General features: G+C 44.8%; 1 protein-coding gene across 1 annotated transcript; it reads left to right on the top strand.

Annotated features, from left to right (window-relative positions):
• Window positions 1–13,923: 13,923 nt before the first annotated feature.
• Window positions 13,924–19,356, top strand: BCDIN3D (BCDIN3 domain containing RNA methyltransferase). The gene is made up of 2 exons (XM_077298046.1): window positions 13,924–14,226; window positions 18,570–19,356. The coding sequence occupies exons 1-2, from the start codon at window positions 13,963–13,965 to the stop codon at window positions 19,140–19,142; spliced, it is 837 nt and encodes a 278-aa protein (XP_077154161.1). The 5' UTR covers window positions 13,924–13,962; the 3' UTR covers window positions 19,143–19,356.
• Window positions 19,357–60,948: the final 41,592 nt, after the last annotated feature.

Genomic DNA, 60,948 nt, shown 5'->3' with positions numbered 1-60,948 from the left:
TCGCCGGTAATTAACCGTTTACCGGCGGTCGCAACAAAAAAAAAAAAAACGCGATTTGCCGTTTAATTTCTCTGTCCTCCGATGTGATCGCACATCGGAGGACAGAGAAATGTGGTCCCCGATGGCCCCCAATAGCCCCCCAATACCTACCTCCCCCGGTGCTCCTCGTGTCTCCCCATGGGCGCCGCCATCTTTTTTCCGGGAAAAAATGGCGGGCGCACGCGCAGTGCGCAGTGCGCCCGCCGCCCGGCACCCGGAAGATCTTTGGGGTCTCGGCTGCCGGGGGTAGCCGAGACCCCAAAGAACATGATCGGGGTCGGTTTGCACCGACCCCTGCTTTGCGATCGCCGGTAATTAACAGTTTACCGGCGACCGCAAAAAAAAAAAAAAAAAAAGCGATCAGTTATTTCTCTGTCCTCTGATGTGATCGCACATCAGAGGACAGAGAAATAGGGGGATTCGGGGACCCTATCATACTCACCCGGGGTCCCTGGGTCCTCTTCTGTCTTCTCCTGCCAGCCGGCTTTTTCATCATGGCGGGCGCATGCGCAGTGCGCCCGCCATCTGCTGCCATCTGCCGGGCGGCAGGAGAAGACAAGTTGGGGCTAAAATTAGGGTTAGGGTTAGGGTTAGAGTTAGGGTTAGGGTTAGATTTAGGGTTAGGGTTAGAGTTAGGGTTAGGGTTAGGGTTAGAGTTAGGGTTAGGGTTAGAGTTAGGGTTAGGGTTAGAGTTAGGGTTAGGGTTAGAGTTAGGGTTAGGGTTGGGGCTAAATTTAGGGTTAGAGTTAGGGCTAGGGTTAGGCTACTTTCACACTAGCGTTTTTTGGCTTCCGTCGCAATGCGTCGTTGGAGAAAAAACGCATCCTGCAAAAGTGCTTGCAGGATGCGTTTTTTCTCCATTGGCTTGCATTAGCGACGCATTGCGACGGATTGCCACATGTCGCATCTGTCGTGCGACGGATGCGTCGTGCTTTGGCGGACCGTCGACACAAAAAAAACTACATGTAACTTTTTTGTGCGACGTGTCCGCCATTTCCGATCGCGCATGCGTGGCCGGAACTCCGCCCCCGCCTCCCCGCACCTCACAATGGGGCAGCGGATGCGTTGAAAAAACAGCATCTGCTGCACCCGTTGTGCGGCGCTTACAACGCTAGCGTCGGTACGTCGGCCCGACACACTGCGATGGGCCGAGTACGACGCTAGTGTGAAAGTAGCCTTAGGCTTCTTTCACACTTGCGTCGGTACGGGGCGGTCGCAATGCGTCGGCCCGATGTACCGACGCACGTTGTGAAAATTGTGCACAACGTGGGCAGCGGATGCAGTTTTTCAACGCATCCGCTGCCCAGTCTAAGTCCTGGGGAGGAGGGGGCAGAGTTACGGCCACGCATGCGCGGAAATGGTGGACGCGACGTACAAAAAAAAGGTTACATTGAACTTTTTTTGTGACGACGGGGGCTAAAGTTAAGGTTAGGGTTGGGGGTAAAGTTAGGGTTGGGGCTAAAGTTAGGGTTAGAGTTGGGATTAGGATTAGGGTTTGGATTAGGGTTGGGATTAGTGTTACGTTTGGGATTAGGGTTGGGATTAGGGTTAGGGTTGGGATTAGGGTTAGGGGTGTGTTGGATTTAGGGTTTTGATTAGGGTTATGGTTAGGGTTGAGATTAGGGCTGTTTTGGGGTTAGGGTTGTGATTATCGTTAGGGTTGTGATTAGGATTATGGATCGGGTTGAGATTAGGGTTAGGGGTGTGTTGGGGTTAGGGTTGGAGTTAGAATTGGGGGGTTTCCACTGTTTAGGTACATCAGGGGGTCTCCAAACACGACAGCCAATTTTGCGCTAAAAAAGTCAAATGGTACTCCCTCCCTTCTGAGCTCTGCCGTGCGCCCAAACAGTGGTTTACCCCCACATATGGGGTACCAGCATACTCAGGACAAATTGGACAACAACTTTTGGGGTCCAATTTCTCTTGTTACCCTTGTGAAAATAAAAATTTGGGGGCTAAAAAAATCTTTTTTGTGGGAAAAAAAATATTTTTTATTTTCACTACTCTGCATTATAAACTTCTGTGAAGCACTTGGGCATTCAAAGTTCTCACCACATATCTAGATAAGTTCCTTGGGGGGTCTATTTTCCAAAATCACTTGTTGGGGGTTTCTACTGTTTAGGTACATTAGGGGTCTGCAAACGCAACATAACGCCCGCAGACAATTCTATCGAAGTCTGCATTCCAAAATGGCGCTCCTTCCCTTCCGAGCTCTGCCGTGCGCCCAAACAGTGGTTTACCCCCACATATGGGGTACCAGCATACTCAGGACAAATTGGACAACAACTTTTGGGGTCCAATTTCTCTTGTTACCCTTGTGAAAATAAAAATTTGGGGGCTAAAAAAATCTTTATTGTGGGAAAAAAAATATTTTTTATTTTCACTACTCTGCATTATAAACTTCTGTGAAGCACTTGGGCATTCAAAGTTCTCACCACATATCTAGATAAGTTCCTTGGGGGGTCTATTTTCCAAAATGGGGTCACTTGTTGGGGGTTTCTACTGTTTAGGTACATTAGGGGTCTGCAAACGCAACATAACGCCCGCAGACAATTCTATCAAAGTCTGCATTCCAAAATGGCGCTCCTTCCCTTCCGAGCTCTGCCGTGCGCCCAAACAGTGGTTTACCCCCACATATGGGGTACCAGCATACTCAGGACAAATTGGACAACATCTTTTGGGGTCCAATTTCTCTTGTTACCCTTGTGAAAATAAAAACTTGGGGGCTAAAAAATCTTTATTGTTAAAAAATATATATTTTTTATTTTCACGACTCTGCATTATAAACTTCTGTGATGCACTTGGGCATTCAAAGTTCTCACTACACATCTAGATAAGTTCCATGGGGGGTCTAGTTTCCAAAATGGGGTCACTTTTGGGGGGTTTCTACTGTTTAGGCACATCAGGGGCTCTCCAAACGCGACATGGCGTCTGATCTCAATTCCAGTCAATTTTGCATTGAAAAGTCAAATGGCGCTCCTTTGCTTCCGAGCTCAGCCATGCGCCCAAACAGTGGTTTACCCCCACATATGGGGTGTCGGTGTACTCAAGACAAATTGTACAACAGCTTCTGGGGTCCATTTTCTCCTGTTACCCTTGGTAAAATAAAAATTTGGAGGCAAAAAGATCATTTTTGTAGAAAAAATGCGATTTTTTTATTTTCACGGCTCTACGTTATAAACTTCTGTGAAGCACCTTGGGGTTTAAAGTGCTCACCACACATCTAGATAAGTTCCTTAAGGGGTCTAGTTTCCAAAATGGTGTCATATGTGGGGGGTCTCTACTATTTAGGCACATCAGCGGCTCTCCAAACGTGACATGGCGTCCGATCTCAATTCCAGCCAATTCTACATTGAAAAAGTAAAACGACACTCCTTCTCTTCCAAGCTCTGCGGTGCGCCCAAACAGTGGTTTACCCCCATATATGGGGTATCGACGTACTCAGGAGAAATTGCACAACAACTTTTGTGGTCTAATTTCTCCTGTTACCCTTGTGAAAATAAAAATTTGGGGGCAAAAAGATCATTTTTGTAGAAAAAATGAGATTTTTTATTTTCACGGCTCTACGTTATAAACTTCTGTGAAGCACTTGGGGGTTTAAAGTGCTCACCACACATCTAGATAAGTTCCTTAAGGGGTCTAGTTTCCAAAATGGTATCACTTGTGGGGGGTTTCCACTGTTTAGGCACATCAGGGACTCTCCAAACGCGACATGGCATCCGATCTCAATTCCAGCCAATTCTGCATTGAAAAAGTCAAACGGTGCTCCTTCACTTCCAAGCTCTGCGGTGCGCCCAAACAGTGGTTTACCTCCACATATGGGGTATCGACGTACTCAGGAGAAATTGCACAACAACTTTTGTGGTCTAATTTCTCCTGTTACCCTTGTGAAAATAAGAATTTGTGGGCGAAAAAACCATTTTTGTGAAAACAAATGCGATTTTTTATTTTCACGGCTCTACGTTATAAACTTCTGTGAAGCACTTGGGGGTTCAAAGTGCTCACCACACATCTAGATAAGTTCCTTGGGGGGTCTAGTTTTCAAAATGGTGTCACTTGTGGGGGGTTTCCACTGTTTAGGCACATTAGGGGCTCTCCAAACGCGACATGGCGTCCGATCTCAATTCCAGCCAATTCTGCATTGAAACAGTCAAACGGTGCTCCTTCACTTCCAAGCTCTGCGGTGCGCCCAAACAGTGGTTTACCTCCACATATGGGGTATCGGCGTACTCAGGAAAAATTGCACAACAAAATTTGTGGTTAAATTTCTGTTTTTACACTTGTGAAAATTAAAAAAAATGGTTCTGAAGTAAAATGTTTGCAAAAAAAAGTTAAATGTTCATTTTTTTCTTCTACATTGTTTTAGTTCCTGTGAAGTACGTAAAGGGTTAATAAACTTCTTGAATGTGGTTTTGAGCAGCTTGAGGGGTGCAGTTTTTAGAATGGTGTCACACTTGGTTATTTTCTATCATATAGACCCCTCAAAATCACTTCAAAGGTGATGTGGTCCCTAAAAAAAACATGGTGTTGTAAAAATGAGAAATTGCTGGTCAACTTTTAACCCTTATAACTCCCTAACAAAAAAAAAAATTGTTTCCAAAATTGTGCTGATGTAAAGTAGACATGTGAGAAATGTTATTTATTAACTATTTTTTGTGACATATCTCTCTGATTTAAGGGCATAAAAATACAAAGTTTGAAAATTGCAAAATTTTAAAAATTTTCGCCATATTTCCATTTTTTTCATAAATAATCGCAAGTAATATCGAAGAAATGTTACCACTAACTTGAAGTACAACATGTCATGAAAAAACAATCTCAGAATCAGCGGGATCCGATAAAGCGTTCCAGAGTTATAACCTCATAAATTGACACTGGTCAGAATTGTAAAAATTGGCTCGGTCATTAAGTACCAAATTGGCTCTGTCACTAAGGGGTTAATGATGGTGTCCAAAAAGTTAATTTCAGTACAGGAGTAGTTGAGTGTTAAGTTGATAGTGGGATGAAATTGATTAAACTGTTCATGGAACGTCTTTAGCTGTGGCTCAGACTCCGTCCAGATGATTAAAATATCATCAATGTAGCGGTAGTAGGCCAGAGGCCTGATGGGGAATGAGGACAAAAAGTCACTTTCAAGCTTGGCCATGAAAAGGTTTGCATACTGTGGGGCCATTTTACTTTCAATTGCTGTGTCAATCTCCTGTAGATATATCTTGTTGTCAAATTCAAAGAAATTGTGGGTGAGGATGAATTTTATAAGTTTCACCACAGAATCAGCATCAGTTCCTGTGTTTTCCAGGAAGAATTTGCAGGCATTTAATCCATCCTGGTGTGGGATATTAGAGTACAAAGATTCCACATCCACGGTGGCCAGGATGGTTCCTTCTGGCAGAGGACCTATTGCTGATAGTTTATTCAATAGGTCAGTTGTGTCCTGAATGTAGCTGGGTGTATCCTTTACCAGGGGTTTAAGAATACCCTCTCCCATCCAGATACCTGCTCAGTAAGGGTGCCCACACATGAAATAATTGGTCTTCCTGGGTTTCCAGATTTGTGGATTTTGGGAAGCATGTAGAATGTCCTTGTTCTTGCACTTTCTAGTATCAGGTCATCGGCTCTTATGGATTCGTCAGGCAGACAAGATACCAACTTGTTTAGTTCTTTGTAATAGTCCTGTGTAGGATCCGACTCCAATTTTTTGTAGTAGCGTGTTTCCATAAGTTGTCTGCTTCTTTCATATAGTCTGATGTGTTCATCATGACTATTGCACCTCCCTTGTCAGCAGGTTTAATGATCATTTCTTTGTTGGTTTTCAAAGACTGTATGGCCTTTCCTGGGCACTGATGTTGGATGCTTGTCTCCTGTTAGTATCTATGATGGTGGATTTTATCAAATGTCTGAAGGAGTCTATATATTTATCCAAATGAGGGTTGCGTCCAGGTGGAGGTGTCCAGTCTGACCTCTTCATGGTTGTTAGTGGATCGCCCCCCAGAGTAGAGCAATGGGGTACTCGGCACCGGGTCCTTCGGTTTGGGGGATGTCACGGTGGCTGACCCGGTCCGTGGCCCTCGGGGGTGTCCAGTAAAAGGAATAGTTCTTATGGGAAAGGTCTTTAAAGGGGAAATGTTCGTGATGCCACCTGTGGTATTCGGTCAGGGTGACCGACGCTGCTTAGGGGTCCGCTGGGGTGATGTTATGGCAGCTTGATGGTATACCTTCCCACAGGTGAAGTGTATCCCCAGGGCTTCCCAATGTGTAGATGGTGAATGGTGTGAGGCGCAGTGAAGAACGAAGACACAAGGTTGCAGTCTCTTTACCTTTACTGAAGGCTACAGTGTCCACAGGGTAGGCAGAGTCCCGCCGGTCTGAAGGCAAATCCAGAGTCCCCTTATCCAGGTGGAATTCAATAGCCTTCCTATGCGCCCAGTAACACAGTAGGTCCTTACTTGCATAAGCTCCAATAAGGTCCTCACCGTTATTACTCCTCTCACTGTTCCCCGTGGTCGGATAGAACAAAACACGTATGTCCGGTGACTTGAGACTTTGGTTAGGGACTCTAGCACGCCCCGGCCTCTTTAAGGTTGCCACCTTGCCTCCTGTGTATAAAGGGCGGACAGGTAACTTGGAATCACCTGCCCTGCCGGTCTCTGAAGCAAGGCATAGAGCACTTACTCCCTCGGTATTCCGGCTACCGGATCGCGCACCCGAAGGGTGCAGCTTCTCTCGGCCACCCTCCTCTCTGGTATCCACTTGTTGCTATGCCTTCGTTTCTCACTCACTGCAATACACTTCTATATGTATATCTCTTTCTTAGGATGCTGCCGCACGTGGGGCAGGCGCAGCTCCATGGACCCTCGTCCTCCTCAGACCGCAGTCTGGATCTGACTGGAGCTCACTCCAGCCAGTTTCTCTCTGCTGCTGACTTCTGACTCTGTCTAACTTCCTATCCAAACCACCAGTTTTACCCAACTGTGAGGAGTGCCCTAATAGATAGAAGCGTAGCTCCCCCTGGCGGCCTGGAGTGTGTTGTGTGGATTGTGATACCTGGACAGAAGATCTCCTTTATTGCCTTCAGATGTAATATCACTCCCTCTGATGGAAGAACGACATTACTGCAACGATCAGGACTCTGGGGCGCTGCATTAGGATCCCTTTTCCTTCAGTCCGAGTGTTTTTTGAATCTTCTGTATCATTTAAATATTCCCTCAGGTGCAGTCTCCTGAAAAAATGTTCCATATCACTGCAGAGTTCAGTTTTATCCAGGGCCTTAGTAGGACAAAATGAGAGTCCTCTGGAAAGCACGGCCAGCTCCACTTTGTTGGGTTTATCATCTGAGAGATTAATGCCACACTTAGATGCTTTTGTGTCTTTCCTGTATCAAAATGGTGAACATAAAGATATGATGTGCAAATAAGTAGAAAATACTTTAAAAAAAGTGCAAATTAATAGAAGAATTAGGCAAAAATGAAAAACAATATAAACTATACCATGGGGAAAATAAGTATTTGATACACTGACAATCATTCCATTTTCTCCACCTACAAATAATGGAGAGGTCTATAATTTTTATCTCAAGTACACTTCAACTGTGAGAGACAGAATCTAAAATCCAGAAAATCACATTGTATGACTCTTACATAATTAATTTACATTTTATGGCATTAAATAAGTACTTGATATAATAGAAAAACAGAACTTAACCTTTGGTACAGAAACCTTTGTTTGCAATTACAGAGGTCAGACGTTTCCCATAGTTCTTAACCAAGTTTGCACACACTGCAGCAGGGATTTTGGCCCACTCTTCCATACAGATCTCCAGATATTTTAGGTTTCCGGTCTGTCGCTGGGCAACATTGAGTTTCAACTCCCTCCAAACATTTTCTATTGGGTTCAGGTCTGGAGACTGGCTAGGCCACACCAGGACCTTAAAATGCATTTTTACGGAGCCACTCCCTAGTTGGCGTTATTGTGTGCTTCGGATCATTGTCATGATGACTCAGTCACGACCCATCTTCAGTGCTCTTACTGAGGGAAAATTTTGCGATACAGGACCCCATTCATCCTCCCTACAATACGGTGCAGTCATCCTGTCCTCTTTACAGAAAAGCACCACAAAAGTATGATGCTTTCCCCACCATGCTTCACAATTGGGACAGTGTTCTTCGGGTGGTATTCATCTTTCTTCTGCTATTTTGATCTCATCTGACTACATGACCTTCTCCCATTCCTCCTCTGAATCATCCAGATGATCATTGGCAATCTTAAAACGGGCCTGGACATGTGTTGTCGTGAGCAGGGGGACCTTGCGTGCCCTGCAGAATTTTAATCCATGACGATGTAGAAAGTTACTAATGGTAATGTTTGAGACTGTGGTCCCACCTCTTTTCGGGTCATTGACCAGGTCCTCCCGTGTAGTTCTGGGCTGATTTCTGACCTCTCTCAGAATCATACTTACCCCACGAGGTGAGACCTTGCATGGAGCCCCAGTCCAAGGAAGATTGACATTCATCTCGTACTTCTTCCACTTTCTAATAATTGTACCAACAGTTGTTGCCTTCTAACCAAGCTGCTTGCCCATTGTCTTTTAGCCCATCCCAGCCTTGTTCAGGTCTATAATTTAATTCCTGGTGTCCTTAAATCTTTGATCATGTCCATGGTGGAGAGTTTGAAGTGTGATTGAGTGTGTGGACAGGTGTCTTTTATACAGGTAACGAGTTCAATCAGGTGCAAATAATACAGATAATGAATGCAGAGTAGCAGGGTTCTTAAAGAAAAACCAACAGGTCCGTGAGAACCAGAATTCTTGCTGTTTGGTAGGTGATCAAATACTGATTTCATGCAATAAAATGCAATTTAATTATTTAAAAATCATACAATGTGATTCTCTAGTTATTATTTTTAGCTTCTGTTTCTCACAGTTGAAGTGTATCTCCGATAAAAATTACAGACCTCTTCATTGCTTGTCGGTGGGTAAACTTGCAAAAACGGCAGTGTATCAAATACTTATTTCCCCCACTGTAGGTGCAAATGCAATAATGTATTGGCCCCTAGGTTCACACCGACCTTTTGAAAATTTTCTAAATGAAACAGCTCAAAAACCCTTCTCAAATAAACAATTTAATTTCTCTGTGGAATCTATTTTTCTTCAATGTAAAATCCAGTTTGCTGTTCATATGACAATTTTTTTTTACCCTTTTTTTCCAACAATGTTTTGAACACCTCCCAGCATTGACAAAATAATGACAGGTCTCTTCATTGATCTAAATTCGTCTAGGAATGTGCTCCAATCTTGACACTATCAAGTCAAAAGGCTACAAAAATCCACATGGATCTTCAAAATTAGTCACTAACTCATTGCCAGGACCCGATCCAGCCTCCATGTCACTAATCTGTGGCTACTGGACAGGAGGCCGATTAGACAGCCTGGTGTGGCATTGTGGTAGTGTAGTGTCCAGGTCAGCTAATAAAAAAAAGAGCCAAGGACGCTGGTAGGTAGGAGGCAGTTCTCAGGGTTCTTGTCCAGCATCACGTAAAGATGTCATCCACTTCCATCCGGCACCATGTAGAGACGTGATCTGCTTCCGTCTGGCACCATGTAGAGACATGATCAATTTTCATCCAGCACCACGTAGAGACGTGATCAACTTCCATCCAGCACCACGTAGAAATGTGATCGACTTCCGTCTGGCACCACGTATGGCTGTGATTGACTTTAGTCCGGAATCATGTAGAGACATGATCCACTTCCATCTGGCATCATGTAGAGACGTGATCAACTTCTGTCCGACCTCACATAGAGATGTGATCCACTTCCATCCGGTATCATGTAGAGACGTGATCAACTTCCATCCAACATCACGTAGGGACGCGATCCACATCCGTCTGGCACCAGGTAGAGATATGATCAATTTCTGTCCGGCATCATGTAGAGACGTGATCCACAACCGTCCAGCATCATGTAGAGACATGATCAACTTTCATCCGACATCACGTAGAGACATGATCCACATTCGTCTGGCACCATGTAGAGACGTGATCAACTTCCGTCCGGTATAATGTAAAGATATGATCAACTTCCGTCCGAAATCATGTAGAGACATGATCCACTTCTGTCCGGCACCACGTAGAGACGTGATCAACTTCCATCTGGCATAATGTAGAAACGTGATCAACTTCCGTCCGACATCATATAGAGACGTGATCCACTTCTGTCCGGAATCATGTAGAGCCGTGATCCACTTCTGTCCGGCATCATGTAGAGACGTAATTAACTTCCGACCTGCACCATGTAGGGACGTGATCAACTTCCATCCAATATCACTCAGAGACGTCATAGTCATAGTCATAGTTATTAAGGTTGAAGGAAGACTTTAAGTCCATCTAGTTCAACCCATAGCCTAACCTAACATGCCCTAACATGTTGATCCAGGGGAAGGCAAAAAAAACCCATGTGGTAAGAGTAAGCTCCACCATGGGGAAAAAAATTCCTTCCCGACCCCACATACGGCAATCAGACTAGTTCCCTGGATCAACGCCCTATCAAGGAATCTAGTGTATATACCCTGTAACATTATACTTTTCCAGAAAGGCATCCAGTCCCCTCTTAAATTTAAGTAACGAATCACTCATTACAACATCATACAGCAGAGAGTTCCATAGTCTCACTGCTCTTACAGTAAAGAACCCGCGTCTGTTATTATGCTTAAACCTTTTTTCCTCCAGACGTAGAGGATGCCCCCTTGTCCCTGTCACCGGTCTATGATTAAAAAGATCATCAGAAAGGTTTGTACTGTCCCCTCATATATTTATACATTAACATAAGATCACCCCTTAGCCTTTGTTTTTCCAAACTAAATAGCCCCAAGTGTAATAACCTATCTTGGTATTGCAGACCTCCCAGTCCTCTAATAACCTTGGTCGCTCTTCTCTGCACCCGCTCTAGTTCAGCTATGTCTTTCTTATACACCGGAGACCAGAACTGTGCACAGTATTCTAAGTGTGGTCGAACTAGTGACTTGTATAGAGGTAAAATTATGTTCTCCTCATGAGCATCTATGCCTCTTTTAATACATCCCATTATTTTATTTGCCTTTGTAGCAGCTGCCTGACACTGGCCACTGAATATGAGTTTGTCATCCACCCATACACCCAGGTCCTTTTCATTGACAGTTTTACACAGAGTTTTAGAATTAAGCACATAGTTATACATCTTATTACTTCTACCCAAGTGCATGACCTTACATTTATCCCCATTAAAGCTTATTTGCCATTTATCAGCCCAAGCTTCTAGTTTACATAAATCATCCTGTAATACAAAATTGTCCTCCTCTGTCTTGATTACCCTGCAGAGTTTAGTGTCATCTGCAAATATTGAAATTCTACTCTGAATGCCCCCTACAAGGTCATTAATAAATATGTTAAAAAGAAGAGGGCCCAATACTGACCCCTGTGGTACCCCACTGCTAACCGCGACCCAGTCCGAGTGTGCTCCATTAATAACTACCCTTTGTTTCCTATCCCTGAGCCAGCTCTCAACCCACTTGCACATATTTTCCCCTATCCCCATTATTCTCATTTTATGTATCAACCTTTTGTGTGGCACCATATCAAAAGCTTTTGAAAAGTCCATATACACTACATCCACTGGGCTCCCTTGGTCCAGTCCGGAACTTACCTCTTCATAGAAGCTGATCAAATTAGTCTGACATGAACGGTCCCTAGTAAACCCGTGCTGATACTGGGTCATGAGGTTATTCCTCTTCAGATACTCCAGTATAGCATCCCTTAGAATGCCCTCCAGGATTTTACCCACAGTAGAGGTTAAGCTTACTGGCCTATAATTACCGAGTTCAGTTTTGGCCCCTTTTTGAATATTGGCACCACATTTGCTATACGCCAGTCCTGTGGTACAGACCCTGTTATTATGGACTCTTTAAAGATTTAAAATAATGGTCTATCAATGACTGTACTTAGTTCCTGCAGTACTCGGGGGTGTATCCCATCCGGGCCCGGAGATTTGTCAATTTTAGTGATTTTTAGACGCCGCCATACTTCCTGCTGGATTAAGCAGGTGACATTTAATTGGGAATTATTATCACTGATCATATTGTCTGCCATGGGATTTTCTTTTGTAAATACTGATGAAAAAAAGTCATTTAGCATATTGGCTTTTTCCTCATCCACCATTTCACCCAGACTATTTTTAAGGGGGCCAACACTATCATTTTTTAGTTTCTTACTATTTATGTAGTTAAAGAATATTTTGGGGTTATTTTTGCTCTCTCTGGCAATGAGTCTCTCTGTCTCAATCTTTGCTGCCTTGATTTGCTTTTTACAGAATTTATCTAATTTTCTATATTTATTTAATGCCTCATCACTACCTACTTCCTTTAATTCTCTAAATGCTTTCTTTTTGTCACTTATTGCGCCCCTTACAGCTCTATTTAGCCATATTGGTTTCCTCCTATTTCTAGTATGTTTATTCCCATACGATATATACTGTGCACAGGTCCTATCCAGGATGCTAATAAACGTCTCCCATTTTCTTTGTGTACTTTTATGTCTCAGGATATCGTCCCAGTTAATTGCACCAAGATCCTCTCTCATCCGTTGGAAATTTGCCCTCCTGAAGTTTAGTGTCCTTGTCACCCCTCTACTACACATCTTATTAAAGGAGACCTGAAAACTTATTATTTTGTGATCACTATTCCCCAAGTGACCCCCAACCCTTATATTTGATATGCGGTCTGGCCTGTTGGTTAATATTAGGTCTAGCAGTGCCCCCCTCCTTGTTGGGTCCTGAACCAGTTGTGAAAGGTAATTGTCTCTCATAGTTGTCAAAAACCGATTACCTTTACTGGAACTGCAGGTTTCTGTTCCCCAATCTATTTCAGGGTAGTTGAAGTCACCCAAAGTCCCCCGTGATCAACTTCCGTCTGGTATCATGTAGAAATGTGATCCACATTCGTCTAGCACCACGTAGAGACATGATCAATTTCCATCTGACACCACGTAGAGATGTGATCAACTTCCAAACGGCATAATGTGGAGACGTGATCAACTTCCGTCCAACATCATGTAGAGATGTGATCAACTTCTGTCCGGCACCACGTAGGGACATGATCATCTTCCATCAGGATAAAAGAGGTGGCATTTCAAAGGACAGAAGCGGTGCTGAACACAATCTGGACTCGCCTATTGGACTGGACCACACAATTTTGCATTTTTTTTCGGAGGTTAGCAGAGGCACTTATGAGGATGTAAACAGGTTGTAAGAACAACTTTTACATCATGTTAAAGGTGATGGGCAGGGTTTATAAGGCAAAAAAGGTGACATTTTCCCTTTAACAAGGTGCACGTCTGATCACTTATCTGGATCGGATAATTACACTTTAGCAGCTCTGGCTTAAAAAAAAAGTAAAGCTGAAAAATACAGCTTCCATAAATGGTGATGAGCGAACGAGCTCGGATAAGGTGTTATCTCGGCATCCTCGTGTCCTATCCGAGTGTCTTCCGTGTACTCGAGTCCCCGCGGCGGCTTGTCTGGCAGCTCTTCGGCAGCCGTAACGTGGGGATAGTCTAACAAACAAGCAATTCCTGCATATGTTGTGACTGTCCAACATCTGAGACCTGCAGCTGCGGGGACTCAAACATACTTTTCAAGTACACTGAAGACACTGTTAGCATCCAGCACCTTCACTCATCACTTATAAACACATGTTGAGGAGTAAAAAGTGGCAAACCTAAATGTATTTCTTAAAAAAAACCCTGTCAGTACTAAATAATTGTATAATCTAAACATACAGATGTGATACTATTAAATGGCTTTTAATAGCGGTTTCATAGTAATATTCCTCTGTGGGTACAGTCACGGGTGTAGAAACATGACAGCCGCCTCAGAATTCACGTGTTGGGAGTAGTAAGATGGCCGCGGACCGGAAGTACCCAGTGCAGCAGGCCGCTGTGTTCGCCGGGTACAGTCATATGGTGAAGATGGATAATTCCGAGGCAGATCAGCGAGAAGACCCCGGAGCCGCTCAGCATGGAAACTTCCCTAATTATTACAGCTTTCATCCTCCCGAGACCCGCACAAGCTTGTTGCCCCCGGGGCTGCTGCTGGAGCTCCTGCGGAGGGATGGTGGGCTGCGGGAGACGCTGCTGGCGCTGGACGTCGGCTGTAACACTGGGGTGAGTGTGGAGGAGCAGCCGGCTGACGTGCTGTACAGGCATTCCTGCAGCTATAGAACTTCTGATTCTTAGTTTGCCTTTTTATGTTTAGTTATAATTTATTTCTATCTTCGTTTTCCTCCAGAGCGCTCCGCTATAGGGTCTGCACACAGGAGCAGCACTCTGCATTATCCCAGGAGCGGCGCTCTGCTATAGGGTCTGTGCACACAGGAGCAGCACTCTGCATTATCCCAGGAGCAGCGCTCTGCTATAGGGTCTGTGCACACAGGAGCAGCACTCTGCATTATCCCAGGAGCAGCGCTCTGCTATAGGGTCTGTGCACACAGGAGCAGCACTCTGCATTATCCCAGGAGCAGCGCTCTGCTTTAGGGTCTGTGCACACAGGAGCAGCACTCTGCATTATCTCAGGAGCAGCGCTCTGCTTTAGGGTCTGTGCACACAGGAGCAGCACTCTGCATTATCCCAGGAGCAGCGCTCTGCTATAGGGTCTGTGCACACAGGAGCAGCACTCTGCATTATCCCAGGAGCGGCGCTCTGCTATAGGGTCTGTGCACACAGGAGCAGCACTCTGCATTATCCCAGGAGCAGCGCTCTGCTATAGGGTCTGTGCACACAGGAGCAGCACTCTGCATTATCCCAGGAGCGATGATCTGCATTATCCCAGGAGCAGCGCTCTGCATTATCCCAAGAGCAGCGCTCTGCTATAGGGTCTGCACACAGGAGCAGCACTCTGCATTATCCCAGGAGCAGCGCTCTGCTATAGGGTCTGCACACAGGAGCAGCACTCTGCATTATCCCAGGAGCGGCGCTCTGCTATATGGTCTGTGCATACAGGAGCAGCACTCTGCGGTATCCCAGGAGCGGCGCTCTGCTATAGGGTCTGTGCACACAAGCAGCACTCTGCGGTATTCCAGGAGCGGTGCTCTGCTATAGGGTCTGTGCACACAGGAGCAGCACTCTGCGGTATCCCACTAGCGGCGCTCTGCTATAGGGTCTGTGCACACAAGCAGCACTCTGCGGTATTCCAGGAGAGGCGCTCTTCTATAGGGTCTGTGCACACAGGAGCAGCACTCTGCGGTATCCCTGGAGCGGCGCTCTGCTATAGGGTCTGTGCACACAAGCAGCACTCTGCGGTATTCCAGGAGAGGCGCTCTGCTATAGGGTCTGTGCACACAGGAGCAGCACTCTGCTATAGGGTCTGTGCACACAGGAGTAGCACTCTGCTATAGGGTCTGTGCACACAGGAGCAGCACTCTGCGGTATCCCTGGAGCGGCGCTCTGCTATAGGGTCTGTGCACACAGGAGCAGCACTCTGCGGTATTCCAGGAGCGGCGCTCTGCTATAGGGTCTGTGCACACGGGAGCAGCCCCCCGCGGTATCCCAGGAGTGGCGCTCTGCCATAGGGTCTGTGCACAAAGGAGCACCCCTCCGCATTATACCGGGAGCGGGCCCCCCCCCCCGGCTTCAGACAAATACAAGTTTCCATTTTTGAACAGAAGTTTTGTTAGGCGCCCGGCCATCGATATTGAATGTTTTTTTCATAATTTAGTGAAAAAAAAAAAAAAAATCTGCTATAATTTTGTGCGATTATAAATGAATGCGTTTTTGGGAAATGTAAAAACCCATTCAGATGATTTGGCCCCATCGCTGAACACTTTAGTTCCGTTTTTTATGCTTCTCAAAAAGATCACAGCGGAAGAAATAAAAATGGCATTGAGAGAAACTCGTGGTCGTACAGCTTTCTTTTTAGATTCTGATTGTTTGTTTCCCTTTTTTATTATACCTGCCCCATGGTTGCTGTAAGCAGCAAAGCAGTTTTCCTTTAGGCAACGTTCCCACGTGGCATAAATGCTGGGGTTTTTTTTTGTGTGTGCAGGAAATCTGCTGCATTCAATGTTACGAAATGGATGTGATTTCATGAATACTCGTCCTCGCAGAGCTGCTGTTGAACTGTAAAAAAGAAAACACAATTGGACTTCAGTGTAAAATCTCAGGGTTTCTGGGGAATAAAATCTTGTATTATTTTTCATAAATCATAGCTAGAATAGACTTCAGTTTGTGGTGCACAGACCCTCCCAAGAAGAGGCATGCACTTAGGGTACGATTAAGACTGTTGCTCCTCCATACATGTGCTAATATCTATGGGGGCCATGGACTAGTGATTGTCGGGGGAGTGGTTAAAGGGGTTGTCCATTACTTTTACACTGATGGCCTGTCCTTAGGATAGGTCATCAATGTCTGACTGGCCGGGGTCCGCTGGCTGTCCACTTGTAGTGCCCACAGCAGGGTACAGCACCTCCACCTCGTATTCATACACAGTGAGCTGCCTATCACAGGAAGGGGCACGGTGTCCCAGCAATGATAAACTCCTGGTGCTAAAACAATCATTGTAAGCAAGCAGAACCCAGAGCTTGATAAGAGGCATCAATGTAATCTGTGTGTTAACCCCTACAGCTTGCTGTATTCAGATTACATAGCAAAAACCTGCTGAAAGATTCCTTTTAACTCCTTTACCCCTGCCCAAGCCTGTTGACTATGTTCATGACCAGGCCAAATTTTACAATTTTAAAGTGTCACTTAAAGGGGTAAGTAATAACTCTGGGAAAACTTCGACAGATCCTACTGATTCTGATATATATATATATATATTTTTTTTTTTTCAGTGTTCACTGAATGGGTTAGCTAGTGTGACAGTTTTATGGGGCAGGTCATTCCGGACGCGGCAATACCAAATATGTACCTTCTTTTTGTATAAATATACAAATTTATCAATACAACATTTGTTTATTTGTTTTTTACTTAGTCCATCTATGGTACTTTGACTTTCCGCAGTCTGATCACAGTTATAAAACATCGCAATTCTCCTGCATTGCTTTGCTTTATAACAGTCAGGTCTGCAGTGACACAAGTTAGTTAGATCTAGAGATGAGCGGACACCTGGATGTTCGGGTTCGGCTGAACAGTTACAAGAAGTTCGAGTACCAGAGCAGTACCCGGACCCAAATCCGGACCCCATTCACTTGAATGGGGTGCCCGAACATCCAGTGTTTGCCATGTGCCTGACAGTGCAGCAAACACCGCTTCTGATTGGCAGTGAAATCATCCCCACCGGTCAGAGAGCCGCGGTGTGAGCGTTCAGCTGTGATCGGAGGTATAAAGTTTACCTCCGGTCACTGGTGTCAGCTGATGGCACAACTGCTCCCATCATCTGACACCTGCTGCCGCTAATAACAGTAGGAGCAGCTGATGGTGTATTCATCAGCCGGTCATGCGCTGTAAATAAATAATAATAAAAAACAAACAAACAGCGTGGGTTCCACTTTATTTTGGATAAGCAGCCAGGCAAAACTCACAGCTGGTGAGTGATTGATAGCGCTCACTGCATTTAGGGGGTTAAACTGCCAGCACCGCTCCTGGCAGTGAGAGCTGGGTGTCTGCTGTGATATCAGAAGAACACCCTCCAGCGATCATGCACACAACAGCTGTGAGCGCAAAATCGCCTAGACGTACCCAGAAGCCCTGGAAGCACTTCCCAACCATGAGGTACCTGGTACGTCCAAGGTCGTGAAGGGCTTAGATGCCCTGCCACACCCAGAGCACTTAATACCTTATTTGCGTATGAATGAAAACTCTCAGTTGCTCAATGTAGCAAGTGGGACCAATCTTTTCTCCTGTATACACATAAAGGGCTGCTTGATGCGATTTTCTCATAGCTCCCATAGATTTCAGTGGAGAGGGCCTCACACATTCATGGACACATGTTTATTGAGGTGTTTAAAAAATAAAAAAAAGTCAGACTCTGTTCTCTGAATGGTAACAAGTCCCAGAAGTTGGACCTGTCGGGTATTTATGGCTCACACAGTGGCTAGGCTTGAAGGTTTAAGGCTATGTGCACACGTTCAAGGATTTCTTGCAGAAATGTCCTGAGAAAAACCTGACATTTTCTGCAAGAAATCTGCATGCGTTTTTTGCGCGTTTTTGGTGCGTGTTTTTGGCGGATTTTTCCAGACATTTCCCAATGCATTATATAGTGGGAAATCCGCAAAATTAATGAACATGCTGCGTTTTTTACCGCGATGTGTTTTTTTTTGCGGAAAAAAAACGCATCATGTGCACAAAAATTGCAGAATTCATTCTAAATGATGGGATGCGTAATGTATGCTGTTTTATAGCGGGGAAAAAATGCGAAAAATCAGCAACGTGTGCACACAGCCTAAAGGTATTGTCAAGGCCTAAGGATATTGATGACCTCTCCGAGGGTCATGACACCTGACTGTCCCACCATCAGGTTGTCTATGGTGTTGGCCATTTTGATTTATTTACCACTTTTTTGTCTTTTGCAGGAGTTGAGTGTTGCTTTATTTAACCATCTCATGCACCCAGAAGGCGGCTCAGAAGCCCTGAGAAGTGCCCATTTCATGTGCTGTGACATTGACCCTGACCTGATCACTAGAGCTCAGTCCACAAACCCTCACCCTGACGCCATCACTTTCTGTACTCTGGACATTACCGAGGCGCCATCACTGGGCTCCTTGTACAGTTACTTGGACAGGTTTGGCCAAAACTCCTTTCACATTGGATTCTGCATGTCCATAACGATGTGGATTCACTTGAATCACGGTGACAGAGGCTTAGTAGAGTTTCTAAAGCGGCTGAAAACCATGTGTGACTATTTACTGATTGAGCCGCAGCCATGGAAGTGTTACCGATCAGCAGCCCGGCGACTGCGCAAGCTGGGCAGGCAAGACTTTGATCACTTTCATACGCTATCGATCCGTGGGGACATGGAGAAGGAAATAACGAAGATCATGATTGAAGATGGCAGCTCCGAGCTCATTCATCGGTTTGGAACGACAAGCTGGGACAGAAGTCTTTTGCTTTTTAAAATGACAAGACCTTCAAACTTTTCTTTCTAAACTTTTATACTTATGGTTATTTTTTTTGTATTTATTTTTTCTTTAATTTATGTTGCTGTATTCCCTTGAGCACACTGTACCCGATACTTAAGTCAGTGAGGACCGTCAGGCACCGCTGGCGTCTTATCATGTAATGCGTCCAGAGTTCCCACTAACTTCACTGTCCTGTGCCTGGGATTTAACAGATCGACAGAATAAAGAGAAATGCTGTGAACAGAGCATCATGGTGAATTTATTCTCACCGTTAAAGGGGGCATTACAGTAATTATTCACTTATTTACTGGCCTGTGTACACAGGGTGACGACCTATGGTGGACAGAACAATCACTAATAGTTAACTTTATCCCTACCCATCAACGTCACATCTCCTGTTTATGGAGTGATGTGCTGCCAATAACTGCCAGGAAGTATCAAAAACAAAAGATTTACTTAACCCCTTAATGACCACCGATACGCCTTTCAATAGGGTTAGTTAAGGGGCCTTATTCCTCAGTGCCGACTTTTAATAAGGATATTAAAAAACGACCCTGGAGAACAGGACCAGGGCCGTTTTTTTACGGTCCCTTGTCACGTGATCGCCATTATTCACCCAAAAAAATGTTAAAAAAAAAGATTTACAATATTTTTTTTTCTCCTCTGATATGATCTAACATTAGAGTAGAGAGAAATGGGTCCCCTGAACCCATTCGGTCTTCCTGGAAAAAAAAAAAGCTCAGTGCACCTGCTGAAATCTGCTGGCTGGTACCTGGCAACGATAGGGAATTTTTCCTCTTTGTTCTGTTTGATCACTATGATGGGGTCTATCACAGCGATCAAAATAAAATAAAAAAAGGAAAGCAAATCCTCCTTTGTCACCCCCGTAGTTAGATAAAAATTCTAACATAAATTTGTAATTTTTTTCCATGGGTTGGGGTTGTGTTAGGGTTAGGCACATCAGGGGCTCTCCAAATGTGACCGGCTCTCTATTCCAGCCAATTTAGTGTTCACAAAGTCAAACGGTGCTCCTTCCTTTCCGAGGTTTGTCGTGCGCTAAAACAGTAGATTTTCCTCACGAATGGGGCATCGACGTACTCAGGAGAAATCGCACAACAAATTTTGTGGTCTATTTTTCTCTTGTTAGCCTTGTGAAAATAGAAAAGTTTGGGTCTAAAGTAAATGTTTTTGTGAAAAAAGTTAAAATGTTCATTTTTTTTCCTTACACATTGCTTCAGTTCTTGTGAAGCACCTGAAGGGTTAATAAACTTCTTGAATGTTGTTTTGAGTACCTTGAGGGGTGCAGTTTTTAGAATGGTGTCACTTTTGAGTGTTTCCTATCATATAGACCCCTTAAAGTCACTTTAAATGTGATGTGGTCCCTTAAGCCCCAAGGGTGGTTTACACGTTAATGACCGGGCCAATTTTTACAATTCTCACCACTGTCCCTTTATGAGGTTATAACTTTGGAACGCTTCAACGGATCCCGGTGATTATGACTTTGTTTTCTCGTGACATATTGGGCTTTATGATAGTGGTAAAATTTCTTTGATATTACCTGCGTTTTATTTGTGAAAAAATGGAACTTTGGCGAAAATTTTGAAAATTTCGCAATTTTCCAAATTTGAATTTTTATGCCCTTAAATCACAAAGATGTCACACAAAATACTTAATAAGTAACATTTCCCACATGTCCACTTTACATCAGCACAATTTTGGAACCAAAATTTTTTTTTTTGTTAGGGGGTTAAACGTTGACCAGCAATTTCTCATTTTTACAACACCATTTTTTTTTTTTTTTTTTTAGGGACCACATCACATTTGATGTCATTTTGAGGAGTCTATATGATAGAAAATAACCATTGACACCATTCTAAAAACTACACCCCTCAAGGTGCTCGAAACCACATTCAAGACGTTTATTAACCCTTTAGGTGTTTCACACGAATTTTTGGAATGTTTAAAAAAGAAACGAACATTTAACTTTTTTTTCACAAAATATTTAGTTCAGCTCCAATTTGTTTTATTTTACCAAGGGTAACAGGAGAAAATGGACCCCAAAAGTTGTTGTACAATTTCTCCTGAGTACGCCGACACCCCATATGTGGGGGTAAACCACTGTTTGGGCGCATGGCAGAGCTCGGAAGGGAAGGAGCGCCATTTGACTTTTCAGTGCAAAATTGACTGGAATTGAGATGGGACGCCATGTTGCATTTGGAGAGCCCCTGATGTGCCTAAACATTAACCCCCCCCCATAAGTGACACCATTTTGGAAAGTAGACCCCCCTAAGGAACTTATCTAGATGTGTGGTGAGCACTTTGACCAATCAAGTGCTTCACTGAAGTTTATAATGCAGAGCCGTAAAAATAAAAAATCATATTTTTTCACAAAAATGAAATTTTGCCCCCAATTTTTTATTTTCCCGAGGGTAACAGAAGAAATTGTACCCCAAAAGTTGTTGTGCAATTTGTCCTAAGTACGCTGATACTCCATATGTGGGGGTAATCCACTGTTTGGGCGCATGGCAGAGCTCGGAAGGAAAGGAGCGCCGTTTGACTTTTCAATGCAAAATTGACTGGAATTGAGATGGGACACCATGTTGCGTTTGGAGAGCCCCTGATGTGCCTAAACATTGAAACCCCCCACAAGTGACACCATTTTGAAAAGTAGACCCCCTAAGGAACTTATCTAGATGTGTTGTGAGAGCTTTGAACCCCCAAGTGTTTCACTACAGTTTATAACGCAGAGCCGTGAAAATAAAAATTATTTTTTTTCCACAAAAATTATTTTTCAGCCCCCAGTTTTGTATTTTTCCAAGGGTAACAGGAGAACTTGTACCCCAAAAGTTGTTGTCCAATTTGTCCTGAGTACGCTGATACCCCATATGTGGGGGGAACCACCGTTTGGGCGCATGGCAGAGCTCGAAAGGGAAGGAGCGCCATTTGGCATGCAGACTTAAATGGATTGGTCTGCAGGCATCACGTTGCATTTGCAGAGCCCCTGATGTACCTAAACAGTAGAAACCCCCCACAAGTGACCCCATATTGGAAACTAGACCCCCCAAGGAACTTACCTAGATGTGTTGTGAGAACTTTGAACCCCCAAGTGTTTCACTACAGTTTATAACGCAGAGCCGTGAAAATAAAAATCATTTTTTTCCCACAAAAATATTTTTTTTAGCCCCCCCCAATTTTTATTTTCCCAAGGGTAACAAGAGAAATTGGACCCCAAAAGTTGTTGTCCAATTTGTCCTGAGTACGCTGATACCCTATATGTTGGGGTAAACCCCTGTTTGGGCGCACGGGAGAGCACGGAAGGGAAGGAGCACTGTTTTACTTTTTCAACGCAGAATTGGCTGGAATTGAGATCGGACGCCATGTCGCGTTTGGAGAGCCCTGATGTGCCTAAACAGTGGAAACCCGCAATTGTAACTGAAACCCTAACCCAAACACACACCTAACCCTAATCCCAACACACCCCTAACCCTAATCCCAACCTTAAATGTTATCCAAACCCCAACCCTAACTGTAGCCCTAACCCTAACTGTAGCCCTAACTTTAGCCCCAACCCTAGCCCTAATCCTAGCCCTAACCCTAATGGGAAAATGGAAATAAATACATTTTTTTTTAATTTTATTATTTTTTCCTAACTAAGGGGGTCATGTGGGGGGGGTTTGATTTACTTTTATAGCTGGTTTTTTAGCGGATTTTTATGATTGGCAGCTGTCACACACTAAAAGATGCTTTTTATTGCAAAAAAATAGTTTTTTGCGTCTCCACATTTTGAGAGCTATAATTTTTCCATATTTTGGTCCACAGAGGCATGTGAGGTCTTGTTTTTGGCAAGACGAGTTGACGTTTTTATTGGTAAACTTTTCGGGCATGTGACATTTTTTGATCGCTTTTTATTCCGATTTTTGTGAGGCAGAATGACCAAAAACCAGCTATTCATGAACTTCTTTTGTGGGGGGGTGTTTATACCGTTCCATGTTTGGTAAAATGGATAAAGCAGTTTTATTGTTCGGGTCAGTACGATTACTGCGATACCTCATTTATATCATTTTTTTATGTTTTGGCGCTTTTATACGATAAAAACTTTTATAGAAAAAAATAATTATTTTTGCATTGCTTTATTCTGAGGACTATAACTTTTTTTAATTTTTCAGTGATGATGCTGTATGGTGGCTAATTTTTTTGTGGGACAAGATGACGTTTTCACCGGTACCATGGTTATTTATATCTGTCTTTTTGATCGCGTGTTATTTCACTTTTTGTTTGGAGGTATGATAATAAAGTGTTGTTTTTTTGCCTCGTGTTTTTTTTTTTTTTTTTTTAATTACGGTGTTCACTGAAGGGGTTAACTAGTGGGACAGTTTTATAGGTTGGGTCGTTACGGACGCGGCAATACTAAATATGTGTACTTTTATTGTTTTTTTTAATTTAGATAAAGAAATGTATTTATGGGAACAATATTTTTTTTTTCTTAATTTAGGAATTTTTATTTTTTTTCTTTTGCACATCTAAATTTTTTTTTTTACATTATCACATTGTCCCGGGGGGGACATCACTATATAGTGACAGATCGCTGATCTGACATTTTGCATAGCACTGTGTCAGATCAGCGATCTGACGTGCACTGCTCCAGGCTTACAGGCGCCTGCTCTGAGTAGGCGCTTGTAAGCCACCTCCCTGCAGGACCCGGAAGTAGCCCCGTGGCCATTTTGGATCCGGGGCCTGCAGGGAGGAGACGTTCGGTACAAGGTGAGCACATCGCCTTGTACCGAGGGTTTCAGGGAAGCCCGCAGGGAGCCGAGATGCGAACTCTGCTTCAGGAAAATGGCCGCCGCGATCTCCATCTGCGCACGCGCGGCATCCCGCGGCCATTTTCCTGAAGCCCCGGGCAGCAGAGCGCTCCATCTGCGCACGCGCGGCCACAGGAAGATGGCCGCCCCCACCGATCACCAGGGGAATAGCGCAGATCGCGCTTTTTTCCCTCCGCTGTGCAGTGGATTCTGGACTTGGGCATGCGCAAACCACTACGCCACCAACGGAAAACTAAGCAAGATCTGGGGGAAGACACCACGCCCATCTGACCAGACCAGCCTGATTGACAGGCGAAAACGGCTACTTTGGTAACGTATTTCGGCAGCATAGGTGGGGAATCGGGGTCCACAAAATACACTATTGTAATGCACAGCTCAGGCCCTATTTAACAGTATTTTTATCTCATACGGAAAAAACGGGGTGACAGGTTCCCTTTAAGTCCCAGGTCTCAACGGGATAGTACGTCATATGGGATTAAGGGGTTAAAGAAAAATGGTTTTGTAGATGTTGTTGAAAGAATTAGAAATCGCTGCTCAACTTTTAACCCTTCTACCATCCTAACAAAGAAAAATTGTTTCCAAAATTATGCTGATGTAAAGAAGACATGGGAAATGTTATTTATAACCTATTTTGTGTGCCATAGTTTTTATGCCCTTAAATCACAGTTAGGTTTAGAAATTGCAAACATTTTTTGCAAAATTTCCGTGTTTTTCATAAATAAACGTGAGTTATATCGAATAAATTTTACAACATCATGAAGTACAATATGTCACAAAATACAATCTCAGAATCAGTGGGAACTCCTATTACCTCGTAAAGTGACAGTGGTCAGAATTGTAAAAATTGGCTTGGTCATGAAGGTTAAAATTGGTCACTAAAGGGTTAAATCTTGTTAGTAGGCATGTTCATTCCAATTGTAAAATTTGCCTTGGTCATTAACCCCTTCACCCCCAAGGGTGGTTTGCACGTTAATGACCAGGCCAATTTTTACAATTCTGACCACTGTCCCTTTATGAGGTTATAACTCTGGAACCCTTCAACGGATCTTGGCGATTCTGACACTGTTTTCTCATGACATATTGTACTTCATGATAGTGGTAAAATTTCTTTTATATTACCTGCATTTATTTGTGAAAAAAACGGAAATTTGGCGAAAATTTTGAAAATTTCGCAATTTTCCAACTTATAATTTTTATGCAATTAAATCACAGTGATATGTCACACAAAATACTTAATAAGTAACATTTCCACATGTCTACTTTACATCAGCACAATTTTGGAACCAAAATTTTTTTTTGTTAGGGAGTTATAAGGGTTAAAAGTTGACCAGCAATTTCTCATTTTTACAACACCATTTTTTTTTTTAGGGACCACATCTCATTTGAAGTCATTTTGAGGGGTCTATATGATAGAAAATACCCAAGTGTGACACCATTCTAAAAACTGCACCCCTCAAGGTGCTCAAAACCACATTCAAGAAGTTTATTAACCCTTCAGGTGTTTCACAGGAATTTTTGGAATGTTTAAATAAAAATGAACATTTCATTTTTTTTTACATAAAATTTACTTCAGCTCCAATTCGTTTTATTTTACCAAGGGGAAGAGAAGAAATTGGATCCCAAAAGTTGTTGTACAACTTGTCCTGAGTACGCTGATACCCCATATGTGGGGGTAAACCACTGTTTGGGCGCATGGGAGAGCTTGAAAGGGAAGGAGCGCAGTTTGACTTTTCACTGCAAAATTGACAGGAATTGAGATTGGACGCCATGTTGCGTTTGGAGAGCCACTGATGTGCCTAAACATTGAAACCCCCCACAAGGAAAGTAAGTTCCTTAGGGGGTCTATCTTGAGGTGTGGTGAGCACTTTGACCCACCAAGTGCTTCACAGAAGTTTATAATGCAGAGCCGTAAAAATAAAACAAACATTTTTTCCCACAAAAATTATTTTTTAGCCATCAGTTTTGTATTTTCCCGAGGGTAACAGGAGAAATTGGACCCCAAAAGTTGTCCAATTTGTCCTGAGTACGCTGATACCCCATATGTGGGGGGAAACCACCGTTTGGGCGCATGGGAGGGCTCAGAAGGGATGAAGCACCATTTGGAATGCAGACTTAGATGGAATGGTCTGCAGGCGTCACATTGCTTTTGCAGAGCCCCTAATGTACCTAAACAGTAAAAAACCTCCACAAGTGACACCATTTTGGAAAGTAGACCCCCTAAGGAACTCATCTAGATGTGTTGTGAGAGCTTTGAACCCCCAAGTGTTTTACTACAGTTTATAACGCAGAGCCGTGCAAATAAAAAATTTTTTTTTTTCCACAAAAATTATTTTTTAGCCCCCAGTTTTGTATTTTCCCAAGGGTAACAGGAGAAATTGGACCACAAAAGTTGTTCTCCAATGTGTTCCGAGTACACTGATACCCGATATGTTGGGGTAAACCCCTGTTTGGGCGCACGGGAGAGCTCGGAAGGGAAGGAGCACTGTTTTACTTTTTCAACGCAGAATTGGCTGGAATTGAGATCGGACGCCATGTCGCGTTTGGCGAGCCCCTGATGTGCCTAAACAGTGGAAACCCCCCAATTATAACTGAAACCCTAATCCAAACACACCCCTAACCCTAATCCCAACGGTAACCCTAACCACACCTCTAACCCATGCACACCCCTAACCCTAATCCCATCCCTATTCCCAACCGTAAATGTAATCCTAACTTTAGCCCCAACCCTAACCCTAACTTTAGCCCCAACCCTAACTGTAGCCTTAACCCTAGCCCCAACCCTAGCCCTAACCCTAGCCGGAAAATGGAAATAAATACATTTTTTTTAATTTTTTTAATTTTTCCATAACTAAGCGGGTGATGAAGGGGGGTTTGATTTACTTTTATAGCGGGTTTTTTAGCGGATTTTTATGATTGGCAGCCGTCACACACTGAAAGACGCATTTTATTGCAAAAAATATTTTTTGCGTTACCACATTTTGAGAGCTATAATTTTTCCATATTTGAGTCCACAGAGTCATGTGAGGTCTTCTTTTTTGCGGGACGAGTTGACGTTTTTATTGGTAACATGTTCGGGCACGGGAGATTTTTTGATCGCTTTTTATTCCGATTTTTGTGAGGCAGAATGACCAAAAACCAGCTATTCATGAATTTCTTTTGGGGGAGGCGTTTATACCATTCCGCGTTTGGTAAAATTGATAAAGCAGTTTTATTCTTCGGGTCAGTACGATTACAGTGATATCTCATTTATATCATTTTTTTATGTTTTGGCGCTTTTATACGATAAAAACTATTTTATAGAAAAAATAATTATTTTGGCATCGCTTTATTCTGAGGACTATAACTTTTTTTATTTTTTCGCTGATGATGCTGTATGGCAGCTCGTTTTTTGCGGGACAAGATGACGTATTCAGCGGTACCATGGTTATTTATATCCGTCTTTTTGATTGCGTGTTATTCCACTTTTTATTTGGCGGTATGAGAATAAAGCGTTGTTTTTTTTTTTTTGTTTTTTTTTTACGGTGTTCACTGAAGGGGTTAACTAGTGATATAGTTTTATAAGTGGGGTCGTTACGGACGCGGCGATACTAAATATGTGTACTTTTATTGTTTGATTTTTTTTTTTATTTAGATAAAGAAATGTATTTATGGGAATAATATATATATTTTTTCTTTATTTAGGAATTTTTTTTTAATTTTTTTTTTTACACATGTGGAAATTTTTTTTTTTTACTTTGTCCCGGGGGGGGGGGGGGACATCACAGATCGGTGATCTGACAGTTTGCAGAGCACTCTGTCAGATCACCGATCTGACTTAGAGCACTGCAGGCTTACCAGCGAGCAGGCACTCGGTAAGCCACCTCCCTCCCTGCAGGACCCGAATGCCGCGGCCATCTTGGATCCGGGACCTGCAGCGAGGAAGGAGGTAGGAGACCCTCGGAGCAACGCGATCACATCGTGTTGCTGCGGGGGTCTCAGGGAAGCCCGCAGGGAGCCCCCTCCCTGCGCGATGCTTCCCTGTACCGCCGGCACGCCGCGATCATGTTTGATCGCGGTGTGCCGGGGTTAATGTGCCGGGGGCGGTCCGTGACCGCTCCTGGCACATAGTGCCGGATGTCAGCTGCGATAGGCAGCTGACACCCGGCCGCGATTGGCCGCGCTCCCCCGTGAGCGCGGCCGATCGCGCTGGACGTACTATTCTGTCCTTGGGAATTAGGGCCCACCCCACATGGACGGAATAGTACGTCCAATGACAGAAAGGGGTTAACCACCCCAAGTTGGTTTGCACGTTAATGACCAGGCCAATTTTTAGAATTCCACTGTCACTTTGAGGTAATAACTCTGGAACGCTTCAACAAATACTGGTGATTCTGAGATGTTTTTTCAAGACATATTGTACTTCATGATAGTGGTAAAATTTCTATGATATAACTTGCGTTTATTTGTGAAAAAAAATCTATGCAATATATGCAATTTTTGAAACATCATTTTTTTTTGTTAGGAAGTTATAAGAGTTAAAAGTTGACCAGCGGTTTTTCATGTTTTCAACAAAATTAACAAAACCATTTTTTTAGGGACCACCTCACATTTGAAGAGACTTTGAGGGGTTTACATGATACCCAAAAGTTTCACCATTCTAAAAACTGCACCTCTCAAGGTGCTCAAAACCACATTCAAGAAGTTTAACCCTTCAGATGCTTTACAGGAATTTTTGGAATGTCGAAAAAAAAATGAATATTTAACTTTTTTCACAAAAAATTTACTTTAGACCCCACATTTTTTTCATTTTCACAAGCGTAACAGGAAAAAATGGACCACAAAATTTGTTGTGCAATTTCTCCTGAGCATGGTGATATCCAGTATGTGGGGAAAAACCGATGTTTGGGCGCACGGCAGAGCTCGAAAGGGAAGAAAGCATTTGACTTTTTGAATGCAACATTTTCCGGAACAATTAGCGGATGGTAGAACCCCTGATGTGCCTAAACAGTGGAAACCCCAACAAGTGACCCCATTTTGCAAACTAGACCCCTTAAGGAATGTATTTAGATGTGTGGTGAGCACCTTGAGCCCTCAGGTGCTTCACAGTAGTTTATAACGTTGAGGCGTGAAAATATAAAAAAAATCATTTTCCACACAAATATGTTTTTAGCCCCAAATTTTTCATTTTCATAAGGGTAACAGGAGAAATTGCACCGTGCAATTCCTCCATAATATGGTTTGATGGTGCCATGTCATATTGCAGAGCTCCTGAGGTGCCAGAACAACAGTGCGAAAAACGGACCGTAAACCTTGTACTGGCTGTCGGCTCTCCTGACCTGAGCTTGACAGCTGCATAGTAATCCATCATAATGTCTTGTTCAGGACAGAAGAAGTGCCAGGTCAGGAGAAGTGCCAGGCCAGTCCTTGCAGTGTGATGCGATTCTCGCATGAGAAATACAGCAGTCAGTCTCTGCCCTAACTCCCCATAAGTGAACTCATTTTACAAACTGCACTCCCCATCGAATTCATCTAGGGGTGCAGTGATCATATTGTCACAACATGTGCCCCACAGAATTTTACACCATTGAGCGGTGAAGAAAGAATAAATTACATTTTTGCTACTAAAATTATTTAAGCCCCCAAGGTTTTAAATTTTTTTAAGGGCTAATAGGAACATTTTTACAATAAACGGAGGTCCAACGAGTGCACCAATATTTTACATGTAATCGGGAAATAGTTTTCAGGCACAGTGTAAAGCTCAGAAGGGAAGGAGCGCCATACCATAGTGCAGATTTTACTCTTAAGGTTTGCGGGTGCCATGACCCACTGGGAGAACCCCCCCATAAGTGATCTCATTTTACAAAATACACCTCTCGACGAATTCATCTAAGGGTGCAGTGATCATATTGACACCACGGGTGTGTCACAGAATTTTATACCATTGGGTAAATTTTGTTTTAGACTCAGATTTTACATTTTTATACAAGAATCGGGTAAAAATGACACCATAATTTGTCAAACAATTTCTACTGAACGTGGCAATACCTCATATGTGGCTGTACAGTACTGCTTAGCCTTACAAAGGGATGGAGCACTATTTGCATCCTGGAGCGCAGATTTTTCTAGACTAGTTTACGAACTCCATATATAGCACCCCTAAGTGCTAGAAGAGCAGATTCCTTCCTTCAAATGAACCCATTTTGTAAATTATATACCCCTTTTGGAATTTATCTACAGGTGTAGTAACGATTTTCACTCCGTGGGCGTTTTCCAGAAAGAAGCAGCAATGAATAGTGAAAATTGCAAACTGCTGTTGTAGTGACCAGTACCTTCGAGTACGTAAGTACGTTATGCCCAGCTCATGCTTCTGGAGACATGCACCCGTAAGTTAGGCGGGCTCTCAGAAATGCCAAACATGTGGACACTATATGTGGTTTAGGCACACTGGGGCTCAAAAGGAAGGGGGGCATTTGGATTTGGGAGTTCAGAATTTTCTGAATTTCTTTTGGGGGGCGAGGAGCTATTTCACTTTTCCAGAGCCTTTGTGCTACCAGTAACGTGGAAGCCTCTATATTTCCATTAACAGATGACAGACCTGAGTGGGGGTTTGCTTTTTTGTGGATTGAGTTGAAGGTTTTATTAGGAACATTTACATAACATTTGGGATCTCATTTGTCCAGCGCTCAACTCTGAGCATTCACATTAGGGATTCCATCTAAATCTCTGAGTGACAAAACCCCAGAGGGATCCATTCACTATAATAAGGCAGCAGAGTGTCTTTCTTTTCAGATGTGCACAAAACTGTGGCTGATTGCACTTTTATGCAATCCTAAAAAGTACACCGAGCCTTACTGCGATCTTTTGAAGCAGAATGGACAAATCAACAACATGTGAAGGTTTTTTTTTTACACGCCATTCCTCATGTGGTACAAGTGATTAGGCGACCTTATTCTTCTGGTCAGTGCAATTACAATTTTATAATAAATTTGAAAACATTTCTGCATTTGTTTTTTTTTTTTCAGTCAAGATGGGGTGCAGAGTGTACAGTAATGAGAAAAAAAATGAACTTTTTTGAATTTACAAACGGCTTCTATGAAACAAAGAGTGAAAAATTTAAAGGGGTATGAAGACTTTCCGTACCCACTGTATTTATATATATATATATATACTGCTCAAAAAATAAAGGGAACACAAATCCCACATCGTAGATATCACTGAATTAAATATTCCAGTTGCAAATCTTTATTCATTACATAGTGGAATGTGTTGAGAAGAATAAAACATAAACATGATCAATGTAAATCAAAATATCCCATGGAGGTCTGAATTTGAAATGATACTCAAAATCAAAGTGGAAGATCAAATTACATGTTGATCCAACTTCAGTGGAAATGCCTCAAGACAAGGAAATGATGCTCAGTAGTGTGCGTGGCCACCAAGTGCCTGTATAACCTCCCTAAAACACCTGGGCATGCTCCTGATGAGGCGGCGGATGGTCTCCTGAGGGATCTCCTCCCAGACCTGGACTAAAGCTTCCGCCAACTCCTGGACAGTCTGTGGTGCAACGTGACGTTGTTGGATGGTGAGAGACATGATGTCCCAGATGTGTTTAATCGTATTCAGGTCTGGGGAAAGGATGGGCCAGTCCATAGGTTCAATGCCTTCATCTTGCAGGAACTGCTGACACACCCCAGCCAAATGAGGTCTGGCATTGTCCTGCATTAGGAGGAACCCAGGGCCAACCGCACCAGCATAAGGTCTCACAAGGGGTCTGAGGATCTCACCTCAGTACCTAATGGCAGGCTACCTCTGAGGAGCACATGGAGGGCTCTGCGACCCTCCAAAGAAATGCCTCCCCACATCATTACTGACCCACTGCCAAACCGGTCATGCTGAAGGATGTTGCAGGCGGCAGATCACTCCACGGCATCTCTAGACTCTGTCACGTCTGTCACATGTGCTCAGTGTGAACCTGCTTTCATTTGTGAAGAGCACAGGGCGCCAGTGGTGCATTTGCCAATGATGGTGTTCTGTGGCAAATGCCAAGTGTCCTGCAGGGTGTTGGGCTGTGAGCACAACCCCCATCTGTGGACAGCGGGCACTCAGACCATCCTCATGGAGTCGGTTTCTAACTGCAGTCACATGCACATTTGTGGCCTGCTGGAGGTCTTTTTGCAGGGCTCTGGCAGTGCTCCTCCTGTTCCTCCTTGCACAAAGGCTGAGGTAGCGATCCTGCTGCTGGGTTGTTGCCCTAATATGGCCCCATCCTCGTCTCCTGGTGTACTGGCCTGTCTCCTGGTAGCGCCTCCAGCCTCTGGACACTACGCTGACAGACACAGTAAACCTTCTTGCCACAGCTCGCATTGATGTGCCATCCTGGATGAGCTGCACTACCTGAGCCACTTGTGTGGGTTGTAGAGTCTGTCTCATGCTACTACGAGTGTGAAAGCACAACCAACATTCAAAAGTGACCTAAACATCAGCCAGAAAGCATTGGTACTGAGATGTCTGTGGTGCCCACCTGCAGAACCACTCCTTTATTGAGTGTGTCTTGATAATTGCCAATAATTTCCATCTGTTGTCTGTTCCATTTGCACAACAGCATGTGAACTTGATTGTCAATCAGTGTTGCTTCCTAAGTGGACAGTTTGATTTCACAGAAGTTTGATCTACTTGGAGTTATATTCTGTTGTTTAAGTGTTCCCTTTATTTTTTGGAGCAGTGTATATTCACATATATTTACAATTGTTTATTTTTTTTTATTTTTTTTTAACTTTGTCCCACTATGGGACTTTAATTTTTTTGCAGGCTGATAGCCTGTATTGCATGGGGATGCAGGAGCATCCCTATGCTATGGAAAGTGTCAGCACTAAAGAATGTTCAAACATCCCAAATATTATACAAGTACAAAAGTTTATTGGACACAACCAGGTACAGGGAGAGAAGGGAAAGATAAAATATGCGTGTGCAGAAAACCGCGTGCGCTAGCAGAAATAATCTATACAGATATATCCATTATACCTGCAATGTGTATGATAGTAAATGCTGCCTTACTGCATAGTTACTGCACTATCACATATGACCAATGAGGTCTATAGGTTGCACAGATCTACCCAACTAAGGGTAATATAATGAGAGTGCAATGGATTGTAGGATCTCTGAGTGCCAGCGCGCCCACCCCGATGCGCGTTTCAGCCAAAAAGCTTTTGTCAAGGGGTAGTGTGTGGAGGGGAAGTGAAGGAATTAAAAGGAGTCTCCAACCAATCACGTCGCAGTGTCCACCATTATAAAACCATTGTGTTTTTATTTTTTTATGTTGTTCAGTAAAGAGGTTAACTAATAGGGCAGTTTTATAGTTCGGACTGCTTTGGACGCGACGATACCAAATTTGTACTTTTGTTTGTTTTTTTTCCGTAAAAATATCATATATTCATGGGTACAATATATTTACTTTTTTTTTTTTTTTTTTTTTTACTTTGTCCGAGGAGCATCACTATGATATGCAAACTGTCAGCAATGCACTGACAGATAATGTTGCTTCATCTTGCTCTGAGCATGATCAAGCAACTTGCTAGCTCTGGTGACCTGGATGTCTTCGTGACCACATCCGGTCACCATGGCAATGATCAGGACCCAGCGATGATGTTGCGGGGTCTCCGATCCAAAGGGAGAAGGGCTTTCTTTCCTCTGCCTGTTCCACAATGCTGCCTTTTCGTGCATAGTGAAACAGGCTGTCACGACAGGTGATGAGTTCTCCTTCAATGGAAGTCTTCAAACAGGCTGGACAGACATCTATCTGAGATGGTTTAGTGAATCCTGCATTGAGCAGGGGGTTGGGACACGATGAGACTTGAGGTTCCTTCCAACTCTAACATTCTATGATTCTATAAGTCAACTGACAACAGGCTTTACTGTCTCTGTACACTGTGAGTGTAATGTCCTGCTGAGAACCTGGGTACCTGAGAACCTCATACATATTACACTAAAGGTGTTAGAATCTACTGACCGTCTGATTTGTGTGACTGTCTCTTGACTCTCCCCTAACAGATGATGTGGGGAAAGGTAAGTGTCGGACAGTTATCATTTTAACGCCAGACCCTTTTGTACTTAGAAAATAAGCTGCTGCTTGAGCTGTTCTGTAGCATCTTTCTCTGCTCTACCCATAGAGAGCTGCTTTAGAGAGGTATAGGACTAGAACTCTAGTGCCACCTGTTGGAGGTAGCAACTCTAAGGGTATGTTTCCATGGGGCGTATTGGCAGCGCTTTCAACACAGCGGATACCCTGCTCTGCCTAAAGCTCCGCCCCCTGTTGTACGCGCGGTGATTCCAGATGTGTTCATTGAATACATGCGGAATCACCGCATCATATTCATAGACTGGGTTATTTATCTTATAGAACAAAATTCCCCATGTGTAAGGGGAAAAAAGGCATACAAAAATTATAAAATTGAAAACAACTTTATTTAAACTGCTACAAATGTTCATAAAAGGCCATAGAAATGACAAACAGGAAATCTCAGCTAAAAACAAGGCAGACACTGGGCAATGATGATATACTGGACAAAGTTGAATTGTGTTACAAAAATTAGTATATCCTATATGAAAGACAGCAAATATGTGAAACTAAGTAATGAACTATAGGTATACTACAACAAATCACAAAATATTATGGTAGACAGCAAGGTACAATATCTACAATTATTACAAGCTTATAAACATATAATCTTCATGTGCTAAAAGATGGTGTAAAAACACCCAAACTTGAAGGAAGGTAGATGTAAGCAGTAAAATGCAAAAGCGCTATAAGCCTATGGTTATCCGAAAACCCAAAGAAATAGGCACAAAACGCTACCTATGAAAAAAGTTTCCTAACAAGATATAGCTCTAATAGATACCGCCATGTGAAATGCACAAACAGGGTATATCCATATAAGGAATGCATATAAGGACTGCCCCCATATGGAAGAAGCCTGATCGGCGAAACGGCACTGTCGGGGTTGCAGCATGGGCATGAGACATTAGCTTGGACATTAGTGTAAGTTACATTCATTCATGTGTTTTATTGCCTTGAGCGCACATTTATTTGCAGTCCTTATATGGATATACCCTGTTTGTGCATTTCACATGGCGGTATCTATTAGAGCTATATCTTGTTAGGAAACTTTTTTCATAGGTAGCGTTTTGTGCCTATTTCTTTGGGTTTTCGGATAACCATAGGCTTATAGCGCTTTTGCATTTATTATTCATTATGCACAGTGCGGGGCTGGGGTTCCTGGGAAGGCGGGGGAGCTGGGGGAGCGTCTGAGCTGGGGAGCATCTGAGCTGGGGGAGCGTCTAAGCTGGGGGAGCGTCTAAGCTGGGGGAGCGTCTAAGCTGGGGGAGCGTCTAAGCTGGGGGAGCGTCTGAGCTGGGGAGCGTCTGAGCTGGGGAGCGTCTAAACAGCGCACTGCGCATGCCCAGGAACCCCAGCCCCGCACTGTGCATAATGAATAACACAGTGCGGGGCGGGGATTCAGCAACAGGGTGGCCGCACTGCCCGCACAGGCGCAGTCAGGCACCCTGCATCTGAGCTGTGACTGACAATGAAGACTGCGCAGGCCCCAGGCAGGCACGCACAGCGCAGGCGCCGGATTTAAGAAGAAACAGCGCTCAGGGGGCGGCGACCGGCGCCGCAGAAGAGAAGAGTGACGGCAGTTGGGAGATTCATAGAGGACGATTCGGACCGCCTCCAGGTACAAAATCTGGTATTTGTGGCCAATTTTTAAAACGCTTTATTGAGGTAATAACTGAATCAAAAACTAAAAGAGCCACCTTGTTAGACTGCAGCATTACTGCTGCACAAGGTGGCTCTTTTAGTTTAGAACGGCTGGAGGGGGTGACAGTGGCCCTTTAACATTCTTAGAACCCGGAAGATACGAAACCACGAAATCAAAATGGGAAAAAAACAAGGACCATTGAGCCTGTCTAGGACTCAGCCGTTTGGCAGACTCGAGGTAAATCAAATTCTTATGATTGGTCAGGACCACAATACGGTGCTTAGCTCCCTCAAGCCAATGTCGCCACTCCTCAAACGCCCACTTCATAGCCAACAACTCCCGATTGCCGACATCATAATTGCGTTCAGCAGGCGAAAACTTGCGGGAGAAGAAGGCAAATGGTTTCATCAAAGAACCAACAGAATCCCTCTGAGACAAAACGGCCCCTGCCCCAATCTCAGAAGCATCAATCTCAACCTGAAACGGAAGAGAAACATCTGGTTGGCACAACACCGGAGCAGAAGTAAATCGGCGTTTAAGCTCCTGAAAGGCAGAGACAGCCGCAGAGGACCAATTCGCCACATCAGCGCCCTTTTTCGTCAAATCAGTCAAGGGTTTAACCACGCTGGAGAAGTTAGCAATGAAACGGCGATAAAAATTTGCAAAACCCAAAAATTTCTGAAGGCTCTTCACGGATGTGGGTTGAATCCAATCATGAATGGCCTGAACCTTAACCGGATCCATCTCCATAGATGAGATGCACCCCAAAGAGACACTTAGACCCCTTCACAAACAAAGCATTGTGACGAAGGATCTGAAATACCATCCTGACCTGTTCCACATGAGACTTCCAATCATCGGAAAAAATCTAAATATCGTCCAAATATACAATCAAGAATTTATCAATATAAGTCCAGAAGATATCATGCATGAAGGATTGAAAAACAGATGGAGCGTTAGTGAGCCCGAATGGCATCACAAGGTATTCAAAATGGCCTTCGGGCGTATTAAACGCAGTTTTCCATTCATCACCCCCTGCTTAATACGAACAAGATTATATGCCCCCCGAAGGTCAATCTTCGTAAACCAACTAGCCCCCTTAATCCTAGCAAACAAATCGGAAAGCAAAGGTAAAGGGTATTGAAACTTGACCGTGATCTTATTCAAGAGGCGATAATCAATACAAGGTCTCAAGGAGCCATCCTTCTTAGCAACAAAAAAAACTGCTCCCAACGGTGAAGAAGATGGCCGAATATGCCCTTTCTCCAAAGACTCCTTAACATAACTCCGCATGGCGGTATGTTCAGGCACAGACAGGTTGAAAAGTCGGCCCTTAGGAAACTTACTGCCTGGAATCAAATCAATCGCACAATCACAGTCCCTGTGCGGTGGAAGGGAACTGGACTTGGGCTCATCGAATACATCCTGAAAATCAGACAAAAACTCTGGAATTTCAGAAGAGGTAGAAGAGGAGATTGACATCAAAGGAACATCATTATGAACCCCCTGACAACCCCAACTAGTCACAGACATAGATTTCCAATCCAACACAGGATCATGTACCTGCAACCACGGGAAACCCAGCACGATAACATCATACAAATTATGCAACACCAGAAATCGACAATCTTCCTGATGGGCTGGCACCATGTGCATGGTCACCTGTGTCCAAAACTGGGGCTTATTTTTAGCCAAAGGTGTAGCATCAATCCCCCTTAAAGGAATAGGGTTCTGCAAAGGCTGCAAGGGAAAACCACAACGCCTGGCAAACTCAAAATCCATTAAGTTCAAGGTGGCGCCTGAATCCACAAACGCCATGACAGAAAATGATGACAATGAGCAGCTCAAGGACACCGATAACAGAAATTTAGGTTGTACAGTACTGATAGTAAATGAACTAGCGATCCTTTTTGTCTGCTTAGGGCAGACTGAAATGACATGAGAAGCGTCGCCACAATGACTTTGCTCTAAGGACGACGCCACAGCGCGCACAGTTTGACGCTCCCGCAAGCGCCGATCAATCTGAATGGCCAGAGACATAGAATCACTCAGACCAGAAGGTGTGGGAAACCCCACCATAACATCTTTAACGGATTCAGAAAGACCCTTTCTGAAAATTGCCGCCAAAGCATCATCATTCCATTTAGTCAACACAGACCATTTTCTAAATTTCTGACAAAACAATTCTGCCGCCTCTTGACCCTGAGACAGGGCCAGCAAGGTTTTCTCCACTTGATCCACAGAATTCGGTTCATCATATAATAATCCTAAAGCCTGAAAAAAGGAATCTACATTAAGCAAGGCCAGATTCCCAGATTCCAGGGAAAATGCCCAATCCTGTGGATCGCCACGCAGCAGGGAGATGACAATTTTAACCTGCTGAATGGAATCTGTTATGATGACCTGGTGGTTAGGAGCACTAGGAATGACCTGATGAGCAAACTAGTAATACAGGACAAGCTCTGGGAAGTGGGAGCTCTGCTGACCGCAACCCCTAATCCTATCACAACAACTAGAAATAGCCGTGGAGCGTACCTGACTCTGCCTAGACGCCTCTTCACAGCCTAAGAGCTAACTACCCCTAAAGATAGAAAATAAGGCCTAACTTGCCTCAGAGAAATTCCCCAAAGAAATAGGCAGCCCCTCACACATATTGACTGTGAGTTAAGATGGAAGTCACAAACACAGGAATGAAATAGGTTTCAGCAAAGGAGGCCAGACTTAACTAAACAGACTTGAGGATAGAAAAGGTATCTTTGCGGTCAGCATAAAAAACTACCAAAAACCACGCAGAGTGTGCAAAAGAGACCCCGAACCGACTCACGGCGTGGAGGTGCCACTCTGCATCCCAGAGCTTCCAGCTAGCAAGGCAGAATCATGATAGCAAGCTGGACAAGAAAACAGTGGTAAACAAATAAGCTAGCAGGGACTTAGCTTTTGCTGGAGTAGACAGGTCATCTGAAAGATCCAAGGAGAGAACTGAACCAGTACTAGGGCATTGACAGCTGGCATCAAGTAACGATCTAAGTGGAGTTAAATAGAGCAGCCAGCCTAGGACTTAAACGAGGTCAGCTGAGGAAGGAACCTCAGAACTAGCAGCTCCACTCACAGCCACCAGAGGGAGTCCATGAACAGAACTCGCCGAAGTACCATTCATAACCACCGGAGGGAGTTCGAGAACAGAATTCACAACAGGAATCACTGGAGGATCGAGGTCTCAGAGCAAAAAACAGTTTACAATTATTTTTAAAACCCAAAAATTTGCACCTATCACCAAAAAACAAATCAGGAGTAGGAATCTTCAGCTCTAAAGCAGGAGTCTAAACAATATAATCAAAAATACCCTGTACCCTAGCAGCAAGCTGGTCTACACGAGAATCTTATTCCTGAACATCCATGCTGGCACAAGACTCCTCAGCCACCCATAAATAAAGAGGGAAAAAAAGACAAAACAGACTGCAGAAAAAAAATGGCTCAACACCTTTCTTCCCTTCTTCTGAGATACATTTAACTCATTATGGGCCAGTTGTACTGTTGTGATCTGGTGACCTTGGAGCCACATGAAACTTTCTCTGGAGTCGGTGGAACGTGTACTGACCGCATATCCTGAACTTACACCGCAACTAGAAGTAGCTGTGGGGTGTGCCTAACATACCCTAGACACCTCGACACAGCCGGAGGACTAAATACCCCTATAGATGGAAATAGGAATGCTACCTTGCTTCAGAGCAGACCCCCAAAGAATAGGCAGCCTCCCACGAATAATGACTGTGAGTAGGAGAAGAATAGACACACGCAGGTAGAAAACAGGATTTAGCAAAAGAGGCCACTCTAGCTAAATAGGAAAGGATAGGACAGATTACTAGGCGGTCAGTATTAAAACCCTTCCAAAAATATCCACAGCAGATAATACAAAAAGTTCCACAATCTAACTAAAGACATGGAATGTATATCTGCCACTCCAGAGAATCCAACAAGACTGAGAAAATACTGACACAATCTAAGCTGGACAAGAAAACACAAAGAATTGCACTGAATTGTGAAGCACACAACATGTGTGCCACAGGAAAAAAAACACAGACATTTATCTTTGCTGATTTGGCAGAAAGGCAGGAGGAACCAGGCAGAGGTCCTACACCTCCCAACAACAATTGACAACTGGCAAGGACTAATGAATCCTGCACGCCTAAATACCCCAGTCAGAACTGCAATCAGCAGATACACCTGACCAGGACTGCAACTCAGGGGCAACTGCATTACCACCTACAACCACCGGAGGGAGCCCAAAAGCAGAATTCACAACAGTCCTGGTTAATAGTCTCAGATTTTGCAGAGCAGAAACAGCTTACATGTCCAGCAAATGCAGATGGAAGTAACATGAGCAGCAGATAAAGGAGGATTACTGAACACTGGTGTATGCAGCAGGAACTCAGAGCAGAGTGGCAGGATCTCCAACACAGGTTCACAGGAGCAGGTGCAGGTGCAAGGCCAGGGAGTAATCAGGAGCTGGATGCAAAGCAGAATAATCTAGCACAGACTGAAGGCTGGGGTGGAGTTTTATAGCAGGAAGACAAGTGCACATGAGACCAAAGACGCCATGTTGGAAAAGGGCAGAAATGCACAAAAGGTAAAAAAAAGTTCAGAGTCCTGACATTACTCCCTCCTTAGAAGCGGCCTCAGGACGATCCTGGACCTGGTTTCTCAGGGAATCTCTGATGAAAACGAGAAATCTTCTGTTGGGCATTGATGTTTTCCACAGGTTCCCAAGAGTCTTCCTCAGGGGGATATCCCTGCCATCTTATCAGATATTGGAGCCGATTCCTGCGAATCCTGGAATCAATAATTTCCTCCACCATAAATTGTTCTTGCCCATCAATCACCACAGGCTGCGGAGGTGGCACAACACATCCCTGGAGGGTATTAGGAGATACAGGCTTTAGTAAAGATACATGAAAAACTGGGTGTACCTTCATTGTCCTAGGCAGCTTCAGCTGGCAGGCCACAGAGCTCACAATACCGTTGATCTTGAAAGGGCCAATGAATTTCTGTCCAAGTTTTTGTGAAGGAACATTTAACTTCAGATTCTTAGTTGCTAACCACACGGAATCTCCTACCTTGAACATGGGTGCAGGTTTACGGAATCTATCAGCCGATCTCTTATAACGTTCTTGAGCCGTGGTCAGGGATTCCTTCAGAACCTCCAGATTTTGTCTCATCGCAGTCAGCCTTTCCTCCACTGCTGGAACCAGAGAATTAATTGGAGACCTAGGTAAAATACACGGATGATAACCCAGATTGGCAAAGAAAGGTGTAAATTTAGTGGAGGCGGTCTGAGAATTATTATATGAAAATTCGGCTAACGGCAACAACTCCAACCAATCATCCTGGAGATGGCTGACATAGCATCTTAGATATTGTTCCAGCGTCTGGTTGGTACGCTCAGTCTGACCATTTGTCTGGGGATGGTAAGCAGAAGAGAGACAGACATTAATATTGAGTGCAGAGCAAAACCCCTTCCAGAATCTTGAAGTGAACTGCACTCCACGGTCAGAGATGATCTCATCCGGCACCCCATGCAACCGAAAGACATTCTGTATAACAAAGCTCACTGTATCTTTAGCTGAGGGGAGGCCGGTGCACGGAACAAAATGAGCAGCTTTAGTCAGGCGATCAACTACCACCATGATTGTATTCATGCCCCCCGATGTAGGCAGCTCCACAATAAAGTCCATTGATATAGACCCCCAAGGGCGGGATGGAACAGGTAATGGTTGTAGAAGACCCGTAGGTGCCACATGAGTCTTGTAACGGGCACATACCTTGCAAGAGAGAACATAGTCCTTGGTATCCTTCAGGCAAGTTGGCCACCAGAAGAATCGGCTCAGAAACTCTTGTGTCTTCTGTACCCCCCTGTGACCAGCCAACTTGGAGTCATGTACCAACTTGAGGATCTGCAGACGGACGACCTCTGGGACGTAGATACGTCGATCTCTGAACCACATGCCACCCTTAAAGACAAGATTAATATCCACAGGTGGGTTGGCCAGAAATACATCACCTTCATAGGCCTCCCTGCACTCCTTCCACAAGTCCTGATCGTGGATAACTCCGATGAAATTGGCATCAGATAGAATGGTCTTGGACAGGGCTCCAGGTACGGAATCCGCAGCATGGATTCAGGATAAAGCATCAGCCTTCCCATTACGAGAACCTGGACGGTACAAGATAACAAAGTTAAATTGATTTAAGAATAAGTTCCAACGAGCCTGACGAGGAGAAAGACATCTAGCGGATCTAAGGAACTCTAGATTGCGATGGTCAGTTAGCACTATGATCTGTTGTGCAGCTCCTTGCAGATGATGCCTCCATTCTTTGAAAGCCGCAATAATAGCCAGCAATTCCTTGTCTTCCCCGTCGTAATTCTTCTCTGCTGAGGTTAGTCTACGGGAAAAGAAAGCACAAGGATGTAGCAGACCTTTCTCTCCAGTTCTTTGGGAGAGAACAGCCCCCAAAGCATTATCAGAAGCGTCCACCTCCACAATGAAAGGAAGTGTTGGATCTGGGTGTATCAACAGTGGTGCTGATGTGAAACAGATCTTCAGCCGATCAAAAGCTTCTTGAGCCTGTGATGACCACTTAAAGGGCTTTTCCTTCTTTGTCAAGGAATTAATGGGACGGACAATATCAGAAAAATTTCGAATGAAGCGTCTGTAGAAATTTGCAAAACCAATAAAACGTTGGACCTCCTTAACGTTCTTGGGTGCCGGCCAGTCAAGGATAGCCTGAATCTTACCAGATTCCATGTTCAGCCCCTGGGGAGAGATGATATAACCCAAGAACTGTATCTCAGAACGATGGAACTCACATTTCTCTGGCTTGATATACAGTTGGTTCTCTTTCAGACGTCTTAAAACAGCTTTGACATGTTCTTCATGTTCCTGTAGAGAGTCAGAAAAGATTAGTATATCGTCCAAATAGATCACGACAAACAGGTCCAACAAATCTCTGAAGATGTCATTAACAAGGTGTTGAAATGCTGCAGGGGCGTTACAAAGCCCGAAGGGCATCACAAGAGATTCAAAGTGTCCATACCGGCATCTGAATGCTGTCTTCCACTCATCCCCTGGACGAATACGCACCAAATTATAAGCCCCACGAAGATCCAGCTTAGAGAACACCTTAGCATGGCGGACTCTTTCCAGTAATTCGGGAATCAGAGGCAAAGGGTAACGGTCTCGTACGGTTACCTTATTGAGTTCCCGATAGTCAACACAGGGTCTCAGGGTCCCATCCTTCTTCTTTACAAAAAAAATGGGTGCCCCTGCTGGTGAAGAAGAAGGACGTATGAAGCCTTTGGCCAGATTTTCATCAATATACTCCTTTAAGGCTTGAAGCTCAGGTGCCGCCAAAGGGTATACGTGACCAAAAGGAATATCTGCCCCAGGAAGCAACTCAATGGAACAGTCATAATGCCTGTGTGGAGGAAGTTGATCTGCATTCTTCTTGTCACAGAGGTCAGAGAACTATTTATAAGCTGGAGGTAAAGATATGATACCTGTACATGTGGTTCCGTAGCCGTGGACTCAGGGACAGCTTCTGTTAACGCTGAGTTGCTTCTTGTTGGAAAGATAATCTCCTTTGTCTCCCAGTTGATAATTGGGTTCTGAGAACGCAACCAAGGAATGCCTAAAATCACAGGAAAATGAGAAGAAATTAGCAAGAAAGAAAGTTGCCCCTGATGATTAGGCTCCAACAAAATTTCAAGGGGTACGGTCTCCTGATCCACAGGCCCAGAGATTAAAGGTGACCCATCCACTGTTTCCATGGTAATTGAAGAGGCTCTTTGCTGAATTTTAATACCATGTTCCTTGGCAAATGCGATATCCATGAAATTGCCACCTGCACCAGAGTCAATCATAGCTGAACTGGAAATCCACTTTCCTGAACACAGGATCTTAATAGGGAGAGAACAGTGAGAGTTCTTTTCCTTCAGCTCCTTGGGGGGTGAAGTCATAGAAAGTGAATGGAATACAGCGTTTAAAGGCAGGCTACATTCAGAGATGTCAGATTCATCATCACAGTTGTCATACTCCCCTATTGCTGCTAGCACCTTGTTAGGCCGTCTAGGACACTTAGGACAATTGATCAAGTGGTCAGACTGGCCGCAGTAGAAACAGACTTTCACGAAGGCGATGCTCCCGGCGCTCATTGATCTCGCGTCTCTGAACGGAATCAATTTGCATGGGCACCTCCTCCACTTCCCGAGATGTCTTACCTGCAGGCTCTTTGGAAGGAAGGGAAAAGTTAGAAATACGGTTATATGCAGCAAATTTCTCCTGCCTACGCTCAGTAAGGCGAATGTCTATGCGCACACAATGCTGTATAAATGTCTCTAGTTCTTGTGGTGACTCTGAGCGAGCTAGTTCATCTTTTATAATACTAGACAGACCCCTTTTAAAAATAGGCAATTGTGCATAACTGTCCCAATTGGTATCTACCGCTAATCTCCTGAATTCAGTGGCATACTCAATAACAGAACGTTTAGCCTGGCGTAAAGACAGCAAAGCAGATTCAGCGGTTGCATGGCGATTAGGGTCATCAAACATTAATGCCATAGCAGCCAAGAAATCATCCAAGTCATTTAACCGTGGGTCACGAGACTCAATCATCGGATTCGCCCAGGCGAGCGCTCGTGAGGTCAGTAGCATTATTACACACAATACTTTGGATCTATCAGTAGGAAAACGGTCAGCATGCACATCAAAATATAGCATACATTGATTCACAAAGCCACGAAATTTGTCGCGATCACCATTAAATCTGAATAGGGGCAACTTAGGTGGGCTAGCTGGTGGCGGTTGCCCAGAGGGTAAAGTCACTTGTGCAGCTATTTCCATGCTTATGTCCTGAAAAGCCCATCCATACTGGGACTCTATGCCAGCAAGTTTGTTTTTCTGGGCTGCCATGCGATTGCTCAAGTCCTGCAAAGTTTGTCCAAACACTTGTTGATTGTGTTCAAAGCTTCCAAACTTCTTCTGCAGACCTTCCACATCTTTCTGCAGTGATCTAATTATGGAAAACACCTGCTCTAATCTGCTCTCTGCAGTCATTGTTCCAGCAGTCTCCTTTTTTTTTATGGCTAGATTATCCTGTAATAATTATAGGGGATAATTCAGGAGACTCTTTGCGTGGAACAAGACAACAGGACACAGTTTTACAAGTGGTAAAGTTTATATTATCACACGGTGATTCAAGCAGGCGCAGAGAGAACCTCAAGTCCATAACACTTGGTGCAAATAATAAACGCAGCTTAGCAGTCAATAGGAAACTTCAGAGGTAGATGCAAACAAACAGAAAGTCTATGAAGCACAGTTATTCTTGAGGAAACTTGACACGAATAGATCCTTGACTTAGTCCAGACACAGATAGACATGCTATTAGGCAGTTCAAATCATATCTTAGCTCAACCAGGGAGGCCTGGTTAATAGTCTCAGATTTTGCAGAGCAGAAACAGCTTACATGTCCAGCAAATGCAGATGGAAGTAACACGAGCAGCAGATGAAGGAGGATTACTGAACACTGGTGTATGCAGCAGGAACTCAGAGCAGAGTGGCAGGATCTCCAACACAGGTTCACAGGTGCAGGTGCAAGGCCAGGGAGTAATCAGGAGCTGGATGCAAAACAGAATAATCTAGCACAGACTGAAGGCTGGGGTGGAGTTTTATAGCAGGAAGACAAGTGCACATGAGACCAAAGACGCCATGTTGGAAAAGGGCAGAAATGCACAAAAGGTAAAAAAAATGTTCAGAGTCCTGACAGCCTCCAGTTTTGTATTTTTCCAAGGGTAACAGTTGAAATTGGACCCCAAAAGTTGTTGTCCAATTTGTCCTGAGTACGCTGATACCCCATATGTGGGTGGAACCACCGTTTGAGTGCATGGCAGAGCTCTGAAGGGAAGGAGCGTTATTTGGAATGCAGACTTAGATGGATTGGTCTGCAGGCGTCACATTGCGTTTGCAGAGCCCCTAATGTACCTAAACAGTAGAAACCCCCCCACAAGTGACCCCATATTGGAAACTAGACCCTCCAAGGAACTTACCTAGATGTGTTGTGAGAACTTTGAACCCCCAAGTGTTTCACTACAGTTTATAACGCAGAGCCGTGAAAATAAAAAATCGTTTTTTTTTCCACAAAAATTATTTTTTAGCCCCCAGTTTTGTATTTTCCCAAGGGTAACAGGAGAAATTGGACCCCAAAAGTTGTTGTTCAATGTGTCCTGAGTACGCTGATACCCCATATGTTGGGGTAAACCCCTGTTTGTGTGCACGGGAGAGCTCGGAAGGGAAGGAGCACTGTTTTACTTTTTCAACGCAGAATTGGCTGCAATTGAGATCAGACGCCATGTCGCGTTTGGAGAGCCCCTGATGTGCCTAAACAGTGGAAACCCCCCAATTATAACTGAAACCCTAATCCAAACACATCCCTAGCCCTAATCCCAACGGTAACCCTAACCACACCCCTAACCCTGACACACCCCTAACCCTAATCCCATCCCTATTCCCAACCGTAAATGTAATCTAAACCCTAACTTTAGCCCTAGCCCTAACCCTAATGGGAAAATGGAAATACATCTTTTTATTTTTTTAATTTTTCCCTAACTAGGGGGGTGATGAAGGAGGGTTTGATTTACTTTTATAGCGGGTTTTTTAGCGGATTTTTATGATTGGCAGCCGTCACACACTGAATGACGCTTTTTATTGCAAAAAATATTTTTGTTACCACATTTTGAGAGCTATAATTTTAATAATAAACTTTTTTACTTTGTCCCAGGGGGGGACATCACAGATCGGTGATCTGACAGTTTGCACAGCACTCTGTCAGATCACCGATCTGCCTCACAGCACTGCAGGCTTACCAGCGCCTGCTCTGAGCAGGCACTCGGTAAGCCACCTCCCTCCCTGCAGGTCCCGGATGCCGCGGCCATCTTGGATCCGGGACCTGCAGCGAGGAAGGAGGTAGGAGACACTCGGAGCAACGCGATCACATCGCTTTGCTGCGGGGGTCTCAGGGAAGCACGCAAGGAGCCCCCTCCCCGCGCAATGCTTCCCTATACCGCCGGAACACTGCCATCATGTTTGATCGCAGTGTGCCGGGGGTTAATGTGCCGGGGGCGGTCCGTGACCGCTCCTGGCACATAGTGCCGGATGTCAGCTGCGATAGTCAGCTGACACCCGGCTTTGATCGGCCGCGCTCCCATCGCATATGACGTACTATCCCGTCGGTGGTCATACGGGCCCACCCCACCTCGACGGGATAGTACGTCTAATGTCAGAAAGGGGTTAATACTTGGTGGCAAAACCCTTGTTGGCAAGCACAGCAGTCAGGCATTTTTGTAGTTGATGAGGTTTGCCCACATGTCAGGAGGAATTTTGGTCCACTCCTTTGCAGATCATCTCTAAATCATTAAGATTTTGAGGCTGTCGCTTGGCAACTCGGAGCTTTAACTCCCTCCATGAGTTTTCTATGGGATTAAGGTCTGGAGACTGGCTAGGCCACTCCATGACCTTAATGTGCTTCTTTTTTAACCACTCCTTTCTTGCCTTGGCAGTATGTTTTGGGTCATTGTCTTGCTGGAAGACCAAGCCACGACCCATTTTTAATGTCCTGGTGGAGGGAAGGAGGTTGTCACTCAGGACTTTATGGTACATGGCTCCATCCATTCTCCCATTGATGCGATGAAGTAGTCCTGTGCCCTTAGCAGAGAAACACCCCCAAAACATAATATTTCCACCTCCATGCTTGATAGCGGGGACAGGGTTCTTTGGGTCACAGGCAGCATTTCTCTTCTTCCAAAGACGGTAAGGTGAGTTAATGCCAAAGACCTTAATTTTTGTCTCATCTGACCACAGCAACTTCTCCCAATCACTCTCAGAATCATCGAGGTGTTCATTGGGAGACTTCAGATGGGCCTGCACATGTGCCTTCTTGAGCATGGTTTTCTTGGTGACTGGGGTCCCAGCTGCCTTGACAAGTCCCCCCGTGTAGTTTTAGACTGATCTCTCACCTTCCTCATGATCAAGGATACCCCACGAGGTGAGATTTTGCATGGTGTCCCAGATCGAGGTCGATTGACAGTCATTTCTTACTATTGCAAAGTTGTCTTCTCACCCAGCATCTTATGTGTGGTTTTGTAGCCCATTTCAGCTTTGTGCAGGTCTATGATCTTGTCCCTGATATCCTTATAAAGCATTTTAGTCTTGCCCATGTTGTAGAGGTTAGAGTCTGACTGATTGAGTCTGTGGACAGGAGTCTTTTATAAAGGTGACTGTGTAAGACAGCTGTCTTTAAATGCAGGTAACGAGTTGATTAGGAGCGTCTAGCTGGTCTGTAGGAGCCAGAACTCGTAATGGTTGGTAGGGGATCAAATACTTATTTCTCACTGCAAAATGCAAAAACATTTATATAATTTATACAATGTGATTTTCTGGATTTTATTTTTGATATTCTATCTCTCAATGTTAAAATTAACCTACCCTTAAAATTATAGACTGTTCAAGTCTGTCAGTGGGCAAACTTCAGCAAGGGATCTAATAATTATTGCCTTCACTGTACATATCTCACACTGGTTACTCCCCTTTTTTATTAAAAATAACTTCTGGACACAAATTCTTATACAAATCAGTGTCCTGCCAATAGTTTTGAACAGTTTGTTTTAGATATAATAAAACCATAGCTTTCTGTCGTGTGTGTCAGTGGCTGCAGACAGTCGCACAGCATCTGGCTGCAGAAGGTCTCTGCGGTTGGCTTTGCAGATGTTTTCCTAGTTCTTCTGACTCTTGGACTCAGTGGCAACCTTCCCCTTGGCTTTAATTGACACACCTGGACTGGGGGTTATAGACTTCCTGCCTGCTTTTGGGAATCGCCGGTGATATTTCCATTTTCCCCTGTTGAGGCTTGGAGCTATATCGGTCGGCTATCTTCCTGTTTGGTGCTGCTGGAGGATGTCTGTGTCACCTCTCTGAGTCTTTTCAAGATAAATGTTCCCCTTGTTTGTCTATCCAAGCTGTTTTTAGTTGTAGTGGGGATTGACTAGTGCATACCCCATCCTTCCCTAAGCAGGGTTTATTGCCAGGGTCAGGCAGGGATTAGATTCCTGCTCAGCGATAGGTGCAGAACCTTTATAGGGATGTTTAGGGTGGATAGGGTGACTTTAGATCTGCCTAGGGGTCCCCCTTCCCTAGTGTTGGGCTCCCTTCCCCTCATCCCTTCATGTTGCACTTAGTCTTTCCTACACTGTGCGTGACACTTTCTTTGGAATAAGACATCTTGTGATTGGGCTTAGGCCACTGCCTCATGGCTTACCTTGCTGCATCTTGCCTCGTACATGGACTTTTCTTGCTGCACCTTGTCATGTGACTGAACGTGGCCTGCTAGCCTCTTGGCTGGGCCGCTAACTTCTTGGCTGGGCCGCTAACCTTTTGGCTGGACCACTAACCTCTTGCCTCTTGGCTGAGCCTGCCAACTTTTGCCACATGGCTGAGCCTCCTTTCTTTAGCCTCATGGCTGAGCTGGGCCTGCTACCCCATGCCTCATGGCTGAGTTGGGCCTGTTGCCTCATGCATGATGACTGGGAAGGGCCTCATGGTTGAGCAGGACTTGCTGCCTCGTGACTGAGCTGGGCCTGTTGCCTCTTGCATGATGACTGAGAAGGGCTCATGTCTGGGCAGGGCCTGCTGGCTCTCGCCTGTTACACCCGGTCTGGTCTCTGTACCTTTGCGGGGTCCCCGTCGTGACTCCCGCTCTGTGCTGTCAGGATGCAGCCTCCCCTCCTCCCTCTCCTGCTTCCTGGCGTGCTGCCAGCAGGTTCTCGGGCAGAGTGCTTAGGGCATGCGCGCGCTAGTTCCCGGTCTCTTAAAGACACAGCGCGCATTTCTCAAAATATGCTTCTAGCCAATGGCGTGTTATTCATTGCTATTTCTAGCCCCTCCACCATAGGGAGGGCGCCGGAGCAACAAGTATGCACTGTTGCTTACTTCCGGTTCCTGTCTGCATGTGCTCCTGTTTCTGAAGTGCTTTCGCTAGTTCTCCGCTTATACTGTCTATTTCCACAGATCATCAGCTACCAGTTACCCGGCTATCCTGGACGACAACTGTTCTATCTACGCAATCCCGTCTTGTCCTGCCAATCTGCCATCATCATCTCTGGACAATGCCAGTATCATTGGAACCAGCTTCTACCTGTACACCCGGTATCACTTGGTTAGCTCCACGTCTCCCGCTAACCCCACTTGTCCGATTGTCCCGCTGGGACAGCTGCCACGAGTTCGGGGTCTAACTGGAGGTAGCACCCATGTCCCCCAGGCTTCCCACTCTGTCCCTGTTCGAGGGGACTTACCACGGGTGTCTGGCGCTCACGTAGTCATGCCCCCTTCGGAGCCCCCCGGACCGTGGTCCCGAGGTTCCACATTAAATCTAAACTTCAACTTCTGTGCCTCCGTTTCCACTCGTTACATCGCCTCACGTCTGGGCAGGGCCTGCTGGCTCTCGCCTCTCACGTCTGGGCAGGGCCTGCTGCCTCTCATGTCCGGGCAGGGCCTGCTGCCTCTTGCCTGCCACATCTGGGCAGGGCCTGCTGCCTCTCGCCTGTCTTGTCTGGGCAGGGCCTGCTGCCTCTCTCCTCTCATGTTTGGGCAGGGCCTGCTGCCTCTCACATCTGGGCAGAGCCTGCTGCCTCTCACGTCTGGGCAGGGCCTGCTGCCTCTTGCTTCTCATGTCTGCGCAGGGCCTGCTGCCTCTCGCCTTTCATGTCTGGGCAGGGCCTGCTGCCTCTCACCTCACGACGGGGCAGGCCTCTCGTTTCACGGCTGGGCAGGGCCTGCTGACTCTCACTTCAGGGCTAAGCAGGGCCTACTAACTCTCGCCTCACAGCTGGGCAGGGCCTGCTGCCTCTCGCCTCATGGCTGGGCAGGGCCTGCTGCCTCACGGCTGGGCTGGGCCTGCTGCCTCTCGTCTCATGGCTGGGCCTGCTGCCTCTCGCCTCATGGCTGGGCCTGCTGCCTCTCGCCTCATGGCTGGGCCTGCTGCCACTCGCCTCATGGCTGGGCATGAGGCCTCTCGCCTTACGGCTGGGCAGAGCCTGCTTCCTTTCCCCTCATGGCTGGGCAGGGCCTGCTGCCTCTCGCCTCACATCTGGGCAGGGCCTGCTGCCTCTAGTCTCACAACTGGGCAAGAGGTGAGAGGCAGCAGGCCCTGCTACCTCATGACAGGGCATGGCCTGGATCATGAATGATAGCCGTAGTCTAATTTGGAGCAATGGAAGAGTAGGAAGGATCTAGACAGTATATACCCTTTATTTTAGTCTATGTCCTGTTCATAAAATAGTTGGTTGTAAAAGAATGCACTGAAATCTTGCAAATCCAGTTAAGTTCATTCAATGCATTTTAGTTTAGCAGAATTTTTACTTTCTTGGACTTTTTTTCAGAGAATATGAATGATAACACCAAAACTTTTTCTCCACTCATGGTTAGGTGAGGCCATTTATTGTCAAACTACTGTGTTTTCTCTTTTAAAATCATAATGACAAACCAAAACATCCAAATGACCCTGATCAAAAGTTCACATACCCTGGTGATTTTGGCCTGATAACATGCACAGAAGTTCACACAAATGGATTTGAATGGCTAGTAAAGGTAACATCCTCACCTGTGACCTGTTTGCTTGTAATCAGTGTGTGTGCATAAAAGCTGAGTGAGTTTCTGGGATCCAGATAGACTCTTGCATCTTTCATCCAGCCACTGACGTTTCTGGATTTTTAGTGATGGGGAAAGCAAAAGAATTGTCAACGGATCTATGGTTAAAGGAAGTTGAACTGTATAAAACAGGAAAGGGATATAAAAAGATATCAAAGGAATTAATAATGCCAGTCAGCAGCAAACTGTGATTAACAAATCAGGGGCTCTGTAAAAACAAAACCATGGTCAGGTAGACCAACAAAAATGTTGTCCACAACTGCCAGGAAAATTGTTCGGGATGCAAAGAAAAACCCACAAATGGCATCAGCTGAAATATTGTACTCTCTGAAAACTAGTGGTGTGGCTGTTTCAAGATGCACAATAAGGAGGCACTTGAAGAAAAATGGACTGCATGGTAGAGTCGCCAGATGAAAGCCATTACTGCACAAATGCCACAAAGTATCTTGCCTACAATACGCAAAACAGCACAGAGACCAGCCTCAAAACTTCTGGAACAAGGTAATTTGGAGTCATGAGACCAAAATTGAACTTTTTGTCCACAACCATAAACGCTACATTTGGAGAGTGTTCAACAAGGCCTATGAAGAAAGGAACACCATTCCTACTGTAAAGCACGGAGGTGGATCACTGATGTTTTGGGGATGTGTGAGCTGCAAAGGCACAGGAAACTTGGTTAAAGTTGAAGGAAAGATGAATGCAGCATGTTAACAGCAAATACTGTAAATTTGCACTCATCAGCCCGGAAGCTGCGCATGTGACATACTCCCAACATGACAATGATCCAAAACACAAAGCTAAGTCGACCTGTCATTGGCTACAGCAGAACAAAGTGAAGGTTCTGGAGTGACCATTTCATTCTCCTGACCACCTCAATATCAATGAGCCACTCTGGAGAGATCGCAAGTCCAAAGTAAACTTTTTGTGAAAAAAATTGTAAAATTTATTTTTTCCGTCCACATTTTATTAATTCCTGTGAAGCATGTGAAGGGTTAATAAACTTCTTGAATATGGTTTCAGTACTTTGAGGGGTGCAGTTTTTTAGAAAGATTTCAATTTTGGGTATTTTCTGTCATTTAGGCTCTTCAAAGTCACTTCAACTGTCATGCGATCCCTAATAAAAATGGTTTTGTAAATTTTGTTGGAAAAATAAGAAATCACTATTCAACTTTTAACCCTTTTAACTTCCTAACAAAAAAAAAATGTTTTGTGGTGAAGTAAAGTAGCCATGTGGGGAATGTTATTTATTAACTATTTTGTGTGACATATCTCTTTGGTTTAGGGGCATAAAACATAAAAGTTTGAATATTGCTGAATTTTCGCCAAATGTCACATTTTTTCACAAATAAGCGCTTCATATCGAACAAATTTTACCACTATTATGAAGTACAATATATCACGAAAAAACAATCTCAAAATAAGTGGGATCCGTGGGAAGCATTTCAGAGTTATTATATAAAATGACACTGGTCAGAATTGTAAAATTTGCACTGGTCATGAAGAAGAAAACAGGTTTTCGGGGTAAAGGGGTTAAAGTAGCTACCTTCGCTTTAAAAGATGACGACGGGATGGTAGTCAAGTTGGAGGAAGGGGAGATAGATGATTGCTTAGTGGCCCGCTGATGCCATGATATAGCAGGAGCGCCTGCCTGGGATCTTGGTGCGGGCATCCATTATCTGTACCAATAATACACATTGGAGCAGGTCAGAGTTGGTGTAAATGTCATTTACTGGCTCACAAACAGGCCAGAGATGTGCCAGTCGTCTTAAGCATGCACCTTTTAAATAAATTTGGCGCACCTTACTCCAGAAGTTTTATATTTCAAAACTGACATATGAAGCCCCAGTCTTAATAAATTTCCCCCTTGATGTAAATCTTGAATTGTAAGATATTTATATTTGGCCACCAGAGGGCAGTATTATACCAGTATAAACACAGTACTTTAGTATGTTCTGCACTTGGGGTTGGGCCGTACAAATAGGATTAAGGTTGATGCCGCTTTATCAGCCATGGATTATGTTTCTTCTCCACGCCTTGGGCTCGATCTCTGTGTATAGTGAAATCAATGCATATTTTTATTGCATGAGTTGCACTCACTGACCCGTGTGTTTATGAATGAGGGAGAATGAAATACTCATGCTTGTAGCACAATACAATAAGTTTCACAATGAGCCCCTGAGATTTATATTACGTCCATATTGAATAGACATGCTAAATGATAGGGGAGGTTGTAGGAGTCACATATGATCAAGTTACGGCTCTGATGAAGTATCTCCAGAAGTGTCAACTTTTTACTTGGGAAACTTGGTAAAGTGCTGCCGTTTTCTACACATTGATGACATTGTCGCTGGCCGTGCCCCTCCAAGGCGTGTTTCTTGTCCCTGAGTTTCCAAATTGATATGTGGGCTCCATCTCACCCCTGGCATCATGCATAGGATGTAGTGATGAGCGAACATGCTCGGATAAGGTGTTATCTCGGCATGCTTGTGTGCTAACTGAGCGTCTTCGATGTGCTCGAATGATTTGTTCGAGTCCCCGCGGCTGTTTGACAGCTGCAACACATTCGGGGATTGCCTGTTTGTTAGACAATCCCTGCATGTGTGTCGGCTGTTGATCGGCTGCGAGACATGGGGACTCAAACATATTATTCGAACACGCCGAAGACTTGGTTAGCATCCGAGCATGCTGAGATAACACCTTATTCGCTCATCACTAATAAGAAGCCATCCGGAAGCACTGGTTTCGGGGAGATTGCAGCGGTGTCTGGTAGATGTGCCAACACTCCTTCAATCCTGGCCGGTCTCCCTGGTTTTTAAGAGTCTGCTGGAAGTTTTTGGACAATTAGCAAATATATTGCATAACTGCCAACATTCCCGGGATTTCCTGTGACTCCTGGACTAGAAAAATAAAAAATGAAGACGGCATGTGTCCGATGTTTAAGAATATTGGATATAAAATGTGAAACAAACACGCACGTTCACTTTCTAATATAATCACCTAAAATAATAGGGAGATTTGTAACAACTGGGGAAGGTGTATGTTTGCCTCACAATTCGGCCGCAGGTCTCGGCTTCTTCTTTTCTATCCACATTTGCAAGAACTGACTGAACCTTTTGGCAGACGGTCATATTGAAGGGGAACGGTTGCAAAATCTGAGTTCATGAGGCGATGCTTAGAGTTGTGACTAAACTGCCGCACGGCCACCATAGACAAGCATGTGACTAATTGGTGACTATTCACTTTATCAGAAATATGCTGCCATGGAGGACTGCCGCCAGTCGTCCTGGGCTAGATGAGACCCCACTCACAAGCCCACCATTGCCTCCCAAGGATCTCCCCAACCATCCGCAGAACACTGACTTTTGGCTGTGGAGAATATAAACTGCTCCTCCCGGCCCAGGAGTTCTGGGCAATCTCGGGACCGGTAATATGTACTTATTGGGACCGGATCTTCGTATATCCTAAAGGCCTAAGTGCTCTGTGTTATTAACCTAGCGGCAGTTTATGGCCATGGAGCAGAGATTACGGTTAGCAGCTTTTAACGGGAACATTTCACCAGGTTTTCCCCATATAACGTACGGCCACCACCATTATGGCCTCTTTTAAAGCATACTAGAATGAATACTGTAAAAAAGTCCTCAATCACCTCTGCCCACAAAAGACCTTTTATTATACGCACAGACGGCATTGTCCAGTTGCTTCGGCTCCTCTTCAGTCGTCATCCTCCTCTGCTTTGTGTGAGTGACGCGTCCTATGTCATCCGCACAGTATCCCCACATTACAGCACTTTGCGCTGCCTTCTCCAGGGCACAGAGAAGTATGCCTGCGCAGGAGCGTGATTGGGAGACACTGTGGATGACGTAGGGTGCATCATCCACATGACGGAGGACAGCGGATTGAGACCAGGGACGGACTGGACTGTGCCGTCTATGAGTATAATAAAAGGTCTTTTTGGGGATCTGCAGAGGAATTTGGGACTATTACACAGCATTCATTCCAGTATGCTATAGGAGGACATATTGATGGTGGTCGTACTTTATATGGGGGAAACCTGGTGACAGGATCTGTCAGTTGCTATTGGAGGGAACCTGTCACCCCCCCCAGGCGTTTGTAACTAAAAGAGCCACCTTGTGCTGCAGTAATGCTGCATTCTGACAAGGTGGCTCTTTTAGTTCTTGTTCCTGCCACTGCTGAAAAAATCGTTTATCAAATTTGTTCCTCATACCGTGAAATTGTCCCGGGGGCAGGTCTTTCCCCCTAATACAGACGCACCACAGCCGTCACTCATGGCCTCTGCGCGCCGGGCGCCGCCTCTTCCTTCAGTGGCATCCCCGGCGCCTGCGCTGTTGTTTTTTTTTCGGCCATGCGCAGTTGCGCTGCCCTTCGAACTTACAGCGCAGGCGCCGGGGACACTACTGAAGGAAGAAGAAGCGGTGCCCGGCACGCAGAGGCCATGAGTGATGGCTGTGAGGCGTCTGGATTAGGGGGGAAAGACCTGCCCCCGGGACAATTTCACGGTATGAGGAACAAATTTCAAAAGCGATTATTGCAGCAGTGCCAGGGACCCAAACTAAAAGAGCCACCTTGTCAGAATGCAGCATTACTGCTGCACAAGGTGGATCTTTTAGTTACAAATGCCTGGAGGGGGGTGACAGGTTCCCTTTAGTATTTATTCTATTTTTACAATGTTCTCCTGAATCGGGCATTATTGTTCATTTTTTCCTGTGCCTCTTTATTCTGGAGATATAGCACATAAAATCTAGTTGTTATCTCTTAGTCAATTGGGTGTGGTCCTCAAGAGTTTGTGGCCATGCCCACTTGACGTAAAAAAAAAAACACACCAAAAACTAGATTTACATGCAGTGAAGCGAGGGGGATAGCTTAGGAACGGAGAGGCACAGGAACAAAAGAATTGCAAAGTCACATTTAGGAAAGCAGTGGCATCTACAGCAGGTTGAAAACTGCATGTTTTGGCACAAGAGAGGTGCTCTTTAAAGGGGTTGTCCGGGACTTTAACATTGATGGTCTATCCTTATTATAGGTCATCAGTGTCTGAACGGCGGAGCTTGCAGGGTTGTTCAAATCAATATGGGGCTGATGGGCGGTACTGGGCCGCAGACACTATGACGGAGCTGTGCTGTGCATACCCGTAAGGCCTGTCCCACACGTCCAGATAATTCCGGTACCGGAAAAATCGGTACCGGAGTTATCCGTGTCCGTGTGCTCACGTGGTACATCAGTGTGGCACACGTGCGGCAGCCGTGTGCCGCCCGTGTGCCGACTGGGTACCACACGGACCGTGCAGGAGACAGCGCTAGAGATAAGTGCTGTCCCCTGCATCTGGTGCTGAAGCCGGAATTCATTCCTTCTTCCCAGCAGCATTCGCTGGAGAGAAGGAATGAAAAATCTTTTTTTTTTTTTTTGCGGTTGAAATAGAGTTCCCGGTAACCAACCATCTCCCACCCCCTGTGCACCCGCCCGCTGGAAATAAAATACTCACCCGGCTCCCTCAATGCTTCCTCTCAGCTCCTCAGCTTCTTCCTGTATGAGCGGTCACGTGGTACCGCTCATTACAGTGATGAATATGCGGCTCCACCCCTATGGGAGGTGGAGCCGCATATTCATCACTGTAATGAGCGGCACCACGTGACCGCTCATACAGGACAAGCTGTGACGCTGAGAGGAAGCATCGAGGGAGCCGGGTGAGTATTTTATTTCCAGCGGGCGGGCGCACAGGGGGTGGGAGGGGGTTGGTTACCGGGAACTTTATTTCAACCGCAAAAAAACAAAAAAAAACAATGATTTTTCATTCCTTCTCTCCAGCGAACGCTGCTGGAGAGAAGAAATGAATGGCGGCTTCAGCACCACCCTGGGGGGACAGCGCTTACCGTAGCGCTGTCTCCTGCACGGCACACGGACTGCACACGGACAGCATCCATGTGCGGTACGTGTTTTACACGGACCCATTGACTTTAATGGGTCCGTGTGATCCGTGCGCTCCCACGAACACTGACATGTCTCCGTGTTTTGCACACAGACACACGGTCCGCAAAAAATCAATGACATCTGCGGAGACACATTGATTTTAATGTGTCTACGTGTGTCAGTGTCTTCGGTATGTGAGAAAACTGACACCACACGTACCGGAGCCACTGACGTGTGAAACCGGCCTAACTGAGCAGTTCCTGCACACAGGGAATAGCTGATTGATGGAGGTGCCGGGTGTCACTGATCTGACACTGATAACCAATCCTAAAGAAAGGCCATCGATGTTAAAGTCCGGGACAAACTAAGGGAGCTGCCAACAGTCCACTCGTTCTCCCGTAGATCTGCATTGACTGCAGTGCCTAACATGGACACATGGAGGCGACCTTGGCCCAGTAATGTCCTCTGCAGGGCCATGCGCCAAGTCTCCTCAGTCTTTACTGCTCACAATCTGAGAGAAAATGTTCTGCAAGGAGGAGGAGGATTTGTGTGATGATGAGAAATATCTGAAGTATTTGGCACTAGGAGGCCTTTTTGCAGGCTAGAGACTGACAGGGACTCCATGCCAAATGCACACTGAATTCTTTCTTCTTTATAGTAATAGCTAATCCTTGCAAATAAACTCATTTGTATATATTTGGCTTGTCACAAGCCAGGCCTTGTGTTCTGGAGACTAATAGTCGGCAGGATGCAAATAAGACTCTGCGGTGACCTATAATGCTGGGCGTGTAGTAATCGTACCTACTTGCCTACATAGCCATTTTTCATGTATCTGGTTTGTGTGTACTGTGATTACTATGAGGTTGAAATGATTGTCGAACCAGTAAGAGCCCAGTCCACGTGTCCTGTATACGACTGCAACTGATCACGGGGTGGAAAAGCCAGACCAGAGGGGGTTACTGGACCACCCTGCCTGCTTGTGTGAAAAAAAGGATTATCTTCATGAGAAATTCCTTGATAAAGGGGCTGTCCTAGTTGTGGACAACCTCTTTCTCGATAGGAATGTGTGGCACCGATAAAATGAAAACACCTATTCTTCCTCCCGTGCCGGCGCCGTTCCAGCGGTGTCCACACTCGCTTTCCAGGGGCTCACGTACGGTTTTTAGGTCACTTGACCCTGGTGCCCAATCAGCGCTGGCGTCACAGGCCCCGCCTTTGGACAAATCAAGTATCAAGAGGAAGTCAGAGACGAGCCACAACTGTGACTTCCTCTTGATGCTTGATTTGTCTGAAGGCGGGGCCTGTGACGCCAGCGCTGATTGGCCGTCGAGATCACATGTCATAACACCGCACATGACTTCCAGGAATGCGGGTATCAACAGCGCTGGACCTGGAGGGGAGTATAAGTGTAAGCAAAAGAAGGGATTTGTCCTAGTAGTGGACAACCCCTTTAAGCAAAATGTAATAGGGTTGTACTCATTGTTATGGAGACCCCAAAATAACATATTACACCTCTATGCGCTGGTGATTGTGCAAGCTTGTCGGTGCTGTATTAATGAGGACTTGTCACTTGCCATAAATAATACATTTTTAAAAATCTTTTTAATTTTGTTTAACTTGGTGCAAATGTCGCAGGTTCTCCGTAATATGGTGGTGTTTTTATTTTGTTCCTGTGTCTTTCCATTCCTGATACCTGGCCCCTTTTTCTGTCTATATAAATCTAGTCAACTGGGTGTGGTGCTCATGAAGATTCACTTGAAGAGAAGTTGGCCACACCTATTTGACTAAAATACAAGATTTACGCACAGGATAGAGAAGATTGTATCCCAGGAACGGGAAAGTGCAGGAACAAATGAACAATGCCAGATTCAGCGGCATTTACACCAGATCGGAAATAACACATACTTATAGCAAGTGACAGGTTCTCAGATCCGTTCCAAATGTAGACGGTAGTTCTATAGTCTCTTTGGTTCATGAGTGTTAGGCTCTAAAGTACAGTGTGCAGTACGATTCTGCTTATCCAGGACCTGATGGTCCATAAATTCTGATAATCCAGCATTCAAAATAGTGACTCCAATAACCTGTTATTCCACACTGACAGGTCTTCTGTGGCAGCAATTCAAGGTGTGGTAGGAGGTCAGTGATTACTGTGCACTTTGTGCCCACATCAGCGTTCACACCTTGTACAGTGTATAAGTGGGTTTACATATACAATATGTGCATATATACACTGCTCTAAAAAAAAGGGAACACTTACATTGTGTTTTAAGTCAATCACACTTCTGTGAAATCAACCTGTCCAGTTATGAAGCAGCACTGATTGTGAATCAATTTCTTCTGCTGTTGTGCCATGGAACAGACAACATATAGAAATGATAGGCAATTCGAAAGACAACCCCTATAAAGGAGTGGTTCTGCTATGGGTGACCACAGACCATTTCTCTGTTCTCATCCTTTTTGACTGTTGTTTTGGTCTCTTCTGCATGTTGTCATTGTTTTCCCCCCTAGAGGCATTACAGCAACCCACAGAAGTTGTTCAAGTAGTCCAGCTCATCCAGGATGGCATATCAATACGAGCTGTGGCAACAAGGGTAGCTGTGTCTGTCAGCACAGTGGCCAGAGTATGGAGCAGATACCAGGAGATGTTGTTGGGGGGCCCGTAGGAGGGCAATAACCCAGCAGTAGGACCACTACCTCCTCTGTGAAAGGAGGAACAGGCGGAGCAGTGCAAGAGCCCTTCAAAATGACCTTCAGCAGGCCACTAACATCCATCTGTCTGCTCAAACTGCCAGTAACAGGCTCCATGAGAGTGGGTGTTGAGTTTACAGCCCAACACCGTGCAGGGCGATTGGCATTTACCAGAGATCGCCAAGATTGGCAGATTTGACATTGACAGCCTGTGCTCTTCACGGATGAGATCAGGTTCACACAGCGCATGTGACAGAGTCTGAAAATGCCATGGAGAATGTCCTGCCTGCAACATCCTCCAGCATGACCGGTTTTGCAGTGGGTCAGTAATGGTGTGGGGTGGCATTTCTTTGGAGGGTCGCACAGCTCTTCATTCCATTAGGTACTGAGATGAGATCATCAGACCCATTGTGAGACCATATGCAGGTTCAGTGGCCCCTGGGTTCCTTCTGATGCATGCCAACGCTAGGCCTCATGTGGCTGAAGTGTGTCAGCAGTTCCTGCATGATAAAGGCATTGATGCTAAGGACTGGCTTGCCCGTTCGCCAGACCTGAATTCAATCTAGCGTATTTGGTACATCATGTCTCGTTCCAGCCACCAATGCCACATTGCACCACAGACTGTCCAGGAGTTGACTGGTTCTTTAATCCAGGTCTGGGAGGAGATCCCAGGTGCTATAAAGAGTTAATACAGGCACCTGGAGGTCACACACACTACTGACCATCATTTTCTTGTCTTGAGGCATTTCCACTGACGCTGGATCAGCCTGTAATTTGATTTTCCTCTTTGATTTTGAGCATCATTCCAAATCCAGACCTCCATGGGATATTAATTTTGATTTACATTGATAATTTTTATGATTTATTTTTCTCAACGCATTCCATTATGTCATAAATGAAGATTACAACTGGT

Source organism: Ranitomeya variabilis, chromosome 3 (genome assembly GCF_051348905.1).
Source record: "Ranitomeya variabilis isolate aRanVar5 chromosome 3, aRanVar5.hap1, whole genome shotgun sequence".
NCBI lineage: Eukaryota > Metazoa > Chordata > Amphibia > Anura > Dendrobatidae > Ranitomeya > Ranitomeya variabilis.
Note: the sequence above shows the minus strand (reverse complement) of the source record. Positions and strands in the feature narration are given on the sequence as shown.

What these genes read in the sequence shown, in the direction of transcription:
- BCDIN3D (XM_077298046.1), top strand. Translation starts at nt 13,963, where the DNA reads ATGGCCGCGGACCGGAAGTACCCAGTGCAGCAGGCCGCTGTGTTCGCC. An exon ending in ACGTCGGCTGTAACACTGGG is followed by an intron (nt 14,227 to 18,569) that starts GTGAGTGTGGAG and finishes TGTCTTTTGCAG; the next exon opens with GAGTTGAGTGTTGCTTTATT.